Genomic DNA, 72,089 nt, shown 5'->3' with positions numbered 1-72,089 from the left:
TGTCTGTATTCAATATCTCCCCAACACAGTGTATACAAGAGTGCCAACCTGTTTCTTGCAGCATCTGTGATATAGCCCTTCCCAGAGGGTGTTTCTCAATATTACCTTCACTTTCTCCCTCTTCTAGTACATTATCTGTCTCTTTGCTGATTTATTTTTCGATAACGTGTTTGTTTTCCCCTTGGTTTCTCACCCCCACCTTAATATAATTTTTAAATGATCTGTTTGCGCCTCTGCCCTCTGTGATTAATGCTTTTCATTCCCTGTCTTACCGTTCCCTCCACCAATACAAGAAAAGAAGACTCCAGCAACAATGGGCAAATTGTATTCCCAAAGAGAACTCAAATAGAAAAGCACAGCTTGGAAAGCACAGTCAGGCAGAGGAATTCAGCCTGCACAGAAAAGAAGGCGGCGACACAGAGGAATCATTCACCTTCCCCCGAGAGAAAGCAAGAGGTTTAATCTACAGTTATTGCGGTTTCTGATGGCTGTCTTGAAATTAAGGGATAAGAGTCATTAAAATCTGGATTTCCACAAGTCTCTTTTTATTTTCTTCCTCTGCATTGTCACAGCTGTGCTCCCAAGTAATTACGAAAGAATAAGTAAATTGATGTACATACTGGATAATTCTATATGTTGAGCTAAAAAGCTAAAGCGTACAAGTATTATCTTTCATTTAAAAAACATTGTAATATTTATAAATCTTGCCCTACTGAGAATTTAATAGTTATGGATACAATATATATCTTTTGTATAGTACATGCAAACATAAAACCTGGTTGTGGCAGCATTGATTTAAGAACAATCTAAGCTATTGAATAAAAGAAGTTGCCATCTTTTTACTTAATCCTCCTGCAATTAAGGGATTGAATATCTCTGGCAGGAAAGAGCGATATTAAATCAATATTTAAATTATCATGGTGTTTGTGTGGTTATTGAGATATGGTCTTTGTTGTATTTACTCCATTACTTAGGTTGTTTGCTAGTACAATTAATTATATAATTGGATTATGAAAAAATAAACACCTGAAACAATATTTACTGTCACAAATGACTCCCGTTAAATTGAATTGCTCACATGATCTGTTTCTTTATTCAAAAGTAATGTACACAATAATTGGAAAAATATAATATACTCCTTATTCAACATTGCCCCTAATTGTTTTTATGAGAAGGATACATTGAGTGTAGAATCAAAATCATTCCATGATAAATGATGGAAGAGATCTGATGTAAAATGGTCATTGATGTCAATTGTTTTCCATATCCATAAACGGCTGTCATATAGAAATGTGTGTTCTTAAAAGTAAATAAAGTTTAAAGAATAAAAAAACATGTCTTTCCCTCAACAATGGTGACAGCAGTCATGTCACATGAGAAACAGCAGTAGCCATGGCAGATCAACCATGGATGAGCCTTAAACACAATGTGGAACAAGAAACAAGACATACAAAGTCATATCTTCGTTTAACCCCCAAAAAAGCAAGATCCAAATTCAAGACGTTAATCCAACTGTAACTGTTCTCACACAGTAATTAGTAAGACTCGGAGAGTGACCAAATTTGCAAGAGGCCTTTTATAGCACGTACGTGTAATTACCCTTCAAGATATTTATGTTTTTAAAATTGAAATTAAATGAATCTTTCCAGAGCTCAAGCTCTACATGGTCATGTAACACTAAGTAAATTGCTATTTTTATAGCTAATGGGGGATTTTTGTCCCAGTAATAAGAAAAGCAACTGCACTATGCAACAATCAATTGGTTTGTTTTGTGAACAGAGAGAGAGAGAGAGAGAGAGAGAGAGAGAGAGGGAGTAACTTTTCCTAATTCTCTACAGTATTCCCATATCGAATGTCTTCAAATAATGAAATCTATCAACAGGAATCAGTATAGGCCTACAGTATGTGGTTTGTTAAGAAATTACTAAATGGCCCTCTGACATCTCATTTCAAAAAGCAACATTCTCATTCCTGACCACAAATGCATGCTTCCACTGTCCACACTTCGCAAATTGTCAGCCGCTTTCAACTTTAATACCACTGAAGCTAAGTTGCGATTTGACATTGTAGGATTACATTGGCAGAGATGTTAAGAGGGTATTTTTGCCATTTAAGGTTTCGAGCCAAAATAGTCAGGAGATGGAAAAAAAAAAACCTCTCATCTTTGCTTAGGCTTTCTGTAAGATGAAAGAAGTTAATCAGAGAAGCAAAGACTGAATATTTTAACTGTAAAATTAAGTTAAAAAAGAATAAATCAGGGATACTTTATTTCACCTACATTTTCCTTGTATTCACTTGTTTAAGATCCGATGTGTGTTCTTCATGATTCTCTGTACGATTACTGACTTCTCCAGCAAATATTCTGAAGATTAAGTCTGTGCAACACTGATTCCCAGCTTCACTGCAGAAGACCAGAAGACTATTTTCAGAAGCAATTGCTGGAATAGTCTGTAATTCCTTTAATCAACATTTTCACCAGAGCACTCAAGAGGGTTTGACTCCTCTTTAAAAAAAAAAAAACCCTAAATAAATCAATGACAATCTAAGGAAACAACTACTACAAACAGATTCAACTACTGTGAAGGATTAAAGTATAGTATGTAATCCCCAAAAACAATACCCCGTACATGCTTGGCTTTGGCAGCCAGTCCCACCTAACATAGCTCTAATAGTTCATGATGGTATCTATTTCCACTTCAATGGCCACGATTGAGTGAAAATCCGCTATAAGTATTATGTCGTAGTTGGTTTTGGAAGGTGCTAGCTGACCAATCAGTTGGAGCGACAGAGCAGTGTCATTTTTATTATCACTTTTCAAGCTGATAAAGGCAGATATGTGGTTCCTAATGTTAAAACAACAACACATGGCTTCTTATCAGGCTGGCAGACGCTAGGGGAAGAAGCAGCGCTGCTGCCTCCAGAGCAATGCATGACTATAGATTGCAGCTTTGTAGGATTTACAGACAAGTGCTGGGTGATACACTGCTGTTACGGATTCTGTCCTGTCCCCCTGTCGTGAGATGAGGTTAATACCAAAAACTGATATATTTTAGCTTCCAAGACATTTTTGGGATACGTTTCATTCAAACCACGGTATCATTAACTACGCTGTACTTACACTGGGCAGCAGTGTGGAGTAGTGGTTAGGGCTCTGGACTCTTGACCAGAGTGTTGTGGGTTCAATCCCAGGTGGGGGACACTGCTGCTGTACCCTTCAGCAAGGTACTTTACCTAGATTGCTTCAGTAAAAACCCAGCTGTATAAATGGCTAATTGTATGTAAAAATAATGTGTAAAAAATAATGTAATTGTATGTAAAAATAATGTGATATCTTGTAACTGGATAAGGGTGTCTGCTAAGAAATAAATAAATAATAATAATGGTATTGTTTCCTTTATTGATTCAAATAGTCAAATTAGGCACAATAATGTAGCACCTAGATAGCTCAGGTACGGCGATGATCTGTCGTCAGGAGAGGACTCAGGTAGCTTTTAGTAAAATAATCTAATGGATTATTCCAAAGCTATTCTATGTACGCAGCTGGTTGGTATAATAGATGCAATAGATTAGGGTTAACAAGAGAAATCAATTCCACTGAATGAATACATTATTAATGTTAATGTGACTCTAATGGCTTTAATAATTCTTCTTCTAAGCCGACTTGATTTTTTTTTTTTTTTTACATTCTAAACTCATCAGAACTCAAAATGGGATCATCACACATGATTTTATAATCATAGACAGATTTAATAGATTTAATCAGGGCCATAAAATAAAGTAACCTGAAGTACTTTAAATATTTATATCAAGAATCGAGTTACAGAAAAAAGAGTGACTGAATTATCGTTTGGTGTAGTTTCTCACTATTTTTTTTTCTGGGAAAAATAATTGTATTCCTCTCTGAAACTTTGACTTTGCACTTTCTTTCAAATTGGGCCCCTGCTGTTTAATCCTCTCAGACTGGGATCCAGTACTTTTACAAACTGCTTAGGTGAAAGGTTTTTAAAAGATAAGAAAAAAAATGAGCTTTTCCTGAGTGGAATGGTATCTAGGCTTGGTGGCTCAATGTCAAGAAAGACGACACCTGTCACAAGAGTTCAAATGAAACCCCGTAGAAGAGCTTTATCTTTGTGATACTTCACTGAGTCACCATACTAGGAAATCTGCCTCATTCTGCACAAAACTGGATGTCTAATCAGCTTCACCTGCCACGCTGTAGAGAGCTGTTCCTTTAGTTTAAACTGCAGGAGGTGTCACATAAAAAAAGTTTCAACTGTAGAATAAAATGATTAAGTATAATCTTAAATAGTTACAGAACACTTCTACAACCTGCAAGCTGCTTATTGTCACAGTAGTTTATATTTTAGGGATTTGTTTTTTGGCAACCCTTTACATGAAGTGTCTCTAATTACTGTGTATTTACAATGTTATTGTTTGTAGTTACAATGCACTTAATGCGTACATCTTTTTGCACAATATAACGCTAACCCTAACCCTTTTCTGATACAATTGTGTACTTCGATATATCATGCAAAAAGATTTACACATTAAGTACATTGTGACTATGCATAATAACATTGTAATTATGTGTAAGTCCACATGTATTTACTAAGTAACTACTATGTAAATACACTGTAATTAGAGGCACTTAATATAAAGTGTTACCATTTTATCTAAATCAATCAGGGGGTTGTTACTGTAATGCTGTCATTTCTCTACTTGATCTATAAAAACAAATTTATTCAGGAGATGGGAAAATAATTGCCCCTCATTAAAATATATGATTATCTGCTGGGTACAAAGACAAGAGATCATTAACGATTTCCATTCAAAAACAGGATGACAAGCCTGGAAGTCGCCGGTTCGAGTCCAGGCTATTCCACTGCAGACCGTGGACGGGAGTTCCCAGGGGGCGGCGCTCGGCCAATTGTGCGCCGCCCCCGGGGGGGGGCTTAGGTTGGCCAGGATACCCTCGGCTCACCGCACACCAGCGACCCCTGTGGTCTGGCCGGGCGCCTGCGGGCTTGACTATAAGCTGTCCAGAGCTACGTTGTCTTCCGACACTGATGTTAAAGCAAAAGAAAATACACAATTTACAGTGTACAATTCGAATTTCTGTGCTGAATAATTGTCTTTAAGTGACCAAATGCACCAGAAATGAAACAAGCCAGGGGATACTGACATACAGAGAACTGCTATTACAATTGACAGACACGTGCAATATATAATCAATATAGAAGTGCAAATGTTTCAAGCCGTGGATGTACTTATAATGCATGCATTATGGCACACACTTGAAAAGCAAGGGCTTATTTCATTTCTCTTGATCTGCTCTGTATTCCACAGATATGCTCAAATTATTTAATAATTTCACATTATTTTAGTATTTTTTTTATTTGTTTGTAAATTGTACTGTGATTATGCAATTGGCATCACAGCCATTGGCATAGAGCGCGGTACAGTATATAAGGTTACTTCGTTCCTCTGGCTAGTACAGCTGAGTTAAGATCTGTTCATAGACTGTAACAGGATTACTGAACCCAGTCTCCTTGGTTTCCTGACAGGGAGTGCATTGAAGGTTATAACAAAGAAAAGGTAGAGAAACCTTTAAGCTTGGTGCACATGGAATAATGCTCTTCATCAATAACATATAATAAAAAATCAATGGTTTCAGAGACTCAACAGTTCTGTACCAGTGGTGAATAGAAACAGTTCCCTTGTGTAACTAAACCCTCTGCTGTGCCAAGTAGGGCAGCACTCCTTTAAAGACGGAATCTGAGATGACAATGTTCAAAGTCCAATATCGTTTACCAGTAAGGTATGGGAACTATTGATTCCTGTCCACAGCATGGATTTGTGGAATTGTGGATAAGGACCAGATCGAGACCACCAAACCCAGTCAATTTACGGTAACACTTTACATGAAATGTCCCTTATTACTGTGCATTTACACGAGATATGTAAGTACACAATTGTATCAGAAAAGGGTTAGGGTTAGGGATAGAGTTAGGGTTAGGGATAGGGTTAGGGTTATATCGTGCAAACAGTTTACCCATTATGTACATTGTAACTATGCATAATAACATTGTAATTATGTGTAAGTACACATGCAGCTACTATGTAAATACACAGTAATTAGAGTCACTTCATGTAAAGCGTTACCCAATTTACAATCTGATCTGGATTTGAACCCAGACATCTAGAGGTGGCAAACTGGTGTGTAGTGTAGCCTTGGTGACTGGAGAGCTGAGTCACAGAAATATAAAGTAGCAAAGACTAATTTGCATTCAGTGCAAAGCCATAATGCATTCCTCCCAGCCTCCTAATGCTTCACCTTTTATTTGCAAGCACCACAGAACATAAAATGCTTTCCTGACAGCTTAAAACAACAAAGCCGAGAATGTAAACACAGCTTGATATGCCAATTATATGGGTTTGTGTTCAAGGTGCAACTGAAAATCTAAGGTTGTTATTTATTAATGTTATTTTAAAATGCAAAGGCATATACTGTTTCCATCAATTGTCCTCCAAACTGGAAGAATTGAAAAAGATAATCTATTTTGTAAAGGTGGAACATAGGATCCTGGAGTTTTATAGTTTTTTTGGTTTTACATAAAAAAGGTTAACAAAATCATCAGTTTGGACCTGAATCCTTGATCCGGTGTAGCAATATATATATCCAATGTAGATTTCCTAATGATGTAAACAGTTTAATGTTCAATGCATTTTGCATGATAAATCAGAAGTGTAATGAATGAAAGAAATCGGGGTAGCGGTAAAGAATATTGAATACCAGGCAATCCCTATCACCCAGCGAGGAAACCATCAATTTCCACTGGGTCACGCAAATCATACATGTTAGTTTACACCCCCAATTGGAGTATTGAGTCAGTCTATTATTAAAATGATGGAGGTATACAATGATGGAGGTACTGTTGTTCTGTTTACATTGTTACAAGAATGCAAAGTATGTAATTAAACTTTAATTATAAGTTCATTTTGTTACTGTTCTCAGCAGACAATTAAACATATTTTTGTGTTGTTTTAATTCAGCACTTTAAAATTAAACTCTGGATGTATCAATTGACAGGCATTCCATAACGGGAGGCATATTTGGGAGAAAAATGCAAACCTCTTCCCCCAACAATTTCTCACCAATTTAACCCTAAAATGTGTAGCAAGTAAAGTAATAATTTTAACAAAGCAAGCTTCAGCCTGTTAAGTAACAGAATATGCAGAAATAATCCATCGATCTGTAACATATGCACTGATACCGGGCAGGTGCCAGTATTATTAAATATTATGTAACAGGCTCTCAACCATAACTCTGCTTGTGTTGGGAAGTTCTGTATTCCAGGTCCCAGTAGCATATGCATTAAAATCCCACATCCTGTTATTGCAGATGAAAAGGTTTAAAAAATGCAACATCTGAAATGTTGGCATTCCATCCCCAGAAAGTACAAACAACACACATTAACACCTGGTTCTCACTACATGACTCAGCGCTTCCTTTATCTCTATTAAGCATTATAAAATAGATGCATAGATAGAAAACTTAATGTGGTACAATTATGCACGCAGTGACTGAAGGGGATACACATTGAAATTGTAATGCAAGCCCTGATTTTTCGGTCTCATCAATTATCTTGCCACTGACTACCTCGATATGATTATAGGCTTATTATACACCATTTGGTGGAGTGTATTCCTTATGTAATAAGCAGTTGTTTATAATCATAAATGCTTCTTCATCTAAAGTGTGATCCGTCCTTCAGGACACCCCTCAAAGAAGTATAGCAAAGTAAGAAAAGCAAAGTGAAAGCATGGTTGGAGTTTCAGAGACATTTGCAGAGCTATGGATCCTTCCTGCCCCTGCACATTGAGATATACTTGCTTTGATAAGGACCCAACAAATGATACCTAACAGATACCTGTCCACTGCCAACAGGACAGAGGAGAAAGGCATACCATGCTGGACATATCGACCAGTGAATTCTATCACAGCATTGACTTTTGCATCTGGAAAGTCATTTTTCACAAGGCACTTTCCTGCTGTTCTTTCTTTAGGACTTGGGCTGGCTGATTGCAAATGTGAGGATTTCTAAAGCAATGCAGACATACTGTAAATCCATATGCCGACAGCACCTGTCTGTTTGGGTTAGAGCTATCTGCCTAGCAATAAGGAATTGCCAGATACAATTATGGCTTTTGCTAATGCAATTGTGCTATCCCATTTTCTGCCTGAGCACTTAAAGTTGACATGAAGGATGGATGCAAAGGAGAAACCTTTTCAAACATTGAATTTTATTGCATCTTCCATGGATTAAATGTAACTTCCATTTACTGTATAGCTGGGGGTGATGTGGCGATTACACATGCACAAGCAGATACTGAAGTAATAATCTCATCTCACTTGTAGGATCAGAATCTTTAATAGCAATACAGCACACATTCACACCATGACCCCGGGTGCTTTAATTCTAAAAATGGGACTCATTTCGAAAAAAGGGACTAGCGATTCCAAAAAAGGGGCTACTTTCCAAAAAACTGGCTAATTTCCCAGGTTTTAACAGGATTTTGGAATTGCGACAAAGACCTTAAAGGGTCAACATCTAAAACATCAACGCATCTTTGCACTGCCGGGACATTTCTGTTTGCACCAGCAATATTTTTTGACTGCAGCTGGACTCTCTTAAAAGCCAAACAGTCTTTTAAATAAAGGCAACTCAAATCTGTGCTGTCCATTATTCCCTAGAAGGGGTTTGATGGTCTCTATAACTGACATCTGAGAATGGTTTAGTTTTGAGGCCTGAAACTGACTTAATTAAAGGTCATAGTTTGAGCAAAATGGAAGCACTTTGGTAGGTACGGGGTAAAATAACTTTCAAACCCTTGTCTAAATACACTGAGCACACTGCCAGTCTCCAATTCATAGTGCACATTTGTTCTAGTGAGAAATGTTGGCAGTTGAGCCTGGAGGGAGTATAGGAAATGTGTGAAACACATCCGTCTAAAACAATAAACCTTTTCAAAAGAAGGAGATGGAAACAATCTACTGCTGAAGTTCTGACATTTACAGCTGCAAGACGGAATTGATGTGAACCAATCAACTGGAAACCAAGGATCTGTTTTTAATTACTGCATGGCCATTACACTTACACTGGGACGCCATAAAATGACATGAAGTTATGAAAAGTCTTTTTTTTTGGTACTGTGACTTTTTCAGTAATATTTTCTTGGTCTGGTGGGGGGCGGGGGGCCTATGAATAGTGCAATACTCGATTCTGTACTTTTTCAGGAATACTGGCTTGAAATCCGATTCCAGGAGAGGCAACTTTGCTGTATCAAACTCAGTCTCCCCTGGTGTGCCATGCAGTGGCCTGAAACCTTGTCTCCTGAAACCAAGTTTCAAGCTACAAAGTGGCTTTGTGTTCTCTCATATATATATATGTATATATATATATATATATATATATATATATATATATATATATATATATATATATATATATATATATATATAAAGAAACACTACAACCTGACAAGCGATGTCAGTGTTGCTTGGTATCATTAACCTGGTATTCTGTTGACACTTTGGCTGACAACTCGTTTCATATGCAGAAGCTGATGGGAGACACACTGGCACCTGTCACTAAGACAACCTGAAAACTCTCATAATTACGATCATACATTATTTAATGTATTCATTTGGAACCAAGCTAGAGACTTGAATCCTATTTGCTACTGTTCTGGTATATGTGCTGGAACATATTAGTATTCAGTGCTATTTTTATTGTTATTAGTTGGTGAAAGTTAACACCATCCACCCTCCAGACACCCGTGGTTTATCACACTCTACAGGAACAGAATAACAGCTTTGAATGTTCACATATCCAAAAACTACTTATAGACCTTTTAGATGTGTATAAAATCTCTCAGTGAACACACGAATGACAGTAAAAACTGCTTAATATAATCCCTGGTTATGAATCAGCTGTATATTGTAATCAAACATTCTCTTTTGTGGTTCAACCAATACAAAGCCTACCATGTGATTAAAATGAAGAAACATGATCACATTAAGATATGTTCACTGTATTATCAATGCCTTATAAATAATAATAATAATAATAATAATAATAATAATAATAATAATAATAATAATAATAATAATAATAATAATAATAATAAAATAAAAGCAATGTTCTTGAAGGGTTGTTAAGTTTTAGTTAACTATGTATTATCAAGACCTGAGGGATAGAAACCTTGGAATTTTGAAACCAATGAGAATTCAAGCATTTTTTCATAAATGTGCCTGAAGATCTGATAAAACTATTGCTGTGAACTCAGTAGCCTTGAAGGCTGACATTTAAAAAAAAATGAGGCCCTCAAAGAACATCCAGTAATCTTCTTCAGTAAACTTTTTCCTCGGCTCTGCTCTCCTGCTTGGAATGTCAGCTCACATGATAAGGCAGATCCTGCAGCCAGTCGGATGAAAAGCCAGTCCTGGTTTTTTTGCATGTCTTCCAGTCATGCCTTCAAACCCTTATCGGAAGCTGCAGTCCTCCTACCAGTATTGTAAATGGTTTCTAGATATCAAACAACGCTAGAGAGCACGATGCTGCCAATGGCTTGATTCCCAGTCGCTGAAGTTCTGCAGGTGCTATAAGCATTTTCCTGTTCCCACTGAAAATGAAACCCCTTTACAAAATCGGGTCCTATGTCTTAATGCTGAAAAAGGTAGCTGTGTAACATAATTTGTAAAGCAGATGTTTGATATTAACATAACATTTTGGTACTGCCTTTGGTTTCATATTCTTTGATATACACACACATATATATATTAAACAAGAAGTTAAACAATGACAGATGACCTGAAAATAAGACAAGCTAACTGAGATTTAAACCTAATATAGTAGCAAATAGCACTAAAAAAATATGTGTATCTTTCATATCTGCATGCAAGACCTATACAGAAAATATTTAAATAATTATTTCATTAGCAACAACCACTTTATTCCGAGATCCATTGTGAAATGCTATAATAGTCCATTTAAGGTAATTGTATTGCACGCTCAGCATGCATTTACCACGGCATCTTTTCACAATGTATTTCTGATATTTTAAATGCTTATTGAGCTTGGCAGCAGAGGTCCAGCACTGAATACACAAAGGGATACATAGCTACTCTCACTGCATTTCAAATGCAATCCCTCCAGAAACAAGTCAAGGTAGACTGGCACAGAAGTTAATTAACAGATTAGCACCAAAAAAAGACAACTGACACACAGCAAATCGTATTAACCCTTAGAAAAAAAGGAGACAACAGTTCATACATTAGCACAATGCCAACATCCACTTATTTGAATAATTGTCCACTATATTGTATATGGGCAAAAAATGCACTGCACCTTGGGATAAAGTACCACAGGTATTGGCAAGTAATCCATCAAATCATAGCTTTGCAATAGAAAATATATAGATAGCATCCAAGTGATTCAGTATCTCCTATTGTATTGGTACTGTGTCATCTCTAAAGGGTGCAGGATAATAGGCAATTGGAATGTCTATTTTACTTTATAAAGTCCCAATATCTTCACAGTCACCCTGAGGTTCACCTTCTCAGGTTTGCCTGAAGGAAGGAAATTGTTACATGCATTTCTGGTGTGATCCTTGGTCGTCAGTTACCACTTCATCACTAGCACTAAATTGAATTGAGATTAGTTCAGATAGTATATTATAGGTTTATAGGACAGCGAATGTCTGTGTATGGAGAAATATTGGTACCAATAGAAAGGAATGGACTGAGGCTGAAAGCCGAGGTCTGTTTAAGTGCTACAAGTCTCGATATGCTGTAACCCATACACAGACGTTCAGCGCCCTATAACTGCATTATATACTGCTTTATTATTAATACACAAGTTCAAGATCCAGCTGTATTTGTTTTTGGAATCATTAACTTGTATTTAGTCCCTTGTTAATTTAATTAAAAAGAGGGAAATGGTTGATGAACAGAATACTGTTAACTGGCTGAGATACGCAGCCGCTTGTGATGTCACTGTTTTGAACAGACTTTGCTGTTGAATGGAATTCCAAGAGGTGCCTCGGGTATGATTTTTGAAGGTATGAAGCGAGTGATGTCACACATGCTGATATGGAGACTACAGCACGGTAAAAACTGAAAGTGGCACCGGTGATGTCATGAATAGGGTTTCTCCGTGATGTGTCGCGGAATACAGAAGGCGAAAGGCGTTCTGATTGGCTGAAAGTACCTGAGCAGTCTATCATGTACAATATTTCACTCTGTCTCTGTTTGCCTATCCTCCGCCCTCGCTATAACAGTATCAAGTTAGGCAAGTTTTAATTGGGGTTCATGACACCTGTTACATAAAAGTAAAATGCTAGAATTTTTAAACTGCTAAAACTGTGAAAATAACAAAAAGTTGCTCAAAAGCGAACCAGTGCTGATTCACCATCTGCAACCAAATGTGAATCTCTGAAAAGCATGAGTTCTTTCACAACCTTTTGAACACACAATCCCAGTCAGGCAGTCCAAGCTGTAGAATAGCTACAATGTAGAGCATGCAAGACCCTAACCGGCCTTGGATGTGAGTGATACAAAAATGGTCTGACACAATTCAGCCTTGGAGCTCCGTAAATAACAACTGGATTGTGTTGTGTACTTGGCCGGATCAATAATAATGGATTGGCTGATACCTGAAATGATACCTGAAATGTCTTTTTAAATGTAGTTGTATTTATTGACCGCACTGTGGTTGATCCCCGGAGCCAGCATCGCAGCCGTTGTGTGTGCTGATGCGCTGGGGAGGCAAAATAAGCTGATCCCTGGAGCCAGCATTACACTTCAGCCATCAACACCAGGCAGAAGGATATCTACATCATCATATGGAAGGAAACGAAAATGGATGGAGATGCAGATGGATCACATTAGTTTACTGTAAAGCTACGTCTTAGTTGGTGCTTATCTTGGTGAGAGCCGAGTTCAAATCAGCATGAAGTTTTAACATCTACTCTCATGTAATGGAAATCATTATGCACATATTTTATTTATGAAGCTTCACCTGAATCATGTAGCGGACTGATAAAGTCGTACTGGAAAAGGGAACTGGATAAAACAAGCGTGCAAAAATAATCTGAATCCTTTACTTAAAAACATATTTTCTTAGATTGTTTAAATGTATATTCTGGCTGTTTTATAGACACAACAAATAAAACATTGTGGAACTGTCAGAAACCATGACACAATGGATTATCTATAGTAAAAACAGCAAAAGGTCTAACTGTCTGTTTCTAAAGTTTCCTAATGTAGTTAAGGTCAAGAAATATGTCTGTTGACAAGGTGTCACTCTCCTGCAATATTTATTTGTTTTAGCTGTGTGCATTTACCTTCATGTGAGGATAATAAAACATGAAGGACATACATATTGCCATCAGAATTTCAATAGCGCTAGAGTATAACGAACATGGGTCTGGAACATTATTTATATAGTATTTCTGTACAAGCTGACAGGCAACAAAAAAACACCCACTTGATAGATAAAGTTTAATAAAAAAAAACAAAAAAAAAAACAAGTTTGCCTCTTTGGTATACATTGTGAAAAATTGATCCCCTAGGGCATTGGATCTAGCAAACACAAATAAAGTAAATATCACAAACAAAGCAAAGGCAACATTTTAATAATGTCTCCTAGCAATGATGGAAATGGAAAAAAAGGAGTGACATTTTATTTTATTTTTTCTCATATTGCTCAATGCTTTTGCCTGTAGGGATTAAGTTGATGTGCTCGAATTCCCAGAAGCCCAACCATAGCATCTGGTTGCGTTTTGTTTTCTGTAATATTGGATACTCCATGAAACTGACTTAATCTGAGGATGACCTTCATATAGCAGGAGGTCCCCAAACAGCATTTCTAACCCATTTCAAATTGCTTAAGTGATAAAAAAAAAACTTGAACTGTATTAGCCTGTTTTCCTAACAATGTGTAGCAGCTTTTTATTTCATTTATTAATTAATTTATTTCTGTAAGAAGCCGATTGGTAATGCTGCTCAGAAAAAAAAATGGCAAGTTTGCTTTCGACTCACGCTCTGTCACTACGGATCTAGTAGATCTGTCTACTGATTATAAAACCAATACTCATTTAATGGCTTACTGGTGCAGTAAACTACATTTAAATAAAGCTTGAAATTAAAATGTAAATGAATATGGATTCACATTTCAGAGTGCTTTTATCAATAAAAAATTACTACTCATTTCAAGGTATGTGCTAAAAACTAAAAGGTAACTTGTGAAGGAAAAACAACTGCTAGCACACAGGAAGCTCCAAATGCTAATAGGTTCCTGAAAGGGCCACTAAAATGCTTCAAGTACTGTTCACTCTTAAATTGGGGATGTGTTAAGCTTTTATTTTCATTGGGAAGGCCACTTACTGTAAATCTGTTTGATGCTGTTGTTGCAGTATACAAATATCCAGAGACTAATTAGTTTGCTTTTGAGCCAGGATTTTCAAATGCACTGTGCACTGTGCAAATATTTCATATTTCATATATTTTTAAAAAAAAAAATGTTTTATCAGTGCGCCTTCTGATTTATCCACTGAAATAAAATAAAAAAATGGAAGTCTGTTAAACAAGCCTAATTCATCTTTGTTTCCAGTTTGCTGCTCCTTTCAAAGCTGCCACTGTGTCGCCGATATGCTTTGGAAGATAAATACGGAATGCAGGACGGGATCCAAATAGTCCTGCTCTGGAGAGTCTAGATGTGCAATTGAGCGAGCAAATTAGCCAGCATACCGTTCAATTAATCAAACTCAATTTGTATCAACAACGAAACAACCATGAATGCGTGATTACATTGTATTAAAACCATTGATAGTACACCTAAGTAAAATACAACAACTGACACATGCCTTGGCCATGGCAATTAGAATGCAAAAATGGGACGGCTATCTCTACCAAAGTAAATCGGAACAAAATAATGTATCAATGTTTTACATTGAGATGACACTACAACATGAATTGGCATATTCTGGGGATTAACGTAAATAACCAACGAGAACTTAAGAGCTATCAGTGTGGTGCTGCAAACTAGTCTAGGTTTCTCTTTCAGAACATAAATATTATTAAGTTGCACTGAAAATATACTTCAAAATACAACATTACCTACTTGTACTGTAGTGCAATTGTATTATATTTAATAGACGCACCTGTGGCACAAGGATGTAAGTCTGTACAGTAACATGTATTTAACAAAGTTACTTTGAGGATCATATTATTTTGTTGAAAGTATCTGTATGAATATTATAATGGAACAGAAGTGCAATTATAGCTAAAGTTAACATTATCATTCCACGAAAGAAAAGCCAGTAACCCTTTACATTAAGTGTCTCTAATTACTGTCACTTACATATAATTACAATGTTATTATGACTAGTTACAATGTACTTAATATGTACATCTTTTTGCATGATATATATATATATATATATATATATATATATATATATATATATATATATATATATAGTAAGAAACAGATTAAGGTTGGGTGAGGTTAAGGTTAGGGTAATAGTTACATTGTAACTGTGCATAATAGCATTGTGATTATGTGTAAGTACCCATGTATTTACTAAGCAACTACAATGTAAATACTGTACATAGTAATTTGAGACAATGTAAAGTGCTACAGAAAAGTCCCTCATTTGCAAAACCTTTACATTTATGGAAGGTATGTCATAATAATTTTGAAGCTGTTATACGATACACCACTAGTACAATAGAACTAACCTCGTAGCAAGATATATCAATTGAAGCATCGGCCTAATTGCTGACAGTAGTAGATTCAATGTGCTGACCGAGCCCTGCTGGTGTTGAGACATCTACTTTCAATTAGAGTCATGCCAATTTGTACTATTTAAATAAACTGCACGGACAGTATTATAAAGAAAGGGTTTTGTCTGATCACAGTCTACAAATCTTTCGACCCATTTAACAGGCTCTGTAAATCTGGGACGGACCCTTTATTTAGTATTTTATTTTCCGTCTACATTTAATTGGACCTTTGAATCATAAACGAGAGCACATTGTAAAATAGTGTGATGTATTTGATTGTTGTTGGAGCACCCCTGTATTGCTTTATGTTGATTTTTGTATTTGTGCTGTGCATACCAGTACTAAATAATAATTCAAACCATGCAGTAAAATGTTAAACCCCATGACTCGACGATTACCTCAAGTACTCTATTCCTTTGGGCTTGTCCCAGGACATCAATCCAGGAATTGCAGCACCTTAAAAAGCAGATACATTTTATATGAGTCTTTTCTACATTTCTTTTTATTCAGAGACGAGCCTGTTTAATTGCAACAAGGCAATTCTTAGAAACTGAGGTCTGCGAAGAAATATTGTATTAGTCTATCACTATTTATAATGAATGGAGAACCCCCCCCCCCCCCCCTATAAAATGACTTCTTACAGTAGGGACTGTATTACAAGTCACAGTAACATTTCCGCTTTTTGCAAAATTTGGTGGTGTTTCTAAACATATCACAGTACCTTACTGTTCAGTGCTTCATCAATAATTCTTGGTATTCATGAAGCTTCAAACCTAATGAATATCATATATGAAGTGAGGCCCCACGATGACTGTCAAAGATAGCATAGAAACTGACCTTTTCACTTTATCAGGAAATAGACAATGGTATTGCATAGGCAAGATGTACCTGAGGAAGAAGAAGAAGAAAAAAAACACAGCTCTGGAACACAAGATAAACAGCAGGATGTTGCCGACAGTGCAATCTGATTGAACTAAACAGTCTTTTACTAATCCGATCTAATGCAACCTGTACTAAACCTATAGCCTCTCCCTGTCCCTCCGGTAATCGGATCAATAACAAAGCCTGTTTTGAGACTAATCAGCTCAATAGAAAAGTATGTTCTGTGCAGGTTTAAATAAAGAGCGTTGGTGTGATCATGGCATTTCAAAAGCATGCTCCAGGTTCAAATGAATCATTGGGACTGTGCCTGGGTCACGATGCACCATCAAAAGCAGTCTAGGTCAGTTCACCTTTAACAGTGTACTGTGAGTTCAGGATCAGATCAACTGTTGTTTTTGAGTTAAAAGGTACATGTGTTTATTGATTTATAGCAATTTTCCTGTTTGATGAAATCATACTGCTGTGCAATGGCTGCTCCGTCACAGATCAAGTATGTCTCCTCTCCAATATCTCCAAAGAACATATATGAACAAGTGTGGGCAGCAGTGTGGAGTAGTGGTTAGGGCTCTGGACTCTTGACCGGAGGGTTGTGGGTTCAATCCCTGGTAGGGGACACTGCTGCTGTACCCTTGAGCAAGGTACTTTACCTAGATTGCTCCAGTAAAAAAAAAAAAAAACACCTGTATAAATGGGTAATTGTATGCAAAAAAATAATGTGATATCTTGTAACAATTGTAAGTCGCCCTGGAGAAGGCATTCCAAAAGATGTAAGCAACTTCCTAAAATGTCATAATGTAGTTTACAACTAAATTCCGATCTGTGTTATTACAGCGGAATTCAGAGGTACTTCATGTAAAGTCTGTAACCATGCTTTTGTTACTCATGTACGTATGTTAGAATGTATTGCAATTCAGTTTCAGTCTGACAGGCTATTTTAAAGCTGCTTCTGTTTCCAAGGCTGATGGTGTTGAACTAAGGACCAGTCTCAAAAGAGATTTTCATCTGCAATAACATACTTATGAATTGCATAAACCCAAGCAAAGTAGATCAAAATATTACTCCAGGCTTCTTTATATTAAACAATGAATCATGTGTCTGAATAACACGCATAACCCTGAATGTAGGCCAACAGCCATTTGCAAATATTGAATCATCACACGAATCGCTGCATAAACTCAGGGACATATGTTAACATATAGAGGAATGTAAATGTGACTTAACATTTTTTTTGTTATGTGTTTTCTAATTTTGCTTCATTATGCTAACATAGATGGTATATTTTTCATCACTCAAAGTGTAATATTATTCAAGTGATTATAAAACCCAGCAGCTGCAATACTGTATCTTCCTTTTTTTTCAACAGATGCTACAAGCAGTTTCCTCTAAGTTTACTGCAGTGTAGTCGGCAAAGGTATTAAATATGTATTACTGCCCAATAAGAAAACGATATTGCGATGGAAATATATGGTGAGAGAATTTGAGAACAAATCACCCACCTGTTGGAATGCTGGATTGAATACACTAACCATTAGTGGACCAACCCTGTGCACTCCATTTCTGTAACTGCTAGGCTCTGTAGGTTCTGGATTGGAATAGCCAATTATTTTTAGGCTCAGCTCACCGCTACCACCCCTGACTCGGGAGCGGCGAAGACGAACACATGCTGTCCTCCAAAGCGTGTGCCGTCAGCCGATCGCTTCTTTACACACTGCAGGCCCACCATGCAGCCACCTCAGAGCTACAGCGTTGGAGGACAACGCAGCTAAGGGGCAGCTTACAGGCAAGGCCGCAGGTGCTTGTCGAGACCACAGGGGTCGCTGGTGCGCGGTGAGCCGATTGACACCCTCGACCAATTGTGCTCCGCCCCCTGGGACAAAGATGGCAATTCTCACACAATTTAATGCATGGAAGATGATGTGGAGAGCAATCCATTATGCTGCTGGGATACGTGTTGAATGTGAAATCAGAAACATGGCATGTGTGCACGAGAAATCAAACATGCTCCCCGGGATTAATTTTCCTCCATCAGCGGCTGTTATTGCGAAGCATGGGCAAAGCAATCATCTTGAAAAAATGTCTTTCAATATACTTTGGTCTTTATATTCCCTGAGCAAATTTAATTACTTTGTGAAGCAGCAAGGTAGAGACATACCAGCTCCTTTAGATGCAAATTATTTAGGCATTTTATTTTAGAACAGAGTTCACTCTGTTTTTTATGGTATAAAATAAGTTTGATAATGCATCTGCTACTTTGAAAGCACTCAAACAAAATCTTACAAAAAACTAGACAAACGATTGGCCTTTTTTCTTCACCAGTGTCATAAAACCTTTTTGTATGTGACTTAGTTTCTTTAATTTTTAAAATAACAAACAAAAAAGCAAACTTTACTCAAGAGGAGCTAGCCAGAAGATACAATAAGATTGAGGTATTGGTGTAATTGCAAGCACAGGCTAACACTAAACAGTTTGTCCTGTCAATATCCATTCATTACCTTCATTTTCACCCATCCCATCTTCTTTTGTGCTAATTTTCAGGCAATTCAGATGACTGTGAGACGCCGTATGTGGCTTTTATATTTGACTAAGGGCTTTATGGGTAACTGAAATACATCCTCTGGGAAAGCAGCAGCAATGTTACTCAATTTTGTAAGTAAGCAAATGCTATTTGTCCTAAACACCAAAAGTCGTTTTATTGTTAATTGGTTAGCACTTTGTTGTTGAGCGTTATTCCGGCTGCATTTTATATTGACTAAATGAATGTACAATTATACAATAATGCACCATTCAATCATGAGGCAGTAATAAGCTACATTACAAATGAAATAAATCTGATACTGTGATTGGCTAAATTATTTTCAGCAATATGAAATAGCACCTCTATAAATAGCATGTCCTATAATATAATGTGCTGACCACTTATACAGGGACTTTTTTCTGAATTACTTGAATGGGTATGGTGGTAAGCACCAAGCTATATATGAAACTAAATCCATAAATATGAAAACATTAGTATACATAGTAAAGAGATGCTGTTGTTGTGTTTATGATAGCATTTAGGTCAGGTGTTAACCGGTTATTCAACAGTGAGATCATCAACTCTGCTTTCTAACAACAAATGATAAGATTCTTCACACCAAATTGGCTATCAGCATGTTTTATGCCTTCTCCTAAATCCAATAAGCTAAACTTAATAACAACATAAGTCAGTGATCATCACTTACATTACACATATACATTACTATCTGACAACATTCCAAGAATCCTTATTTATCAGTCTTTGCAAACATCATATAATACACAGGCAGTATTCCGATACTGACAGGCAGTTGAGATGAATGGGTTTAGAATAAATGAAAACAAATGGAAAATCATTTGTAATTAAGGACCAGGGGTCACAAATGGAGATTAAATAAAGGGGCATTCAGAACAGAAAATAGGAGGCACTTTTTTACACAGAGAATTGTGAGAGTCTGGAACCAACTCCCCAGTATTGTTGTTCAAGCTGACACGCTGGGATCCTTCAAGAAGCTGCTTGATGAGATTCTGGATCAATAAGCTACTAACAACCAAACGAGCAAGATGGGCTGAATGGCCTCTTCTCATTTGTAAACTTTCTTATGTTCTTCTCATGTTTTTAACTAAAGATTGAAACATTATTTAATACAAGGGAAAATAATTGTGTTACCACATGGAGCTCCATTCTCACATTTACAGAATCGTTTGCGAAGTGCATTTAGTAAGTATTAGTAAACGATAACTGCAGTGCAAATACACATGGTTAATGTACTTGTATGTTTTAGAACGAGCTTGCCATTATCGTGTCCAAGAATGGGGCATTTTAGAACCACTTCCTATTAACTAATAATTCAGATCAGATCTGCAGAAATGCGTCATTCATTACAGCTGAAGCAGATGGCAATGGTCTAGTACTATTCCCTAAAAAAAAAAAAAACACACACACATTGAGTCACACCTTCATCTACAGTGAGTGAACCCAGGGAGGCAAAATACTGATCTAAAAAATGTTAATCAATACATAGTGTTTGCATACTGCCCAGCCAAGCCTTCGCAGTCTCAACCATTTATCAGAGTGAGCTACAGCAAGTCATTGCCAAGGTTTCCTCTGCTAAGATTTGTCTTCCTCTCCTAAATTAGAAAGACACGGTGGATAACATGAATCAATACGTTGGTACAGGATTCTGGAAGCCAACTGATAGGAGGAATCTGAACGTCGACCATTAGCTACTGTCCGTCTTCTCAGGTGCCTGTATATTAAAGTATTTCCCATTGCAGGTGGGACCAGTTATTCTATGAAGTAAACAGTGAATACGAAAACAAGAACTAGTATGCAGTGGAATTATTCATTTCAACGTCCTGCAAAAGCACCAATGACTTATTGATATTTGAATGCAGTAATCATTAATTGTTTCTTACCGAAATTAATTACTGTTATTATGGATCACAAAGCCTAACCTTTTTGAAAATGCTTCTTTCACATTATATATTAGAAAATAACCCTTAAGGAATTGTGGCAGGTGCCTTTTTCCTTCTAATATGTATTTTTTTTGAAAAATTGATGAATGGAACATTTAATTATTTTAGACGGCCTGCAAATAGTTCTGCAACCCAAACGTTTTAAGGGAAGTCTGCGTAATGCTACGCATAAAACCTCCATTCCAACAGCATGTATTGTAAATTCACATGCAAAGCAATCTGTTCAAGTGATCTCCCCATTGAGGGGGAGACTTTCCCACCCTCTTAATTCTTATAAAAGGGTGGACAGAATTAGTACTGTACATAGACTTGTGTCATTTGTAAACAGGCTGCATACAGTCTGATCACTCGGTCTAAAAAGCACTACTGGACAATCCTTGTCAACGTTTCTTTAGTGCTACGTTAAAAGAAGCTATGACAAAGGAACAGAAAAAAAATAGATTTTAATGCTTATACAGCAGTGTGCAAATGTATTAGAACACCCCGTTGCTTCTGTAGTTTTGATTTGTTGTGCATATGAAATCAAACCACTGGAACTGAAAATCTTGGAAAATTGTCAAAATAGGCAAATTAATGATTGTCTAATTTAAATGATGGCTTTAACAGGCCACAAATGCAATTAATTTAAAATAGAATGAGAAAAGGAGCACAGAGCCACAAATGATAAAATTCATTAGACTTGTTAGAAGTTGTTTAAGAAGCCTAATTAAAGCACAAAGTGGTCTAACATTTTCACACAAGGGCCTCTTTTTTCTATATCACTGATTACTGGCTGAAAATTCTCACACACAGAGGTTTTCATGCAGGTAGGTATATAAAGGATATCAATGACAAATTTTGAGATGTTCTAATAAATGTGTACACAACTGTAGTTTATATAAAAATTCACCTTAAAAAAGGGAAATAATAAAATAAGCTACTGTTTAAATTATATTTAAAACTCTCTCTGTCCTGTCCTTGTACCACTGTCTTGGGCATTTCTAATTCAGTTACTTATCAGATCTATATTCCAGACTGTTCCCTCACCATCTGTCTAAACTGAGAACAGCATATGGTTCTAAATAGAACAGATCTGAGTGATTGTGTTCCATCTTCACTATGGCCACTTCAGTTTGCTGTGGTGTCTGTCAACTTAGTCATACAAAGTTTTCAATCAGGATTGAAAGGAGAGCACGAATAAAATCTTGCAGGAACAGCCTCACAACGGGAAATGTAAAAAAAAGGTATGAAATAAATATTCCCCTCCTCTCCCCCCATGATTAAAATGATTTCAAAGAGTTCCGAAAAAACCCAATCATTTAACGGAATGCTTGTTTACACGATAATACTATTCAATTTTCTCGGAGAACTCCTGAGTGCCTGTATTTCTAAAGATATCCATTCATGTTTCCTTGGAAACTGAAAACTGCTCTGTGACAATAATTGGGGGGTTTCATAATCTTTGCTTGGTCAAACCTCTTATGCTGAGCTGCATGAATGGCTAATGGATTTTCACACACACACACACACACACCACTTGTATTTCAGGATGATTACCTGCCCTGCACAGTCATTGATTGCAACAGTTACTCTAGAAATGTCAAGGAGCAGGCCCTGTTATAAACTCAGTTATCCATTCCTGTCTTGTATTTGGATAATGTTCCAGCAACAAAAAACTGTTTCTGAATAACATTCAGTATAACTGGGCTGCTAAACAGAAAGCAGGCTTTCTAAGGTGTCGGTATTTATTCAATTTTACAGTATAAAGCATTGTTAAAATTAGTTTTTTAGAAAGATTAAGAACGAATTGTTGCATCTCTCCCAAGTGTAACATTTTCCTGAGTCAGAAAACATTGTCAAATCACATTAAGCCTGATTTACTTTCTCAATATATTGCTTGAGGATGCGTACAGTTCTGGTATGGCTAGCTAAATAAATGTGTACGTTTGGTAAAATCAACAGTAACTGGGATGGTCATATGAACTCTTTACCTCCAAGCTGTCCTGGCATAATGCAATAAACATTCTATATCTCGTGGACAGTGAAGAGAAATCAGTGAAGCATCTATGTTATTCAGGACTTTGCAATTTTGGACAGCAGGTTCTGGTCATGGTACCTACTGTGCTTTGACCAAAAAGCTACAGTGAAATATGGAATCATAAAGCTACAATGTGTGAAATAATAGCTGATTCCAATATTATTGCTCTGAAAAAACACCCCACAAAACTAGGGAGGTTGATGTTCAAGAAATTATGCCTTAAACCTGGGGAGGATCTTGTATCAGGGAAAGGTTTCAAACCCGGAACATATCTCTCCCTTGAATTGAGTTATTACAACTTGTTATTAAAGATAACATGTGTTAACTGAATGGCACTGTGTGATATATAGAAATACCAATAGTCAATATTTTTACACATCCCTGCAACGAAAAAGCATCTTAAAACCAAGCTTTCAATATAGGCAGGCTAATAGAGCTGGAAAGGGTTGCCTAGGCTAGGTAAAGTGGCATTAGCCTTAGACTTTCAGCCCATTCTCAGTCTACCCTGCCAGACTGTGTAATGGAAGTCTGTTTCAGACATCGATCTGTGCAACCCCATTTCCAGGCGAAGCGACTATCCATAGCAACAGGGACTGTTAGAAAATTAATGTTCCTCCTCATTGCTTTTCAGCACAATTAGGTTCTCCTGAACCCTACTGAAGGGTTACCCAATGCTGTGCAACTCAAACTGGTCCATGCTTGTTTTTTTTGTCTGTTTAATGGACTGTGAATTAAATATCAACCACTTGTAGCAATAAAATATGTCTTTGCAAAAAGTGGCGTTCAATTAATTGCTTTTGCACCTTAAGTTCCCTTGTGCTGAATCTAATTTCTAGTGTCTGGTGAAATTATTTCAGCTGTAGGATAGAGAAAACAATATACACTGTAGTGCTGCAGGGATCCTTGCAGCTATTGCGTTCAGTTATACAGAGGTGTGCAGAGACAAAAAGAAGAGAATAGTCAATTAGAATAAACGATAAAGTGCACACTTCATTCTTATTATGTATATATGCCTTTATTAAATCAGTGCAGAGAAATATGTTTAAATGTCAGCTTGTGATTATTAATGAGAGCATATTTAAAGCCATTGTTTGCTAACATCTAAACATGTCTGATTATTTTGCTTCTTAATTGCAAGGTGCGGGGGCTGTGTTTGTAAGCTGCTGTATGGTCTTAGAACAAAGGTAGTTTGTTAGATAACAAGCTTAGGCAACACAATTTCACTTCAAAGCCATTATATGGGTCAGCTTTAAGGGTTCCAAAAGAGGGACCGAATATCTGTCCAAATGTAACATCTGAACAGATGTTTATTAAAAAAAAAAAAAACAGCTTTTAATTAACAACCCAATTTGGGATAAAAAATATAACACAAAGCATAAGCATTAAAACACTGCAGATTGGAAGTGACAGAGAGTCTGAACTTGGTATATGTCTCTCACATACAATTCATGCCCTTTTCAGGGGGTTTAAACCACTAAAGCCCATTCCCAAGACTGCTTCACCACAGAACCAAATGTCCCTAGACTGCATCACTTGCCACCCAAACTTAAATTCAATGAAATGCTTCACTTCGTTTAAACTTTCAGTTTAATTGCATTTCTGGTAGTCCTGTTTGAAATGCGGACTAATTCAGCTTTTAATATACAAAAGCTGAGTGCATATTGATTCAGTTCCCTGCTATATCTTTCACATCCACATATTGACTTTGAAGGGTTAGACAGGTCATGGGAAAGTTTCATGAATATTGATTAGGCATTTAAAAAGAAAGTCTCTCTAATACAATTAAAAACAGGTTTAAATCCAAAGTGGAGGACCTTAAACATGAGGGCCGAACCCACCAGAACTGCACCAGTCCAAAATGGAACTAGATTTTTTTTTTTTTTTTTTTTAATGATTAATTATATCTTCTACAAAAGATGATCTGCTCAAGGACTGATACTTAAACATTGTATCTTAGCAACTTGTACACTAGCAGAATGCACAATAAGGCAATGTGATAGCTGTTTGTGAGAGCCTCCTTCCAGTTGCCTTGAAAAGCCATATGTCCACAAGGCTACTTCCTGGAAAACCCAAAACATAGACTAGACAACACTACTACATTATGCATATATTACACCTCATTCTTTAGACTTGCCTTTTGAGGTACCCTTAAGTGGAGAGGCTGATGGTAGGGATGGGCAGGGGGGCAGGGGGGCAGGGTTCCCGGGTGGTTTCATTCTTTTGACACATGCATAACCCACCTGAAACGGGACTCTTGTGAATGTTACAGCCCCCTCTGCTGGAGAACAAAAGCAAGTTCTCTCATCTCTACAGAGGCTATTTCAATGATACCTGACAAACTTCTCTTAACCTACACTGGAGGTCACAGCAAATGTGTGCAACAGTATATCTTATGGGGTCTGGTTTTAGAAGATATATAGTGGTACCTATATAGTCAGTGTGAAATTACATTGAGCAGTACCTTGAGAATGGAGATCGAAGTTTATTGAGAAAAAAAGACTTGCTTTATGCATTTACAGTATTTATTAAGTGAAAAGGGTACTATAATTCCCATTTACAAAAATCTATATTTTTTACAATATGAGTTGCCTCTTTTTAGCATCAAAACCTACGGACAAAATCACATATGCAGAATTGAGTAAAACGAGATGTCTGCAGTAATTAATTCATGTATGATGTTTATTCATCCAAACTGTACTGTTTTGTTTTATTGCAAGATAACAAGATCCATTATCCCAATGGAAGTGAATTGTAGAAAGACTCTACTTGTCATAGTATTTTAACACAAAGCTGTCTTTCAGTGTCTCTTTCAGTCACTGCATGTATATTTGTACAAAAAGTGTCCTATCTATGTATCTATTTTATAATGTTTTTTTTTTCAAAGTTTTGGCAGGGCAATTTCTCAAACTCCATAGAGTTCAAACAAACTGTTTTAAAAGTTCTAAAAATGTAATTACAAAAATCGTGAACAAAGGGGTTATACTTTAGGCTACCAATTAGTTTAATTCATTAGATTCCAGATTTCAGAATTAATGACAGAGCTATTTTTTGTCCATAACAGTTTGTCTCATTATTGATATAAATGAAGCTTTCACCCCAAAACGGTGATATATAGTGAATGGGGAGAAATGAATCTTTCCTCCCTGATCATCATTACATTATCAGTGGCATTGATGTAAATTGGAGACTTGCCAAATTGCATACTTTAGGGACTGCTTGGACTGATTAAGCAGTGACTCTTATTTTTAGCATACTGTACATGTTCTTTGATATATCGATAGACCTAGAACATCTATATTTAATTTGCATTTGGTATTTCAACCCCCCCCACCCCCCACCCCCACCCCAATAAAAAATCTAACAATAGTTACAATTGTTTATGTTGATTGAAAAAAAAAAACCTTTATGCTGCTATTGAAATATTGAACAATTCTTTTTATGTTCCTTGCACTCAGTTCCCATTTCACTTCTTGCTATTTAAAGACAGCAGTGCTTGTTGTGCAATCACATGCGTCACAACCCCAAGATTACACTTTTTCAATGTGATATAGCCACGTAATACCTTCTGTAACGTTATGGGCTTGGCTGTAATTGCCACACTATTAATCAAATGACTGTATTTATCCATTCTCCAGTGCAAATACTGATCAACTCCAGCATGCTGAGTGGAATCAATGCAACAGTTACTGGACAGGAAACATGGAAACGACTCCAAATAGGGCTTTGCAAATGGTCTTAATTGGTTTCTTTGTGATTCTAAACTTGATCCGAACCGTAATCCTAAATCACCTGCAGATTGCAGCATGCCCATCCAGTCCCTCAGTAGGATGATTATTTTGGAATAATATTCTCGACACCAGTTGCTTATCAAAGACATGTGCTCTTCGGGTTTAGTTTACTGTTTTTTGCCAGCTGCTGGTATCCCCACGGTCTCAGCAACTACCTCTGTGCATTTTGAGACAACAGAGAGATGGCTCAGTGCTTGCTCCTGGTCCAGGCCCTGGTACTCTCCCGCCTAGACTACTGCAACTCCCTCCTGGCTGGCCTCCCTGCGTCCGCCACCCGTCCGCTCCAGCTCATCCAGAACTCTGCTGCCCGCCTGGTGTTCTCTCTGCCTCGCTTCGCCCACGCTACTCCACTACTCCGCTCGCTCCACTGGCTCCCGATCACCGCTCGCATCCAGTTCAAGACTCTTGTACTAGCCTACAGATGCCTTGACCAGTCTGCACCCAGCTACCTCCAGACCCTCATCTCTCCCTACACCCCCACTCGACCTCTCCGCTCCGCCTGCACTAGAAGACTAGCTCTACCACCGCTACGCTCCCCTGCCTCCAAAGCCCGCTCCTTCTCCACCCTTGCTCCGCAGTGGTGGAATGACCTTCCTACAGATGTCAGGACTGCCCAGTCCCTGACCACATTCCGGCGCCTCCTTAAGACTCACCTCTTCAAAGAGCACCTGTAGAACTCCTCTGTTTGTATCCTGGGACACTATCACCCTTCATGTAAATGTGCTTTATTTTGCTCTTATCAGCCCCTATTTTACTGCATTTTAATCCTGTACTTCATAATACTGTAATCTGCCAAGTGTTTAACCTGTAGTACTTTGTATTTAATCACATCCTGATGTAACTATCACTATTTAATCATATCCTGATGTAACTATCACTATTACCTGCTGTATTATTGAATTGTGGTTTGTCAAACTTGTACTTTACTTGAACAAAAGTTATTGTATTTCTTGCTCTTATTGTATTACTTGTATTGTAACGCTTGAAATGTTTTTGCTTACGATTGTAAGTCGCCCTGGATAAGGGCGTCTGCTAAGAAATAAATAATAATAATAATAATAGTACAGATAACTTGAAACTGTATGACTCCACCCTGGCCTTTCCTTTATTTATTTATTTATTTATTTAGAGTGCTGTACTCCAGACTTTTTTTTTTCTTTAGCGGTTATATCTTCTTTCCAATTGGATTTTGAAAAATCCTCCACACTCTCTTAAATGCAAGATCTCATTCCCCCCACCCCCTGAGTCGCAAAAATGAAGCAGTATTGACCTGATGTGAGCATCAGCCGTTTCATATTCTGTTTACCCTTTGCTAAGCCCCTTTCCAGTTGGGTGAGCAGACTAGTGGAACTCAATGTATCGTTCTCTCTGCCGTGGTCCACAGATCACAGCACATACTTAAGAATCTTTCTCTTCACCTAGCAGTCTGATCCTGCCCTCAGTTCAGTATGTCTCCTCCTTCCCTCCTAGGGGACTTCAGTTCTACAGTATGAGCTTACAGAACCTAGCCTGCCTTCGGTACAATTAAAGAGCTGGAGCGCATTTGTGTGTGTGAGTGGCTTTATATTACTTAGGTGCCAGAGGTTAATGAAAAAGAAATGCTTGTTTTACAAAAAAGTATTCATTTATTTGTAATAGTTCTCACTTTTTGACAAACAGAACTGGACACGATTGGCCTTGACCATAGCTGCTTGTCAAAGACATGAGTTCTCTTGTACTTTCTGATGTCAGTGATCACTGGCTGAAGTAGCCCAATGTAAATGAGATTATGGGAGGCTCATCCATGTTGAATACTTTTCCTTTTGAATAGACTATAATAGAACAGTACATAATAGAACAGAATACAACAGAATAGAATAGAATGTAGTTAGCATGGATGTTTCGGGCTGAAGGAAAACCTGTGTTTTTTCCACAGCTAGACTAACAGCCTAGTTATATATATAATGTGTGCTCTATGCAATGGCTAACCACCTGCTGAGATACTAAAGATATACTGGGTGCATTTAAAAAAAAAATTACATTTAAATTAGTTATGCTGGCTTCAGATGCAAGCATGCATGCTCTCATATTTTTTTTTAATCAAATATTGTACAACAGATGTTCAAAAAGGGTATAGTAGGTCATCAAGTCAAAGGCAATAATGGCAAGAAAGGCTCCTAACATTTCTGCGGCCAGATAATAGGTTATCAAGCCTCCTATTCCTTTAGTGTAAAAGTTATTAAAGAAAAAAGAGCCATACAGGTCAGAGTTTTTTTATTTATTTATGTGCTCATTTTATGTTGGGTGCGGCAGCATGATAGCATAACAGTGTTAACGGTATTGACAGATAACCTAATAAAAACGAAGCAGCATCCTGTCTGAGGTACTGTGCATTCTGATTCTGTTATTGCTTCCAGTCCCTGCAAGGGTCTGGCTTTGACCTCTCCTGGCTGAGAGAAACCCCTTGAGGGGGTGTGTGCTTATAAAATACAGTCAACGAAAACTGTCTAAAAACATATGTGGGGAAATATACAAAATACTGCTGACATATTAAGTAGATATTTAGTATTTGTATTAGTATATAAAACTGAAAATCAACTAAACATAATTATATACAATAATGTATATAATTAGGTGCATTTTTTTGTCAGTACATTTTTTACAAACTATCAAACAAAAACACATTATATGAGACTTCTTATTAAGACAAAACATCTGTTCATTTAACAAAACTAGAACCAAACAACTAAGTTATATATGAGGTCACTTTAGCAGTGTATTTAAGATAATTTTGATGACGATGTAGCTGCAGAATATGGCGCCTCTGTAGAAGACTGCAAATTCCGCAGGAGCCTGAGAATTCCGCAGGAGCCTGAGAATTCCGCTATCCACAGATTTGGATTGCCTATATCGCTCATATAACTGAAGCCCGAGGTGAAAATACAGTTAATCTACTGGATGTTTCACACTCTGCTGTGAGACAGAGTTGTTGGGAACTTTCCAGCACTCCTTGCAAGAAATAATTCAGTGTGTCCAACTGTGACCAATAATTCCAGGAATCAGAACTACAGAGGCGAGTTGTTTTATTCACTGGATGTTTGTTCCCATCACACCGATATGCAAACTGTTTGGCAGGTCGATGAGTTTCACCAATGACAATATGACTGTGTCAATGTCATTGCAGAACGTACAGCGGCATTACGCCAACAACAGCAAAGCACAAAGTAAATAATTAGAGGAGTGCTTTGATTTAAAGTGTGAACAAGATGAGTTAAGGAACAAAAAATCGATTGAATGCTTATCGATGCGTTGCTGCCCCAACAGCATAACAACCCAATAACATTTCACATGGAGTGTGGCATCTTTCTCAACTGAGAATGCAACTGGGAGGTAGGATTTACTGCATTAATTTGTTAGCTTTATGACCTATCAAGGAAGGAATACGTCTGACCTCTTGACCAGAACAAATGTGCTACCAGCAACTGCTATCAAAGACCAGAGAGAAGGAAAATAAAGATAAAGAGCATGGAGGCAGAAATGGATTTGTATATATTAAGTTGATGATGCAGCTAATGGTGATAGCAAAGAAGACAGTAGACCATAGATTAGCACAGAGTTTATGGAAATGCTTTTGGTACCTTCGCAATGAAAGACAGATAAACACAGAGAGAGCAATATGAATTGGCGTTCTGGTTCTGGTTTAATACGAGGAAATCAATTTAATCATGGAGGATGAACTTTACACAAAATTAAATTAATACAAATGTGTGTTTTTTTTGTTATGTTAGTGTTTTAAATTCACGAATGACAATTAGTCTAAATGACCTTTCTGGGCTGGTTGCATGCATTGAATTAAGTACCATCATGTGAAATATATTGAGAGCATTGGATCACTACAGCATATGTCAGCACTGTTTTAATTGAACATTGTGAGCATTGCATGATAAAAAAAAATGTTTTGCAAAAAACATCAGAATCAGTACACTCCTTGGAAGCCGTAAAGTTGCTTGCAACTTCTAGTAATTATTATTATTATTATTATTATTATTATTATTATTATAGACACAAAATGCAATGCAAAATGATTTATACATGATTTAACTTTATATTGAAATATGTTTATTATGAATTAAATAACATATCATTTGGTCTCGCTGACACTGAAAATCTGACAATATCCCGTTTGGTTCCAGACTTAGAGCAACATCATTTAGCCAAACCAAAACTAAAAGGTTCACAGCCCTGTTTCCTAAGACACTCATTTGGCTATATCTTGAGAACTCCTCTTCTGAGTGTGATGAACATGTATATTTATTCTAATTGGTTGACCTAATGAAGGCTGCATTTGCAGAACCGCTTGGCCAGATGAAACTCACGTGGGCATTTGTTACAAGTTATTGCGCATACTGTTAATACTGTGATTGCGCATACGGCACTGCGACTTATGTTTTCACAGTACAGGCACTTTATGTTGGGAACCATATGGTAGTATATTGTGTTATGGATATCCTTGCCAGGGGTTAGATATGTTATTGACAAGCTTAGCGAGGGAGACTCTTGCGTTGGGTAAAGGGGCTATAGCTAATGAAACAATTCCCTAAATCTGGCCTGTCATCATGTCCTGCTTGCTATGTGGGTCTCACATGAAACAGGGATTCAGTGGTGTGGTTCATGCTCGTTTTGGGGAGAACACGTCCCTTCTTCATTTACAGCAGTGAAACGTGTGTTCTATTATAGAGAAAAAAAGAGGCCTGCTTATGGCAAAACAGCTAACTGAAGCTCACGCAATGCAACAGTGACACAAATGGCTTGTGAGGAGCAGCTTTGGAAAGCCTATGACACGGATAAGATTTGTGTTTTAATTGAGGGCTATGGCAATCCCCTTGTTGCCTATAAAAGGTTTTTGGTTTAATATCTGCAGGATAAAAGAAAAAAAAAATTAGCAGTCGTGATTCAGTTCTTCCAAGAGTAATTTCAGAGAAGAGCACGGCACCCATATCTTCCTGTGACAATGTCAGTCTACTTTGTCATGCAGAAATAAGTCTTGGCATGGTCTTACAATCCCTACCAGACGCAGTAACATCAATGGGGAGAATATAATAGACACTAACTGCAGGTTGAATTGACCATTTCTAGCAATACAATTAGCCTAATTAAAATATGTACAGCCTATGGTTTGATATTTAGAGTCAAACATCATCCCTTTATATTGTACTATATTTTATTTCCATATTAATATGGCATCCTTAAACAGTTCACTACCAGGGCTAAGGTGCCCTGTTGAACCGATACTGTAGAAACGATGAGTGCTTTAACTGTAATTCTGCATTTACTTGGGTTGGAAGCACTTGGGTGTTGAGTGAACATAGGGCAACACTGATTTAACAAGGCAGCACGTCTGTGAGTATTAATAACATTCAGATCTGGTGACTGAGGAGGCTGGGAGATATAAAACGATCTGCCTTGTGCTCTTCAATCCAGTGTGCTACAGTACATGTGACAGCTTTAGCTAAACTGTATTACTCTGGCTATGGTTACTGTGTAGTTTGAAATATCACAACATGGCATAAAAATCGTATATAGAGCCCGAACAGCAGAATGTAAAAGCATTTTACAGCACGTGTCACATGAATGCCAGCCTCCCAAGCATTGCAAATATAAAAAGTAATTCACAAACAGCAATTTCAGAATACTTGGCGTCAGTTTCTATGTATTCACACTGCAGACTTTTACAGCAGCAATCTAAAATAAAACATAGAAACACTGATGTGTTTTTTTTTCTTGTAAATATTTAACCATAAAAACAAAACCTTTTTATAGTAATTGGTATGATTTTAAAAATAAATACTCAGTACTTCACAGATTTGGGTTTTAAAAAATACTTTTATTTTGTATCTGTTTTGCTTCGGCTGTTCTGTTTTTAAAAAACAACTCACAATTTCAAAATGGAGAGAAGACCCTAAGAAAAATGTACAACCTAACAACATGAACTAAGACAGACTCCATGCATTAAAATAACTTTTCAACTTGCATAACATCCATATTATTTATTGCAAGTGTTTAAGGAAGAAAATATACACCTGACTCCATATCTGTGGGACATAAACAACATATTGTATGCAGTATTCAGACAATTCATATTTGACTTTCATCCTTGTGGGAGAATGACAACATTAATCCACTAGATGGCACTGTTGGCTATGCTGAAATCCCATGCAAATAAATTGCAATTACTGTATATATTTTACTACAAACAAAAGAAGACATCCAATACATTCATAATCACATTAAACTTGAAAAAAAAATATTGATATCGTATTCATTCATATCCTTTCTATTTACAATCATCACGTTACTATATATACTTGTATAAAGTACAATACATCTACCTGTATGTCAGCAACTCTGGAACATAACGAGTGTCAACATAATCAATTCTTCAGATCGTGGGCTAACAAGATTAGAAACGGCCAAACACAACTCGTTTAACATCTGCATGGCGCTATTTGTCAGTCTGTTCTACTGCATGTCTGCTGTTTCTCTCAAAGCCTCAGTCGGCTGCAGACTCAATACCGTACAGATCATACAACCCCCACTGCTCCTCAGATATGAAACTGTCTGGCAAGTGCCAATGTACTGTATCCGTATATCTGTTTGCTTGTTTAAAATGGTAAGCTATGGAACTTGTACATGATTAAACTTACCCTATGCATGCCGTCCACAGTGCGAAATCTTGGAAAACCTGAATTTTCTAAAAATTCCTCACTTTTTTTTTTTTTTTTGCACACTCCATACATTAAAATTATAGTTCCAGATAATGTTCTTGTGAAACAGACGTGTATTATTATTATTATTATTATTATTATTATTATTATTATTATTATTATTATTATTATTATTACACGCATGAAAACAAAAATTCCATTACCAGCTACCAAGTTAAAAACGTGACTCATTCAGCTTTTCTTGGTGTTGTTGCATATTTTGGTTATATTTAAGTAGTGCTATTGCTGTTTGTTTTTAATGGGTGGCAGGAGAAACTGTCACGTGTGTGTGTTGGGGGGGGGGGGGGGGGGGGGGCGGGGGGGTATTATATTGCTTTTTTTACTTTAAAATGACGTCACGGACGTGTCAGTCCGGCAGGCAGGTGGTTAGTGAGAGCGGGGAAGAAGCACAGAGATGCAGAAAGATGCTGTGGAGAATGATGCTATTCTGATAAGCTCGACCTTTTTTTTCGCTCTGTCTCTCTCTCGCCCGCGCGTAAGGTGTATGTCTCGACTTCTCGAGCACATTCAGCCAAACGAAGTCAGTTAGATGCACACAGTGGCGTTTAAGAAAAGTCAAACTACATCCCAACTGAGAGTCGCAATGAGAAGGCAAGTGCTGGAATCATCTGAATGAAGTGGGTGTAGACATTTATTTCACTTCACTGAAACCTATTATTATTATTATTATTATTATTATTATTATTATTATTATTATTATTATTATTATTATTATTATTGCATTTATTTACATATTTAATTTAAAAACCGAAACCCTTACACATCTGAAATCAAGGAGACGCCTGGGACTTGAGTGATGGTACTTTATGATTCTTTGCCCTCTCATGGTTTTCTAGCAACACTGGAATATATTTTCTAACGTTTTAAAATGAAAGTTTAAATGACACGACTGCTTGGGAGTCAAAACGACGTCTAATAACAATATGCTGATTTAAGGACGACTTGTATCTGCTGAGGACCAGCTGCGCTGAGAAGACTTTAGCTGAGCGATGCAACTGCGTTCTTCCAAAATACACTGACAGAAACAGAACTCCAACGCTGAATCGCCCCGATTTCTGTTGTTTTTGTTGAGGTTTTTTTGTCCTGTTGTGGCTAAATATATAATTTTAGAGATAACTCACGCTTGAAGTCGTGTCTGGTAAAACATGAGCATGTTCTTGCTAGCCTTTTACCCGGAATAAAGCGTTTTACTCACCCCTTTTCTGTGGGTATACCGAAATCCGGGAAATATATAAATGGGTGTCTACCTGAAGAGAAAATGAGGATAAAACAGTTCATAGCACTAAGGTAAGACATATTTGAATATATCTTTATTTAGTGTACTGTATTATTATTATTATTATTATTATTATTATTATTATTATTATTATTATTATTATTATTATATAATTTCTGTAAAGCAACTATTTTGTATATACATAATTTAGATAGATATTATAATTAATTAATAGTTGCTAAACAAAATTAAATAAATTAATTTGGTCCAAATACAGCCTCAACCCCCATTATATTAATTATAATTTTACATTGCTTTTGGGTGGGGTAAACAGGTATAAACTCAATGCTACCCCCAAACGCATTATTTTCAAACTATTCTAGCAGTTTAGGCTACAGGTAGGAAGTAAATTATAAATCCAGTTTCATGTCAGCGGTTTGACAATGCATTCCTGCTTTATTGCTTTTAATTGAAATTTAATATCGTGTTTCTCAAAGCATCCACATTTCTTTTGATGCGAGAGCTACACTTGCATTCACAGAAGCGGAGAGTATGGAATTGTGGAGATTGAACGCATTTGGGTGCTTAATAGCCTAATTTCTTAACTTTCTTAAATTATCATGTATATAATTACTGTAAGTTTCCACTGGGGGCCGCTGTTTTCACACGCTGAACCCAGAACCCCCAAATGGATTGAAATACTATAGAAGACAATATAGCCGAATGACAGTGCTTATAAGTAATGTAGGACTTGTGTAAAAGCTGTGGATACGGTATACATTACTGGCATATTGACAGAAACATATTGGACACACTGCAGCATATGCGCCTCAAGCATGACATACATATTCAGTATAAGCCACACCGTGAGAAAGAATGCAAAACTATATGTGTTGATTTTCCACTTGGATGGTCAAAACGATTCCTCTCCGTAAAGACTGCACAGCACTGTATATATTTATTCAGCATTCCATATGAAGTTTTCATTTTGGTGCACATGTTATTTGTTTTTAATACTGGCACGGTCTTAGCACCATTCATCAATATATGTCTGTTGCTACGGAAGGATCATGCCTATTTTCGTAGTTGTGGTATGATGTTGCTGCTTTGCCTTTTGTTTGAGTGTTTATTGATTCAAACGTCACAATCGCAGTGTACAGAAACCCATGGATCCATGCTGACACCCATGACTTGATTTTGTTCATTTCTCTTCAATGCCACACAAGTGACTTGTAGTTTACACTTAAGCTAATACTCTACTACTATTACTACTAATAATAATTTTTACTATAGACTTACATACCGAACAGCACCAGCAATGTGTTGCAATGCAGCATTCATTTTAACAATTGGATATGGGGGGCTCCCGAGTGGCGCATCTGGTAAAGGCACTCCGTGTGGAGTGCAGGATGCACCCTATAGCTTGGAGGTCGCCGGTTCGAGTCCAGGCTATTCCAATGCTGGTCGTGGACGGGAGTTCCCAGGGGGCAGCGTACAATTGTCCGATTGGCCAGAGTGGGGAGGGCTTAGGTCAGCCAGGGTGTCCTCGGCTCACCACGACCCCTGTAAACTTGCCAGGCGCCTGCACGCCTGCCTGCAAGCGGCCTAGAGCTGCGTGGTCCTCCGACACTGTAGCTGTGAGGTAGCTGCATGGCGGGGCTGCAGAGTGAAAAGAAGCGGACGGCTGACGGCACATGTTTCGGAGGGCGCGTGCGGGGGTTACAGTGCTGAGCCAGGCTTACGAATTGGGCATTTCAAATTGGGGAGAAAATGGGGTAAAATACACTGGCGATTCCAAATTAAAAAAACAAACAAAAAAAACCAATTGGATGTGATATATCTATCACAATATATTGAATATTAGGTATGGTTAAGATGCCCACCCATACCGGCTTATCATGTTGACTCTTTTTCATGCTGAGTGAATACAGTACGCATTCTGTACAGTTTCTATACTCTTTACAGAAGCACACTCTTTTTTTCCCCAGTAGCTGCTGATTCCAATTGTTGATGTTTGCTTAAAAAAAAATACAAAATTTAAAAAAAAACCCCAGCTAGTATAGGCTGTTAAAAAAGACCAGAACAAAACTAAATAAATAACAAATGACAGCATTTTTTTATCTTTAAATGACTAAACATGAGGAAATCAGAAATCAAAATAAATACATTGTCATCTTAATCTGCAAAGTATTTCATGTATGATGACACTGCTTAATTATGACTGTTGGAAAATCTTTGTTCCTGCTGACTAATGCTCTTAAAAGACCAGCGAAAGAGAAAGGGGTTTAAGAGCAGACACACTAATGAACAGTGCCAGCTTTGCATTACTGCCCGCCAGTAGACACAACTTGCTTGAATGTAGATTGTAGCCAACAGCAGACTATACGCACATCTTGTGACAGCTAAACCACCCAAAGGTCCACACAATGTGGGCCAGCATGCAAAAGGAGCAATGATCTGGAAACTGAAGTTAAATTGCACTGCAGGAAACCAGCTACTGCCTTTGCAGGAGACACCGAAAGCTGTATTTACTGAGATTTGACATACTCCAACGTTTTCCTTTCCATGCAATATACTTCAAGATAACTGAAATGGCTGTGTAGTGGTATCAAATAAAGCACATATAGTAAACCATAGAACACGCACGCACGCACGCACGCACGCACGCACACACACGCACACACTCATATATTCCACAACAATTTATAAATAAGGGCTGTTTAACCCTTTTTAAGTGGCAATTCCTTTTTTCCCTTTTGTCATAATTCTGTCCCCTACCAAATTATCTCCATGCAGTGACACTGCAGTGATAATGCAAGGGTTCTGTACTAAGGGGTGATTGCAGCGCAAAAGCAGATACAAGGTATCACAAAGGTATACACTAACAAATATATACTGGCACTCCATTGCATTCTAATAGTGTGTGTACCGGGACCGCAATATCTGTAGCTGCCAATGATGTAGTCTGCCACAGCAATAGTTCTTTCATGGTCTATTCTGGGTTATACAATGGTATAATAGTGGTGTTGGTAATTTTCTAACTTTTTGGAAAGGCATGTGTTCTGATGATTTTCATTTATAGCAAGAGTTTTGTAGTGTAAATACAGTCCATTGGCGCTTAATGGGTTTACAAGATTATAATAGTTGATTTGCAGCCATAAGAACAGCAAACATAACTAAATATGTCTATTGCTGTGAGCACTGCAAACCCTCTGTTTTTTATATTTGGTTCTTTTTTTTTTTGAGAAAGACAAGTTGCGAGTAGAGTGAACAAGCACAGGGTATGTTAACACAGGCATGTCATTTCACACAGCATAGGAACTAGGTCTGCATGACTTCTTACAGTTATGTTACTGTATGTCTACTCCTTCAGTGTATAATGTATGCTATCTGACAATATGCTTGCAACAGCATTGCTCAGATCCCCACATCGGAGTCACTGTTGGACCAAACTGGGATCCTTTACGCGTGATACATTTTTAATGAGTAGAATGTTCTGGAGTACATTTCTTTGTAGGCATGGCTGCGAAGGTATATTGTTTTGGCTGCAAATTACAACGATAATCTCTATCTCAGTGTGCTAAAATGGCTTTTACCAGACTATCAGTGACAACTGATAAATATTGTATACATGGTTGAAGTAACAAAATGTACCTGGTAAAGATTTACTCTTTATTGTCTTTTTTTATTACCCAATATGTAATTTTAAAAAAATTATTATACATTTTTTGTATTTATTATTGTACCCTAACACACCTGAAGTTGTTAGTGCAGGTACTTGATCACTCCTATTTTTAATTTTTTTTTTTTTGGAAAAAAATTAAATAAAAATTCAATTTTGTGATTATAATAGGAATTAACAGGTCCATGGCCTGTTTAGAGACCTTTAATACCGCTACTCTGGGGAGTTTAATACTCTGAAACATGAAAATTCAGTTCTAGGCGCGCTTACCATTTAGCCCACATACTTGCAATGCAAGAAAAGAAGGCTTGAGCTAACCTGTTCTTGCACTGATGGAAACGATCCTTTCTGTAAATATGAATCTTCCTCTGCAGGATCCAATATAATGGTCCTGTCAGTACAAGAGCCACAAGGGAATGCTTTGTTTGTCTTCTCAAGAACACTGAGATCTGGCTTTAAAAAATACAACCAGCGCCAAAGCATGCACTCCATCATTTTCTCCCTGCATTGATCCTGCACAGATTTCTGTGCTGTTGGCAGTGAGTGAGCGCTGGCTTCTACAGTTTGAGAGCGGCATTGAGGGCCATCATTAAATCCGAGTGAGATCAATAAAAGGGAAAGCTGAGCTCTGATAGCATATTTAAAGAACGCACTGTTATTCTGCACAGCGGTGATCTGAGCATGCAGCCGAAATACAGTGTAGAATATACTGTGCTGTCTACATGTGGAACACCTCAAACATTCAGTGTTTGCTAGCTGGCTCAAACTAGAGCTCTTAATAATGTACCGATATGGTATTCAAACACCCACACAATGATAATCCATTAAAACATCCTTTATACATACAGCTTCATAAAGTCCAATGAAACCTGCTGAATAATGTTACGTTAACATATTGAATGACGTACCTCTTCATAGTTTTCAAATACTTAATGAACAACTGACAAAAATAGCTGTACAGTTGGGTACAAAATGATGCCATGAAAGACAATCGCTCCATAAAATCTAAAAGCTGTTTTAGAGCGATTGCATTGTAGGTATCGACGTTAGCTTTAATTCTGTATTTCAGAAAACATTTTAAAAAATCCATGCAGAAGATGCAGAATGTTTCTTGGTAATACTTTGTATTGTGCTTTTGGAATCTTGAAGGAATTGAGTCCTTGTTCCATAAATCACTTTTTTTTTCTTTTAGTCTAGTCAGAAAAGCCATTATGGTTGAGATTTTTCTTTCTGTGTTTGACAAATGGGAACTCAATATTTTCTCTATTATTTTAAAACTACAGTATGCCCTAAGTTGGCACTAAAATCATTTTCAACAATATAATGCGTATCTATGTGGAATCAATAGAATCTGCATGAAATATTAATAATACTGAAACAGCTGAGATTTGCTTACGAGCTGTGCAGACGGGGGAACAATAGAAACGCACAAGTCTCTGAATTCTTTCTATAATTCAGATGGATGCTTACTGTGAAGGATAATCAGAAAGTATAGCAAATGCTAATTTCCCTGCTAATTCACGGTAGATGCATTCTGTTTGCTACAGACTGTCATTACTGCCTTTTTTTTAAGTCTCAGGCGGCAACTCAAACAGACATCATTAGAATTTCTCATAAAGCATTTACAAATGCGATCTCGGTTTTACACTGGAGTGTCTGAATTTCCTTGGGATTTTAGTTATTGTTGTATTAAAAAATCTTGCTCGGATGCACCTTTAGTTGTTGTATCCTTCGGCTCTATACAGTAATCAGACTACTGAAATAAGTATTTTGGTTTGCAATCACTGTCACTGGGCACACCTTTTTTTCCATCAGCTTTTTGTTTGCAATATTTGAACTAGTTTAACCCAGCTGTTGTGGCAACATGTCTCTTTTGATTTGGCCATATACTCATATAGATCAAACCGTTGATTGTATTAATTTGTTTGAATAAGATGGTCCATCTTAAATGCATCTTGTTTGCTACATGAAAGTTTAGTGAGTTCAATAGAGCAGAAATAAATAAGAAAGAAATAAGAAAATAAATAAGCTAAGGACTGTAGAGGAGAATTGAAATATTGAAGTAAGGACTTCCATCTTGTTTTGAAGGTAGTCCTGGAGAACTGGGAAGGATGGGTCCAAATGCTGAAGGAAAAAAAAATACTATTTGTGAATTTTAGTGCTAGTGTTGAGGAGTTAATCATATGTTCTGGTAGGTGCTTCATGCAAACTTCCCCACAAGGCAACGCTGATAAATGATATGAGCTTAGAGACCATGCATGCTACGCAGCCTTGAATTTGTGTCCACTGAGCATGGAATTTGTAACCAGAAACTCTTTCCACTTAAACCAGATTTAATTCCAGGCTCTCAGAGATACACCACCTAGACTGCATTACAAAGTCTTTATTAGCTCAAATGAGTAGAATAGAAGGTTAATGAGAGTGTAGCATGGTGGGACATAGGGATTTGATATTGTAAACTTACTGTATATACATACCTTTTCAAATGTGTTATTGATTTTCAATTAAAAGAAGGTTTGCATTGCAGCATTCTGACCTCGTCATTTGTATAATCGTACATTTTAAAGCTGCAAGGACTTGTTGGTGAAGCTTTTTCTCTAGGGGGAATCTTGCAGCAAAATGGTTTAGTTTCATTATAGATGAGTGACTGATGACAGTGACTTGCTTTGGATTAATCCCTCGAATGCAAAACAAGAGTAGCTGCCATGCACAGATGCATACATCTGCTTACAGCACTCTGAGACAAATTGTAACACGCTGCTAGAACTATAGGGAACCAGTGTGTGATGAGATGGGACCATCAGAAATTTGGCGCACACTTACAAGAGACTGTGTCAATTATACTGGCTTTTTTTTCCCTAAACATTGGTGAACCTAAATTAATCCATCTTTTCTTCAGGGAAAATTGTTGGAAACTAAACAGATAGTTGTGAAAAACAGGAGGAAATCTGCATTTTTTTGAGTTTCTTGATCATTGACCGTGGGGGGAGTAAATGGGAGGGACTTGTCAATATGTGCTGCCAGATACCCCGCTTCCAAATCTTGACTAATGTGGCCAACGATTAGAATTTAGGACAGGGATACGTGAGATCCTACTTTCAAATCTTAGCTCTGCTTCTCAATTTCCATCAATTCAGGCATTCAAATGCATTCTAGCTGCATTCTTCTTTAAAAGTTGCATTGTTCTGGGTGTATTTCCTCCAAAGTATTGACGACGTCAATCTTATTGAGATGGGATTAGCAAAATGGAGTTCTCTAGCAGTGCCAAATTCATAAAATGAACATGTGCAGCCTTTGAAAATCTCCCCCAAATAAGATAAAATCTAGAGAAAACAAATGCATAAAGAGAATATAGACTAAAATGCCAGTTCAAAAGACCAGCTACGTTTGAGTTTTCACAGCATTTGAATGCATTAACATTATGTTTGCTAACATCCATGAAAGTAGTGTTTGACTTCAAAGGCATAAAACAAATGCTGTCATTATAGCTCTTCTAATCTGTTGTTGTGCTGCTTGATTAACCAGCTTTTTATGCAAGTGTCAATCCCCTCACAGCTCTCTATGACTATACCTGAATAACAGTGGACATCAAAGGTCCTGTGACATAGACCAGATCAGAGGCCGACACCAGCAGGCTGAAGATCACAGCACTGTGCTTTAACTGGCTCCCTACAGGGCCTCTTATGTTCCAAACCCGAATCTTGTTTCCTGAATATCAAACCACACCGAGGACAAGCAAACTGCTTGGCGGGGTGGGCGGTGGGGAAGAGCAGAGCATCTGAAACAAACACATTTCTGTCTCTTGTGCCATACAGTTCTGAAATGTATTTCGTTTTTTTTTTTTGGTTTTCTCTTTAAATAATAATAATAATTATTATTTATTCCTTAGCAGACGCCCTTATCCAGGGCGACTTACAATTGTTACAAGATATCAAATTATTTTTTACATACTATTACATTATTTTTTACACATTATTTTTTTTTGACATACAATTACCCATTTATACAGTTGGGTTTTTACTGGAGCAATCTAGGTAAAGTACCTTGCTCAAGGGTACAGCAGCAGTGTCCCCCACCTGGGATCGAACCCACGACCCTCCGGTCAAGAGTTCAGAGCCCTAACCACTTCTCCACACTGTATACTGTGGGGTCATTTTGGAAGCCCTCTTTACACTGTGCAACTTGATTGGGATTTTGAATTGCTGTGGAAGAGGATGGTGTGGGTGGCACGCACTGGTGTCATGTGAGGCACCATGGTTTGTAATTGAGCTGAGGGTGTCTGGGGCTCAGGTCATTACAACAGCTTTGTGTACAAGTAGGTGCATATTTTTGTGGTTTTCTGATGCCAAGGATCCCTCCATTTAAAACTGCATATTTGCTTATTCTGGGCTTGGCACTACATTGACACCCATACTGTTAACAAGCTGTCTTTATGTTGAGCCTTTTGCTCATCATAGAAAGCCATTTTCTAAATACAGAAGATGCTCAATCATCCAGTTACCATTAGAAACCAAATTCCATTCATTTTGGGTGTTATGAATGGTGCTGCATATATCTAGTGTGAACTGGGCTTTGGCATTTCTGGAGCTAGTCCAAATACTAAGCCCTTGGATTACTGTCTCACTGTGTGTCGATGACCACCTGTGGAGCTTGATTTGCAAGCCTAAGCAATGTTCTGCCATTGTGCAGTAGGAGATTTAACTCATGATGCAAATTGAACTCATCGGCATACTGGAGACAACCTTATTAAATATTTGATTTTAATTTGAAGTAGCGCAGTGAGAGGGAGAGTGAGACCCACAAGCTGTGATGATGCGGTCTAACCCCGACCTCATCACTAACTTTTTTATTGTTAAAAACATTAATACTGTCTAAATAATTATGATAATGAAAAAAATATATATATATACGTATTGTATTCACGGTCCCGCCCAGCTTTCTTTGGGTTATCAGTAAAGAAAGAAAGATGCACATTTTGTGTTACCAGTTGTTTGTTGGCGATCTGCTTTCTGCTGTGAAAAGTGATGGGTGCACAGATCTATTTTCATGTAGTCAGTTGAATTGGCTTTTTAAGCAGAAGTAGTTTTTTTTTTTCTTGTTCTGTTCTTATTTAACTACATGTATCTTACAAACCGAAAGCTTTCTCTGCAGCAGGAACTATCACAGTATGTCAAAGCTGTTCTTGCATCACACTGAATGATACAGAATTGATCACGAATGCAGTTGTGATGGCTCCCTGTGATGTAAGCTTGAATAACCCATGGATTAAGAGAGATGGTCTTTTAGCCTAGTGGATAATGTGCTTGCTTAGCAACCACAAGAATGTTGGTTTGACTCTCACAATCTGATAACCTTGCTATACTTTATATTGTAGCTGGTGTCTGGTAGACTAGGGGTATCCAGGGCCTGCTGTGAAGGAATATATCAGCCTGCATGAAAGCACACAAATACGTTAGTGAATACCGATGGGTTTCCTTGCTAAATTAGTCCCTGTTTTCAATCACGAAAATCATGCGATAGATTTTTTTTTATTAAAGCTTAGACTAGACAACACTACTACTTTATACATATTTTTACACTGCATTCTTTGGTCTTTTGAGGTACCCCTGCCCAAAAATTAGCTTGCCGATAAGTGGAGAGGCTGATGGTAGGGATGGGCAGGGGTGCTGGGGTGGAGGATAGCTGCCCTCCCCCGTTAGACAAAACCAAAGGCTGGGGAGGAGGTGAACTCTGGGGCACAGCAGGGATGTAATGGATAGAGGTAAGATATAAATCCCTTCCTTGCCGATCATTGGACGTATCGTTTACCGAAAGGCAAATAAGATACTCGCTAATCGACTGACGATTTGTTCTGGTATTGATAACGTAGATCGGAAATTGGAAAAGTTTGGTTTGGCCTTTGCACACAACAGGGCTCAACCGTGGGAGCAAGAAGCATGAATAGAAAGCCTCCCTCTCTGGGGTTTTGAGGCTAAACTGCTTCTTCGGTTCTGTGTTTGTTCTACAAAAGGCATCCAGGCCAAGCAATCCTTCAGTTTCATTCCAACATCATAATATTTTTACAATCTGTATTAAAATGTAGTAACCAGCAAGTCATGTCATACTCGTGTGTTATCTGGGTGAAATGCCAATGCAATGAAACAAGGGATGGGGGAAAAAAGCAAAACATTGTTGTAGACAAGATTGCATTTGAATGGAAGGCAATTTCGAAGTGCCCCAGTGATGCAGAAGATAGACTACTGCTCTCCTGTCAGCTGAATGCTTGATAGCCCACGAAATCACAAGCAATTTAATGTAGCTGTTCACTTGAAGCAAATCAAATTCAAATTGCCCCATGATCTTCAGACCTCAATATCAGAAAGGGCTTCTGTGTGAATGTTGATAGCAGACATTTGGTTTTTCTATCCAGATTCCCACAGCTTATTACAGAAAGTAGGTCACCGAGATATGCTACGGGATTGAGAGTCACGCATGGCAAAGTCTTAAAATCAGAACCTCTGAAGAGTTAATAAATATAGTAATTAGCAAAAAGGAACCGCAGAATTGGAGTAGAAAATGGGAGGCCTGTGTAGGAAGGAGGATGGGATACTAAAAAATTATTAGCTGAATTGGTAGCCATGGACTGAGGTTTCATGAGGTGTCTATTATATTTGTGTGGCCATTGGCTATATCTGGTGACCTAATAGAAAGTCATTGAAAAACGTGTAGTTTAAATGTTCACATATTGTTCGGCATTATGTGCCCAGCGCATATATTGATTTCATATGTTTTCTTCTTGTTTTGGTTTAATTGCATGTTTCTATGAACGCTTGTGGCCCTTATTATACATGCTGAACTCCTTGTTGGATTGATCTCTAGAGGCTCACAATGGTGAGGGATTGAAACCAGCACATATGCATTTTGATAACAAAGGGTTCTCTAAAACATCCCCAAAACCCCACACTCTGGCTATTAATAGATCTATGAGCGTAAGGGAGCATAAGATGAGATGTTTTTAATTCTTTCAGCACTCACTAACTTTATAGTACAGCTACAATAGGATAACTCATGAAATAGTGTGTCGTATACTGAAAAATGTATAGGTGACCGGCGACCCTGTGCACCGCAAGCGAGTGGGAAAACCACAATGCAAAAGAGCCGGGCTCATTTAACCTTCTCTCATCTCACCGACAGAGGACTGGGCAGAATCTGTAACGGCTGTGTATCACACAACGCTGCCCATAACATACATATATAAGCAGTACATACAGTATATCACATTACTTTACTTGCTTACTGTTTTTGAGTGGAATTCCTGTTCCTCTAGAGCAGTGTGCAGTTTTGAGATCTGCAGTGTTGAGAGGGTTAAGTGGAGATTTCAGTTGGAATGCCAGAGCTAATAAAAACAGTTGCAAGTGTAATAACACCCCCCCTCCACACACACTTCCTCCAGTACATGTATTGCATGTTTGCCCCCAGCCCGCATAGAAATCATGTGCTGAGAACACAGGTTGTAAGGGGGAACCTGCGATGAGCTTCTTTCAGGCTGAAAGAACAGAAAGGGATTCAAGGCAGGCTCTCGCAGATCACAGGAATAATGTGCAGAATAATTAAACATGCAATGCTCAGCAGCATAGTGGCGGTGATCAAAAAGACTGAAGTTGCCCATGGAGAGGAAGACCTCACAGCCATATAAACTACTGGCACAGCCACCATGCAATCTGTCGAGGTGCAAAACCTGGCTGTACATGTAGACCTTTTTTAATGACTCCTGCTTCTGTACATAGGACCTGTGTAGCAGTCACTAAGAAGGTACAGTATAACCTGAAGATACTGGGCATTAATACTCCTGCTGGAATATCCTGTTGTGTAGAATTGCATTCCATTACATGTACAATATACAATGAAAAGTATATATACTCAGGCATTCAGAAAAATGTGTATCATATCAAAATAATCTGACATGATTTGTACCTTCTTAGATTAGTCATAATTGTTCCTATTCAGTGCTGATGACAGTTAATAAGCAAATTGCTAGATTGGTACTGTAGTAATCAGACATGATTTATTCATTACACAAATGTAATATTAACTCACAATTATAACACACTACAATCAAGAACGAATACAGCTTTTGTATCCAAAAACGTGAAATATATGCTGTATTCAGTAGCGAGTGGGCTGTAAGCAAGTCCTAGTGGTGTCTAGGCAACAGGAATGATGCTGAATACAGATAAGTCCCAAATCTTAAGACATTGCTGTTGCTGTGTTACTCTGTAGCTAAACTGATACCAGCACAACACACTTTGTGTTTTCTATTCATTTAAACTACTTTAACCCTTTTATGTCTCTGTTGCAGCCTTGTCTTTTTTTTGTAGTCATGTTTGCATTGTGCAGAGATATGGCAAAGTCTTCACGTGTCGCAAACAAGAACATTGGACTTTTAGGCAGCACAGATTCAATCTTATATGTGTTACACAAATTCTTTCCCCCCCTGCTTCGCTTCACCCATCTGTCTGGTCTGAGAAGTGTATTTATCAGTGCTGTTCCAGAATACTTTAGATTTAACAAGTCAATTAACATTGACTGAATTGTTGGCTGCAGTTCTCATTTGCAAGATTTGATAATGGTTGTTTTTTTTTTCATTTTTGAGTTGTAATCAATTTCTATTTGAGTATAAGGCTGTCTGGATCATAGCCAAACAATTGAAAATAATGCAGGTGTTGGTGATCTAATTAATGTATTCTTTACCCTCTTGATATGAAAGCACAAATGCACAACATTAGCAGTATCTGGCACACTTGCCACTCTCCCAGTACACTGCTTGATGAGGAAGAAGGGAATCTAATCTCTTCCTTGTAGCTTTAATATCATTTCAGTGAAGGTGATGCGTGGGGGCAACCCATACACAAAAGTGTTCAACAAACCACATTTCTAATGTTTTGTCATGGGTTTGATTTAAACAGTGGAGAATCTTAATACCACTGCCATTCAAATACGTTGTATTTGTAGTTAATGAAAGAAAGTGTTAGGTGTCATAAAATAGTCCTCTTTGAGTGACTGCAGTGGAGGTGATATTGCCAGTCAATACTGTTTAGATCAGTTGAATATGCCTCATATATTCATAAGTGAACAAAACTGATTTTTTCTGTTGTGTCCTGTATAACTCTGGTTTAAATGCTCCAGGATTAATCAGCCATTGACTTATGAGTTATAGGCTTCTCACACTTCTGATAGAAACATAATTCCTGTGTAGTGACTAATGCAGTATAACTGATATTTACTGGTATATGAATCTCACTGAACTAGCAATAGGTAATGGTTGCAAGTCCAGTAAGACTATTTAACTGGTACTTTATTTTAAAAATGCATCATGCAATACTTGCAGTATACTTCCATGTATAGGACATACACAATTGTGGAGCTTAAATATTTCATGCAAAAAGGCCACTAGACGCTGTCAAACTTGGGAACAGTTTTCCATGGCAATAGAGATACATACTGGACTGGACTGGACCGGAGATGACTGATAATGCTACTAACCCACATTTATCATCCAGTGAGCATCACAATAACATTCTCTGCCTTATCACTTTGCTTATCGCTTAAAATGAAATTACAATCGTTATGAGTTATGAGGTTTTAAATTATGTTTCTGCAATTTTTGATTTTAATGTTTTTATCTGTATAAGCTGTGACCTTTGCTGGCCCCACCTGGTCTGTAGTAATCGTACGATGAAGAATATGGGACCAGCTGAGTTAAAATGTGATTTCCTTGGAATCAGGAGGAAGTACTCAAAAGGAACTGGAAACTAAGATTCTGCTGGCTCAGATAGTGCCCTGTGGATTCTGATGCACCTCACCATTAGAGGGAGCCAAAGTTCAGCTGCCATCTAGTGAGAGCAGAAAGACATGTTTCTCATTCTTCACAATCAAACACAGAGGGCAGGTGCTGTACAAGCCAAGCCAACAAGCCATCAATTCTCTCTTTGTGTCCCTCTGGATATGGGTGTGGGTGGGTGTGTAGGTGTATAAGTGTATTTTGACAGGGGAATATATCACTATTTGCTAATGGATAACACCCACACTGGCCTTTTCTTGTGTTTCTAAGTAGACACACACAAGTGGACCCAAAGGAATGAGTAGCTCCCAGGTTTATTATTTATTTATTTATTTAAAGCACGGCTCACTTTGTCATTCAACACATCCCACTCCTGTCTGTTGCTATTTTCTGTATGATTTAGAGCTGTTTGATTACATTAACTTTTGGCATATTATTGCAAGTTCTACAAATGTGCTAAATTATATTTCACACATAAACATTTATTTTGGCATTTATATATATATATTGCTTTCGCCTGTACTTTACCCATCCAGTAATGCTGAGAAAACAGTACCGTAAGCTGGTTGCTTGGTTAATTTGCCTGTGTAGAAGCACCTAAGTCATTTATGGATATGATTACATTTTAGATTGAGCCAGCATCGGAATACACGGACTAAATACAGAGACAACAGAATTACCCTTTCCCCTTTGCTTTTGACTTTTTCATAGAGCTCAAAAATATGTTTTTTCTTTCTTTCTTTCTTTCTTTCTTTCTATCTTTCTTTCTTTCTTTCTTTCTTTCTTTCTTTCTATCTTTCTTTCTTTCTTTTCTTTCTGGATATAGTGTATTATTTACACCCCAGTTCTTTGGGAAAAGTAGGAGCAGATCTTCAGGATTCACTAAAGCATTAGTCTAAATTTTGCTAGACAATGTGTGAATTGAGATGACAGATCACCAATGGTGAGAAGCCAATGCCAAACCGATGATGATAGGGTGCTAATTAATGAAATCCACTACTATTTAGACGACTCCGTCCAACCCCTCACTCTCCCCGAAAAAAAAAAAAATCTTGAGGAGGACTGATGCCTGACGACTGACTCAAGGAGGGGTGAGGATTGACTTGAGGAGGGGTGAGAATTGACTCGAGGAGGGTTGACGACTGACTCAAGGAGGGGTGAGGATTGACTTGAGGAGGGACTGACTCGAGGAGGGGTGACTACTGACTCAAGGAGGGGTGAGGATTGACTCGAGGAGGGGTGTTGACTGAGGATGTCCTAAAATGGACACTGTACATGTAGAAGTGAATCAACTATTTACAATGCTTTCAATCATGGTCCTCATACTGCAGTATGAAAAGAGTACAGTAACCATGCATTCACTGTTCTTTTTTTTTCTTGCCTTTGCAGTTCAATGTCTGCCTCTAGACCAGGTGGCCCTGCTGGATGTCATGCTTGGATTCTACTAGCGATGATTCACCTGACCATGGACTTCTCTTCCTGTAGCCCTGTAACTCAAGGCTCAGGATTCAAACTTATATCAAGGCCTTTGCCTCGGCATAGGCTGCCTCACAGCCCCCTGTGGAACTTACAGAACGCACAGCACTGGAGAGTCCTGAGCCCTTGGTGGAACAAAGCTCATCGCCCTGAACTGCTGCACCACAAGAAAACGGAGCAGGCACTGAAACAGAGGAGTCATAAGCACAGAGGATCGTTACTTGAAGGCCTTCTTTGTAAAGAATGCCAGCATAAATATTCTTCTAGTAGAAACGCAGACACTTTGGTTTCTCTTCCAGCCAGAAACTCAGCTGAAGTGACCTTTTTGAAAAGGCCCAGGAGGCAAGTCAGAAACGCATGGGATAGTTACGACTACACCCCGGAAGGGTGGACAACAACGATGCCTGAATTTATAGAGTGGGGACCGACCGGGGAAGATGACACAGGCATGGGAGAGGATAAGCAGGAGCACAAGACAAACAGAGGGGCCCCAAACTCCACTACATTTAGAAGAACCACAACCACCACCACTGCTTCTATGACTACAACCAAACAGTCCCCGGTCACAACAAAAATGAACCATGCAGTGATCACAATCTACCCAGGGAAACAGATGACAACGGAGTCCAGGCATGTCCGAGTGATTAGCGAGACAGCTAGACCACCCAAGCAACTTATAGACACAGCAGGTACTCCTAAAATTCTACTGAGCTAACAGCAGCTGGTGTTGTTAACTTAGGCAAGTGCCTTTGCAAAAAGGCTGGAGTACATGAAAAGCAACATATTTAGGAATGAATCTTGCTTTCACCTTTTACTGGGCTGTTTTTTAAACCTTTAGGCTATTCATGATAAAGATTTTTATTGTTTAATTATTTATTTTGCTGCATTGAATCTGGTTCTGATATTACTTTCTAGGCATCCCAGATTATTACCTTTATTGACATAGAATTGTAGCCTGGGTCTTTTTTGCTAAAAAATATTTTGTAACAACAATATTACTTTTGGACAGTTTTGCAAAAAATTTAGAAGCTGTATATGAACTACAGATCCAGTAAACTAACCAAATTAAAATTTGGGCTCTGCCAGTTCTCCGCTAGAGTCTTTTAGATTTGTTTTAAGAATGTATGGTAACATGTTACATCACATTAGTTTACATAGTAGTTACTTAGTAAGTACATGTGTGCTTACACAATTACAATGTTATTGTGAATGTAAATGTAAATGATTACGGAATGTATCACTCGCAACGTGTTAAACATCCAGCAGGTGGTGTTGATGTATATAGTGCACAGTAACCTACAGCTTGCATCTGTACAGAGATCCAGTGGTTATGTAGTTACAGAGTTTATCACACAATCTCTCAAACTGGGGGGGTCAGTCTCACATAATATGCGACTCACTGAAACCTTCTGCTTTTTTCAATTTTCAAAATTATAAGTATAAAGCTTTCTAAAATAAGAGTGCAATCGCAAAATAGAGCACCACATAAAACATGCCATTACAAACTGGATGACAGCAGGTAGCAACAGCTCCATTATCAGAACCACTGTTTGTGACACTTTCTTTTCAACAAAGAAGAGCTATTTACTGAGCTTGTATGCTGGCAATGATAGGCTTTGGCAGGAAAATAATAGAACAAAATGGGTCATACTGACATGTGTTGTAATAAAAACGGGGTAGAAAGTGGAGCCGACTCTTGGAAAGAGAAAGAAAGAGACTAAAATAGCTTGGAACAATGCATATCTCGCAAGTGTCCGCATTTACTTAACAACAGCTGGTGTAGAAACAGCCACCGGGGCCTAATTGATTATTAGCTTTGAACGCCCATGCTCGATGCACATTGACTTTGATTGGCTGTAGCTTCTGCTCCTCTCAAGTATACATCTGAGAGTTCAGATACCTGTGGGAAGACTGTTCATGACCATTCTTAACTTTTATTCATGTAAAAAAACACAACTAAGAGACTGAGCTTCCAGAAAGAGGTGTCTTTCCAAGCAATACCATAAGGAACTATGTGCTTCATGGTGACGCATTAGTCATTGCCAAGAATATTAATTCTAATTTTTAATTAGGGGCTTGTTAGCGGATTTGTTGCAGAAAACTTAAACAGGCAAACAATCCCCCAGTAGGGAGCCACGCACCAGTCATTCAGTTAGAGGACTAGTTTGGGTCTTTTGTTTGAATGTCAGATTATTAGTATGTTTTATTCCTTCCAAAGATAGCACCCTGTTCCAATTAATTATTGGAGCATGAGCTGAAATTAGACTCTAATTGTCTAGAAGAGAATTTTTTTTTTTCATTTGACAGTTAATGGATGTTTGCCACTGAAACACTCAATATATTTGCTGACCTGGGCCAAGTATACGAATAGATCAGAGAGGCCTTTTATATTGTCTTTATTGAATTATGCATTTGTTAAACTTAAGGAAAAAGATGATCATTTTTTTTAACTTTTATCATCTTCATTAGCATTATATTGTGTTGAAGATATGTTGGTTCTTCGATTAACAATTGTATTATCTGTTGTCTTTAACAGACACAGTGTACAGTGCCTTGTCCTGGTATTTTTTAAATCTAGAAAACTATTAAGGAACACATATTAACCCTGTAGAAAAAAAACAAAAAAAAAACTCCATTATTCGTCAGTCTGCTGAATTAAGAAGTCAGCTACTATATGGATTTTTCTGATCTGACTGCCATGCAAGGGTACAAATAATGCTTACATTGTCTGTACTGGGATGGGAGGGAGATGTTAAGAGAAAGTCAGGCTGATTCCTGCCAAGAAACAGAGGTTATGGCTGATCTATAACTGAGAGTGCAGCCACAAAGAAAAAGTGAAAGGAAAGACAAGTGTTGTATTATCCAGGTAGCACGATAGCAGATGTGTTAAGTCCAGTTTAATGCCCACGTCTGCTTTTGAGGTTTGTTACAGCCTCACACATCAGACAGCTATGTGCTCTTGTTAAATTTGAAACACAGTTCAGACTAGCAATACAGTCCCTACAGAAAACCATGCTAAGCTCGTATCTAGAGGGGAGATTTATGTATTTATAAAATATGTGAAAAAACAAACAAACAAACGTTACAGTCACATGTAGAACTGGAACATGTGTCATTGCAGCTAGTTGCTAGTTGTGACAGAAAATGTGACAGATCTATTAAAATAGATTGTTACTTGTCTGGTCTTAGCGAGAATGCACCACAGACAAACATCAATCGAAGAAGGAGTTTCTTAGTTATGAACATTTTTATATGTGGACAGGTAGCTTGGTTGAGCAGTAGCTCCGCTTTCTTTTATTGACACTCCAGCAGTCACAAGGGCACTCGAGGGAGCTACCAGTAGCTCACTACAGAGATGCTAGTTACCATGGCAACGGGAAGGCAAGGCCTAGATTCTTGTTGTTGACAGCTATGTACTGTTAAATAAAGGAAAAAAAGAAACAAATTAAAGCAAACACTAATACAGACACATATTGTCTGACAGGCAATTTACACAGTGGCCACATTGTAAACTTAATGCAATGAAAAGACCCAGAAATATTTTATGACGCCGTTTATGGCATGTAATAGATCTGTGCAGTTCACTTCAGAGCCACGCCTTTTTTGGTTTTGTTTTTAGTTGTTGACAGCAGATGCTAGTACAAAGGTCATTTAGATATGAAATGTGTTCTCTGATTCATGATGATGTCTCTAGCCGTGGGTGTTCTTTGTTACTTTATCCCTGTACCTCATCCAACACTTTGTGATCCAAGGTGATTGCATTGTAAAAACGTCTTGACTTTATATATAGTGAGAAAGCAGTTCCACTAATTGACTCGCATCTTTCAAGGCTTATTGCTTAGTTTCGGCTCAGCAGAAATCACAGAGATAGACATTTTGACGCAGAAATTAATTGGCAATTCCAAAACTAGCCAAAGAGAGCGTTTCCCCTATAGAGAAATGTGCGTTGGACCTCTGCACACTTCAGGTGCTGGCTGACACATTTTGTATACTAAATTAAGAGACCAGTTGATAACATTTGTTTTTGAGCTTCAAGAGTATCAGCATAAGGAGTATTAGTTAATATAAAATGATCTTGCATCTGCTTTTGTGTTTTTATAGGAAGTGCATTAATCCCATTTTTTTGGTACCAGCAACTGGAAAAGTGTTTTATTGTGATGCTTATAACGTTATATTATCATCAAACTGTTATTTTTTGTTCTGTTTTGCAAACATTTAAGCTAGTTTATTTCTATCTAATTCAGCTAGTGGTTGGTTTGAGGTAGTCTGATTTTGGGAAAAATGAATATTATTCATGGCAACAAACATGGGCTCTAAAACTGTACATATGTCAACACGTTACTGACCAAGTGTGAAAATGTTACCAGAATGCAAATAAAAACTCAACCGAGTGGAGCAAACTTCAAGTAAGATCATTCCGTGCTAAATGACGCTTCCCCTTGAAGTCTGATATCATGCTGATCCAACACATAAGCATTGTATTGGCATGCCCTTGAGAGGCCACCTTTCTCATGCCCCCAAGCAAAATGCACTTTATTTTTTGGAGGGCTGTGTTTGCTTCGATTGGCCTCTCATTGTAATCAATGCCAAGGCTCAGAATGCAGTGGAGGGTGAAATGACAGGGCCCTCGTTCCTCTTAATCTGGGTCGATCAATTCAAACAAAAGCCCCTGTAAAGACTGCAACTCAAACAATGTCACTCACAGGACACAACACCGCAAGCACAAGGTGAAAAAGACAAATGGGTTTAGGATTAGATTTCACAGGAGCAATAGAAATACTGTAATGTAACTAACTAAAATGATTAGTATTGGTATTAGTAACAAATGCTGTCTGTATTCCTTTGAAATGACTCTGCGTCTATTCTACTCGTTATATGTGTAATTTAAGCATAGCGTTTGACTGGCATCCGTACATGGGGTTGTGGGTGGAGATCTGAAAGGCCTAAGGGAGTGTTTAGCTCAAAGACTCCACATGTTTTAGCTTTGTTCCCATTGGCTAGTTTTGGGGATCTCTCGATAGCGGAACACTCACAGGTGGTTGGTGCTAGAGGAAGTAGAATGAAGGCAAGAAGAGTACGAGTTGGTTGATGACTACAGGAAGAGGGGGAATTGTAAGGAAATGGTTTCAGAAGGCTTTGGAACAAGGCACTGCCCTCCACTTATGTTTCTCAAGTACTTAAGTACTCACTAGTTTTGTGTAATGCATCCCTTTAATCAGCAAACCTCTATAGCAAAGGTGTTTGAAATCACAAGCCACTGATTCAGCTTGCAAGGTAAAAGTCTTTCCTAATAAGTTGAACTTCAGCTTTGATTTTAAAACTCTGAAGGACAATATATATATATATATATATATATATATATAAAATACTGCCAGAAGAAACGTACTTATTTCAAGAATAGTGCCTGCTAATTAGAGAGAAAGGGGAGAAGGATCAGAATTAGGTTGTACTTTCATTCATCTAAGTTTGACAGTTTCGTACAAAGTGGTGCCAAATTAGCAGTGCATCATATTAATTAGCCACAAATTAGCAATGTTTTACTCTATTGCCTTTCATTGTATCTGGAAGGTACCAGTTAACAAAAGGCAGAATTTCCACTGCCAATTAGGTTTAAGCCCAAAGTTAAGATGCAACATGCACAATCAGTTCAGCGAAACTATACTTAGTTTCTATAGTTTTACTAGTAACACTTTACCTTGTGTCTCTAATTACTGTGTATTTGCATAGTAGTTACTTAGTAAATACATGTGTACTTACACATAATTACATTGTTATTATTATTATTATTTGTTTATTTAGCAGACGCCTTTATCCAAGGCAACTTACAGAGACTAGGGTGTGTGAACTATGCATCAGCTGCAGAGTCACTTACAATTACGTCTCACCCGAAAGACGGAGCACAAGGAGGTTAAGTGACTTGCTTAGGGTCACACAATGAGTCAGTGGCTGAGGGGGGGTTTGAACCGGGGACCTCCTGGTAGTAAGCCCTTTTCTTTAACCACTGGACCACACAGCCTCCTTATTGTAACTATTATGCATAGTTACAATGTACTTAATGTGTAATTTGTGTTTGCATGATATAACCCCAATCCTAACCCTCACCCTTTACTGATACAATTTTTGTACTTACATAAATCGTGCAAAAAGATTTCCACTTTAAGTACATTGTAACTATGCATAATAACATTGTAATTATGTGTAAGTACCATTTTTTTTATTATGTAACTACCATGTAATTAGAGACACTTGATGTAAAGTTTTACTGTTTCACCTTCTAAAATGTGTTTATCTGAATGTACCTGTCAATGTTATAATGGTACAAACACACTCCACACCAGTTACGTCTACTGTATCACAGTTCACTTGCATTCTCCTTGCATTCATTGCTTTTTAATTATGCACCGGAGATTTGAATGGTTTTGCTGTTTTTGAAAGCCTGGATCTTGTGTTATGTCCTACCCTTTTTTTTTGTATTTGTTTCCAGGCCTGGCAGTTCACCAGATAATCACAATCACGGTTTCTCTTATCATGGTCATCGCAGCTCTGATAACAACACTGGTCCTAAAGAACTGGTAGGAGGGAGTCCCTTCATCCATCTTTCTTAGATTTGAACTTTTTGCCCTTTTTAAAAACTTCAGTAATGTAAAAACATGATCACAATACATGTAAAGATACATCTTTAAAAACAACAGTGTCAGCCACTGCTCTTGACATGTGTTTGTGTGCTTGTACAATTCATTTATCCATTTCAATAAAACACATGTTTGCAATTGGGTTTCAAATGTGTGCAATTAAGCTTTAATTACAGAGAAAAATTTATTTTGGAATATTTGAACCTCCAATGTAGTTAAAAAACAGGCTTAAACCTAATTTTTTTTTTGTTTTTAGCAGAAAATAAAGTGATGCTAATTGATATTCTTGGCGGCTCTTTTGCAGCTGTGCACAGAGCGGAAACGGACGACGCAACAACCACCAGCGAAAGATTAACCAGCAAGAGGAAAGCTGTCAGAATTTAACCGATTTCACACCAGCTCGAGTTCCCAGCAACATGGACATCTTCACAGCCTACAACGAGAACCTGCAGTGCTCCCATGAGTGTGTGAGGACAGCAGTGCCAGTCTACACAGACGAAATGCTACAACAGACCCCTGTGTACAAGACAACCTTTAATGGAAATAGGTAAGTATCCCTTTACAGCTGATAACCTTCTGGGTCCAGGAAAAGGTGTTATAAAAATATGTCTTTTATCAGTTTCAACACAAGCGGTGTCGAAAGTAATTCGACTGGGGTCTGTTAGAATGAAGGTGCTAAGGAAGGATTTTTTTAAGACATTCGTTAATGAAATCTTACCTTTCCTGTTACACATTTCAGCTCGTTTGGTGTAATCTCTTGGTAAGCCCTGGGAGCCTGTACTGTTGCTGCACAGGTGTTTTCTTTGCTGGGTTTAGGATTGACTAAAGATAAATTTACATGATATTCTCTGCTTAAACAGACTTTTTTTTGTGTGTGTATTATTGGTGCAGAGATTTGGAGGATAATCCCATAATAGGTTTTACTGTCAAGCAAGGACAACTCACTGTTTCCCTCAAGGCACACAAGGAATCAAGAGATATTGTCCTCCAGTTTAATAATGTAATCATGGTCCACAGACAGATCAGACTAGTGCATCTTCTAGTTATAAAATTAAAGCAGCTATCTTGATTGATATATGTAGCTCACAGCACAGAATAGGAATGGGATATGGTTCCTAACAGAAGTAGCCTACCGTAGTAAAACAACAATATAGTGGTGTAGAGATTTGTTTATCAATCCATTTCATCAAATGTCTACATTTGTATGCGTTGTTTAATTTGGATTTTAATTTATTCATGTTTTTTTTTTTTCACTGGGCTCCAAGCTTTTGGTCGACATACTGCCCCCGCGTCTCTTCATTGAATTGGATCTTATCATTGTTCATTTTTATATTGTTGGCGGTCTTGTGTATAAACCACATCAGCATCTGGTAAAAGTTAAAAACTTTTTGGTTATAAGAAAACAATGCTTTGTTGTAAAATAAAAGTAGTTGCCATTATATCCAGGATTCAACTTGGTTCGTAGTTATGACTCAAAAAGTGCTCCCAAACTACATTTCTAAATGCCAGGTAGGTGCATAGGACCTTTGTATACCCTTATATGCTCCCAAAGCTAATTTGCCTTTAGAGCATAACTACAGAAGGAATTCAGAAATCACACGAACAAAATAGGATTTCCTTCCAACACAAATTGAGTCATACCCTTGAATCACACCTGCTGCACTGAAGTATAAATCCATTTGCACACTCACTGTTTTTCCAGTAGCATTTCATACTCTTGCCACGCTCATAAAACTTATAAAGATCCAACTTACATCAAATATATTCTGCTGGAACCCTTGTAACGTATTTTATGTGTGCTGTTACTTAATAGGGATTAAAGTATCATGCTTATTGTACCTTAGAGCGAGTTAATTTCTATTTGACGGTATAAATGCTGGGACAATAAAAACTTCTTGTACTTCATTAAGCTTGAAAAAAAAACCTGATGGTGTCGGTATGCTTAAGATATTCCTGTCAGGTCACTAAGGTTAAATCCCAGTTTGAAATTTGACTGTCATGTTTATTGTATCACTGTGTTGGCTTTTTTAATCTGTTCTGTAGCGGAGGAGGCAATAGCTGTAGGGGAGAGATATTGTATCCATAAGCTATCTAATGATATAATTAAATTGGGTAAGACCCAATAATATATTTTATTGGAGATAAATAAGTTAGAAAAAAACCCCAGCAACAACAAAGCAGTATTGATATATATATATATATATTTTTATAGAAAATATAAGATTTATTTTTTTGGTGGCAGGCCTGCTTTGTAGGCCTGCATGTTGTGTGTTACGTACCAGCTCGCGCAAGCCCATTTTTCTGCTCGCTGCAGACCCTCGCCTGCTGAACGGCAGCTTATCCCAGTGGCCTTTGTGTCTGAGAAATGGTTTGAAATCTCCTGCTGACTGGCCGAAGTCCCTTTACTTCCTGTGGGCGGGGCAGACTCCATGTTTCTGTTTCCTGGTACGTACAGCTATTCATACGTTTTCTTACCCAACCCACGCCCATCCACCATTTCCAAGCTGTCTCCATGCATTCAAAACCCTCTGACACTATACAGGTAGTCCCCTTTCTTTGTGCCCCAGATACACTTATCTCCATTGATACTATACATTCAAAAAATAATACGTTCCCTCCGCATGCATATAAACCAGGCATTCATAATAAGCACGGGTTGCTTCCCTAATGCCTTTTAGGGGAAGAAACCAAGCTGTATGAGATGCAGAAATAGGCAGTCTGCAGTCATTAGACTTGGAATGCATTGATCTCCCCCCAAACCCCCACCCTGAACTGATAACTCCCACTTCAGATAATTCACAGGATAAGGTAGGGCATTATCAGATCCTACTAATGTGGTATCAGTGTTGTTACCATCGTCATTACAGAAATCATGGTCTGTTGTCCACTTCTGCATGGGCCTGCTTTGTAAGTCAACAGAGGTCTAGTTTATAATTTAACACCAATCTGTCTTATTATTATTATTATTATTATTATTATTATTATTATTATTATTATTATTATTATTATTATTTGTTGTTAGTAATGGGATTGTATACTTAAAATCTCTGCACCAATTGTAGTCAACTGCAGTATAGAAGAGACCTTCTTTATCTTAAATGCAAATCCACATTTTGAATGTTCTGTTTTCATTTTAAAGCTTCTGCATATTGAACCATACTGCCTGTACTGTATAACTCTGTATGATGTCAGCATGTTGTGTTTTAAGACACTGAACACTTATGTCTGTGTGGTATGGTAAATAGCATCCCTGGTGTTCAAAGATAATGATATATACCGGATTCTGCTGAGCCAACGCCCATCGGCCATAAAGTTGTCATTTAAGCAAAAGTGTGTGTGTGTGTTTGTGTTGGGGGGGTGGGGGTGGGGGTGGGGGGTGGGGGGGGGGGGGGGGTGGGAGGAGGTGGCGGGGCGGCGTTGAGTCAGGCAGGGGCGAAATTACAGGCATTATTGCAGAGAGAGTATTTTTAACATTAGGTAGATAGATTAGGTTTACAATTGGGCATGTTGACATATTTAATAACTGGTGAAATACAATTCAGCTGTTTTGGCATTTCAAATCTTTTCACAAAAGAATCATTAAACTTTAAAACTGCAGTGTCTGGTGCAAAACCAGATAATGAAAAAACACAACTGTAGGTGAAAAACGCTAAAATGGGCAATCGTTCATACTGGCAAAATCTGATTTTAGAATTCAATTTGCTTAACTGAGCAATTAAAATTCTAATAAACTGACAGCAGCAGCAGCAGCAGCAGGGTCAGTGAAATCATTCTCTTTCTTGTTTTACTTATTCATAGCAAGGTCTTGCAGCTTTCTATTAAATGTTTTCATAATGAATGGATTGCACTTATAGTTCTAAAAATACAGGATGGGATAATGGGTCAGAACAGTAGAAAACCTCCAGGTGCAGAATTTTCCATCGAAAACAGTTATTTCTTTTTTACCTAATTTAACTAGAGTAGAGGGCCTGAGGGCCTTCAAACTCAATATGCTGGTTTCTTAGCTGTATGCTGTATGAAGGTTCGAGATAGATACTAAAATATAAGAACCAGCCAGACACATTTATATTGCATCACCAAAGCCATGTTTGAAATGTCACTAGGGGTGCGATGTGCAGTATACAGTATAGTTACCCTAAATCAAGCTGATGACAGTTACTCACATGGTTTCAATAAGGATCAGACATTGAAAGGATGCTCAGGAGCCTGCAAAATGGCTTTTTTTGTCAGCAGGTAGTAAAAGTGCTCAACTGCAAACCCAAGACCCATTCGACAAAGCTGCCATTAAAAGAAAATTGCATGGGAAATCATTGGCACTTAGCAGTGGGACATTACCTGCGCTGTCCGTGTAATGGCACACACTGCTGTGCAGTGCATCCTCATTGCAAATTAATACTGGGTGGCGAAGCACGTTTCCATTGGCAAGCTTATTGAAGCGTCTCCTCTGAGCCTCTTTTATGAAACATTGTGTCAGGCTTATTACAGTATCTTGTTGCAGCCGCATTCAAAGGAAGGGCATCTAAACACAATGGAAATGTGTCAGGAATGTTCAGTCAATACAATCCCTATTGAGTACAAGTGTTCAAGGACAGGGATCAGATGGAATGCCTTTCAAGCAGGGTACAGTTGCACATCATCTTGTTTTAGGTTTTTTTTTACCGGTATATATCCTTAAGGGATACGAGGATGTGATTTTAGTAATGCTTTGTTGGTGGAAAGAATAAACCTTCATCAATACATCAGTTTATTGGACAATAGGCGAACTTGGTTGTTAACACAATAAAGTTTAATTAATTTGAATTTTGTGTGTCGTGCTCTGTTAGGAATTCATCCAAGGAATGATGGGACCTATGAAACACCAAGGTTCACGCCAATAATGGAAGCATGGAAACATTCCATGAAACACATTTTTTTAAAAGGGCATGGAAATGAAAGAACGCTTGCTGACATAAGCCTCACAAATTCATATTTGCGTTTAGTGGGAAAAGCAATATATAGGAAAAAATATGGGTCATGTATGTAGTAGAGACTGATATTAATGTGATACAAACAGTCATCTGAAATGTGTAAGATGTTTAGAAGGAACTCTGATGTAACAGAGTACTGTTTAATTATTGCTGTTTAACTAAAACTTTTTTTCAGCCCGCTTAAGGTCAGAGCGTCTAGAAAGCCCACTTGTGGGCAGCCACACTGACCTCTCGTTCTGCTTCAATTCAAGCACTGAGACTGAGAGATCTTTGATTTATTGGAATAACAAGCATTTTTAGACAGCTGGCATTGGATGGTTCAGTATTTACAGGTTCTGCTACACAAACCTTTAATTTGCAACTCCTGCAGCAAGCAGTACTAGGAGATCTTACAGTGCAATATTGATATTGAATTGTTAGCTCTTTCTTTCTTTCTGTGATTTTTAAAGAGCTTTTCCCCCCTGTGGAAGGGATTTTAGGTATTTTCCATTAGTTTGAACCTAAAAGTGATATGACGATTCAAACATGCCACTTTCTCCTTTCACAAAACAGGAGTGGAGCTTTATAAAGGAAGTGCTGTAAAAAAAAAAAAAACACAGTAATTACCTTCCAAAAACGACCTTGCTGTAAAGTAATTGGGAAGGTATTTGTGAGTACAAATTTAAAACAAAAATAAACAACAACAACAATATAAGGTCTTGTAAGTCGTCTTAAAATGAAGCCATTTTATTTTCTAGCTCAGCATGTCTGTAAGAGTCTAATAACACTTAATGGGGCTGCAAAAAACAAGAGAAAAACAGGTGGCCAGCCATCCTATTGACATGGTTAGGTCATGTGTAAGCCACTGTGTAAAGTACATAACAGTGTGTTATTGATTTATCTATCTACTGGCATAATTGTGGTCTGGCAGGTATGTATTTTAAAGCATTGCTTAGCAATTATTTAAAGCCCTGGAACACAATCATGAAAAAAACACATGTATTGCACTGGGACCACTGCATCAAAGTCCATGCATCAACAGATTCAAGGATTTCCACACAGCTTAGGACACCACAGAGCGTTGTTGGTGTTTTGGGTGAATGGACACAACTGCTAGTATATTGCGTTGAATGTTAACAGCACATGTTTTACAGCAGCCTACATCTCTTTAATATTAATCAGCAATTATCCTGCATTGGAAAGCAACTGAATGCATTTTAATCACTGTTGCTGTCAGGGCGAAGCAAATAGCAAAACAAATCATGGTTTAATTTTTCACTCAGATACCTGCTGTTAATGGATTTTCTTTTCCTCTTTTTACTTGATCGATCTCCTTTATGCTTTGGTGGATCTTCTCTGATCTCTAACCTTTCTGCACCTGTGAGTCAAATTTGACAATTAAGCAGCATAGAGCACCCAACAGCATTGCCAAAAATAAAGTGGAAAGGAATTTCAATTTCTGAAACTGCTGATGTGCAGTTTATGTTCAAGAGGCATTGCACTCCCTTTGGATCCAATTATTTCTGTGCATTGAAGGGCTATAAGGGGTCAGTCCTGAAAGTATGGGTTGCTTGACCGAACCATGCAGTTTGAGGACAGAATACATTGGTCTGAGCTTGATTTGAAGACACATTTCTGGGAAATTCAAGACAGGATAATAATAATAATAATAATAATAATAATAATAATAATAATAATAATAATAATAATAATAATAATAAACAGTTGTGAAAATTTCACAAAGAAATTAGTATAGTTTTGATGGGATTTTATATTCCTGATATGGTAGCAGCTGTAATTGGCTTTATATTCTGGACATAACTCAATACATTTTTGATGTATTGCATTTTACAACATGGCTACCTGCAACTTTTGCCTAACATTTGGCAACTGATAAATTGAATCAACAACAAACAAATCATATCCTGTGTACAAAAACAACACTGACTCCTGTTGTATTGAATCCATTAAAAGTAAAAACCCAGACAAAACCATCCATTCACTGCAATGTTAATAAAGAAAGGGGGTTCTTCAATTTTAGGATTGCAGTGCGATTCTTTTTATGTGAGATAAGTGAGTTGGGGGATAACTTTGGCTACAGCAATTTGACTATTATAAAGGATTGTGACATCCATCCAACCAAATTCAGATCCAGCACTGCATGATTCTTGATCTGCAGGAATATATTCATTTATCAGGTTCTTGTCACATAGTGCCACTGTCATGCCTGGTAATTATTATTATTATTATTATTTATTTCTTAGCAGACGCCCTTATCCAGGGCGACTTACAATTGTCACAAGATATCACATTATACGTTATTTCACATTATACAGATATCACATTATTTTTACATACAATTACCCATTTATACAGTTGGGTTTTTACTGGAGCAGTCTAGGTAAAGTACCTAGGGTACAACAGCAGTGTCCCCCAATGGGGATTGAACCCACAACCCTCCGGTCAGGAGTCCAGAGCCCTAACCACTACTCCACACTGCTGCCCTCATGGTAATAGATTACATTATGTTTGCAGGTCACATCCGTCTTGTATAAACAGTTTTGAATGCATGGGGTTTACAGTTCATTTATTAATGTTTTTTTTCTGTTTCTTTCTTCCAAGGATTCCTTTGGTGAACCTGTAAAAAAAAGAAAAGAAAAATAACCTCCAGTTTCTTTTTATAAACTGTAGGATGATGGACACATTTATTTTTCTAAAAAAAAACAAATGCTGATACTTCTTGATATTTTGAAGAAAAGTATAGCATTTCTTAATATATATATATATATATATATATATATATATATATATATATATATATATATATATATATATATATATACATATATAAAAACAGCTTACAGGAAGAGAAAGTGAACCTCCGTAAAGAGAAGATTTATCCTGAAGATTACGGAATATTCCAAAGGCTTCTGCTTGAATATGTTGGACTATGATACAGAACAATGTGCCAATTATGCCATTACGTGCCACAAACTGTACAGAAAGGACCTAATAAGGATGCCATGGAAGACTAAAGACATAACCTGGGTTATCATTTCTGAAAGAAACCATATCCCGCCATCAGTCATTACCTTTGTTTTTGATAATGTTTTTGAATACCTTTTAATGTTATCGCTAAAGCACTCTTCAACAAAAGAAAATGTATCGATTTGCTTTCAAACTGTGCTGACTGCTTTGTGCAGTTGCTCTTTGAAGAAGACATTTCCTCCAGCTTCCTAGTTGTTTATGTTTTATATGTCATCAAGACTGCCATATTTTTATAGAGAGTTTTAAAGTAACGACTCAGAAATCATATTACAGACACCAGCAGCCTTTCAACATTCCACTAGGGCTGCATATTTGCATATTTCGTATTTTGTGAAAAGTAATAATCTTGTCCTGACTAATAAGGTCACTGGGGATTGTGGGATAGTATTGTGCTGTGTTTTAAAGAAACCTTAGCAGTACTACATTCAGTAAAGCAATGGATGCTGCAATTGAAAGAACATTTGTCGCTATTTTTTATTTCAGCTCTGCATATTTTAAATAGCCTTCTCAAGATCCATGCATATATATTCCGCACAGAACCCATTCACTGTTTCTGGATTAGCCCAGATTGTTAAAATAATTTTTGTTTCTTTGTTCTTTCACATGTCGCCACAATGATCTTTTTTGGCCAAACTCTTCTTGACAGCCATTGCAGTCGTGAAAACAAAAGCTTGTAATATGTACCTCTATTCCCCTGTCTGCTTCTTGTTCAGCACTCACCTCCCTGCTACGTGACGACAGATTTCCATTGTGGGTACGATATAGCAAACCAAAGCCAGAGCCGATGTGGCCGGCAGTGGAATCGGGTTACAAGATGATTGCTAAGTGGGGTCTGTGAAGCAAGTTGTTATTGCTATAAAATAGATAATGATACATATTTTTGAGGAAGATTTTAAATTGTGTTCTACCGAGATTACCTTGTTCTTAGTATATTCATTGCTGCAGCAAGATTACCGTGAAAGAAAATGTAATTTTTGGAATTTTCTTCCACGATTCCCTTAAACCATGACCAACTTTTTAGAAATTAACACAGCGACAGTATCTCCTGGAACAGGTTTTTTCTAAAGGTACCTCAGACAAAATGATATCGCCTAGCCGGCAGTGTTAAAAACAGACCTGTTGACTCTTAGTATTGGACACAAAAACTAAGGACAACTCTCTGCTTCAGACACATAGAAGGTCCTCTCCTAGTAATACAGAACAGTAAATCAGCAGCCATTTAAAACACCTTGTTAGTGTATTCCACTTTCAATCTATATGCCCTTGCTTTGAAAAGCTGTGCGTACAACAGTCAGGTAAAGAAGTTATGCTGCATGTGAATGCCCATGGAAGGGTATTGCATGCATAGTAGTGGGTTTATAAATATATACATGAATGACGTCCTGTAGGGAAGTAACAGGTAGGTGGGTTTAAGATTCTGCAGACTGCAGTTTTAATTTCCATTGTTAATACACTTGCTGTAATTGACATATGCCTTGTTTCCACAAAGCTGCCATAACACCTAACAAGGCATAATTCTGCACCCCTAACTTCAGTGCTCTGAAACAAGAGATACTGTCGCGTGGACCTGAGATGTTCAGGTGAGCCAGTGGCACTGCTGACTGTTTTTTAACAAGGGATAATCAAACAGTGAGGCATATCACATCTGTAATTTATCAGTTGAAATGTATTTTCTATATCATTGACTTCTACTTGTGTACAGCAGTGCTCTATTTTTCAAAAAGGGCTTTTATTTGGAGGGAGTCTTTAAAGATGTGACAACACACCTATTGCTTACACAAATCAGATTAATATTGTGCCAAATGCCTCACTTTTCATTTTCAACTAGTTCTTACAATAAACTCTGTCGTGTTCATTTTCAGGTAAACACTTTAAAAGGCCTCATTTTTAGAGAAAAACCGTACCGTTTTGTAAAATATTTTAATGTTTTTTTTGTTTCCATGGTAATACAGAATTGGTTGTCAAGGAAGAAAAGTTCAGGTTAAACTTTGATTAAAATGGACCAAAACTTCAAGCAGCAGCAGAAATAAAAAGTGAACTGTAGTTAAGAAAACTTGAATACCAGTCCAGTGCATTGACAGTGCTAGGAGTACATGTGAAATGTGTGCTGTATCGTAAGTAGTATCTGCTTGCCTCCATACCAGTTTCATAGATTTGCACAAACAAATGTCTAATGGAATCACCCATCTAAAGTCTCTAATTACTTTCTATTTGCATTGAAGTTACATAGTAAATACATGTGTACTTACACATAATGACAATGTTATTATGCATAGTTACAATATACTGAATACATAATTTTCTTTGCATGACATAACCCTAACCCTAACTCTAAACCTAGCCCAAACTCCCGTAACCCTTTTCTGATACAATTGTGCACTTACATATATCATGCAAAAAGATGTACGCATTAAGTACATTGCAACTATGCATAAAAACATTGTAATTATGTGTAAGTATGCATGTATTTACTAAGTGATTTTAATCTAAATACACAGTAATTACAGAATAAAAATATATTGTTGCCAATTACAGGTCCTGTTTCAGATTTCGCTTGTTGTGGCCCCATTTAAAACAATGCACTGACGTACACCTACACATATAAAATGTTTACACCCCATTTACCTCTTTACCCCATTATCTTATTTATTGAAACTTGTGGTAACACTTTATTTTATAACATGTTAATAACAATGTCGTTGCATAGTAACCGCTTTGTAGTTATCATTGCATTTGTATGATGAAAACATGACTTAATGATACATTCACCGAACATGAGTGCGTCATGAAGTCACAGTGTATCTTTTACTGGTGTTAACACCACATAAAATGTATCAGAATTGTATTATTTAGTGAGAAACAATGCACATTGAATTATCAGTTACCAAAAACTGTGAAGTAAAACACATGAAAAACAGTAAATTTCCTGTACCAGTATTAGCAGGAAATCTCTGAGAAGAGTTAAATGTGCCATGACTATCAAGGACTGTACACTACAGCCCTGCATCTGAACAAAAAAAGAAAATAAATCACCACTTGAATTCATAGAAATGTGTTCAGGTTCTAGCAGCACCGAAGCATTTGCATGCTGCAGCCTGCAGATCTTAGGCTTTTGTTTTCCATTTTGCTTTGTTCTCCCTTCTTTGACCTTGGTAACTGTCTGGCAGATAGAGGACATTTGTTCTGTACATTTTCTGGGACGCTCTGCTGACAGTTTATTTATGGCATCATTAATATATTGCTGTGAGGATTTTGCACTTGTTGGCGGCCTGATTTAGATCTGAGATCTATTTCATTTCATATATGGGGACAGCAAAATATCCACTGACCTGCTTTGTTAATCAGCACACAGACACACATGGCCAATCATTTCTCTGCACTTCTATAATATCCCTCTATTCCCTTTTCCAGAAACAACCTCAATGTCAAACCATTGTATGAGGCCGCATACTGTTTTAGTAGACAACAATGCACAAGGGACTGGTACAACATAATTCATGAACACATTAATAGACCTAACCTATCATGTTGTATTTTTTTCCTCTGGAGCATATCACTATTTGTGTACATTTTTATTCAGTACTTTGAATTGCAGAGCATATAGCCATGTAATAACTTGATGATAACCAATGGTTCCTGGTCTTACATTGTAACTACTGTGAAACTATTTGGAAATGGGCTTTGAAAACAACAAGCTTGTTACCTGATGTAATTACATATAACATGGTCCAGGCCTTTTTCCTGTAATTACACACTTTTCCCACCAGTAGTTACCATGTAACAGCAGAAAATATTGTTGATTACCATGTTATTACATGGTTATATACATCCTGTAATCCAAAGTGCTTTATATGTATCAATTGCTCTCTGTTGTACTCTGAAACTGTACTTTCTGCACTATAGTTGAATTCTCCACAGCCTTCCAATAGTTGGAACGTTTGTAAATGTCATTGACATACAGTATATAAGAAGGGCTTCTATTTGGAAAACACTATGGGCCAAAATTGTTAAAACAAAAAATATTAACAGCTGACATATTTATTCTACTGTGTTTCTGCATTCACCTAGGAGAATGTTGATCCGAAACTATCCATTTCGGTAGCCGGATATTCAAGCTATAGTTAAAAAAGAACAGTAAGATACATTTGTAATACTCATTAGAAACCCATATTCTGTTCTTCCAAACTTTTCTGAGCAGTACAATAGTATGTTAAATGGACACGTAAACACGACAATGCTACATTGTGTTCAGCTTTATTTTTTGGTTGTCAGTGAAGTCTTAAATTGCATTGCATTAAACTGCATAAAACATACAGATACACAATATTCCATTCAGCATGGAAAAGCATACATATCTGACAAATTGTTTTGTTCATCCCTGAATTATGGATACATTTTTTTTACGTTGATTTCCATAACGTTTGTTGTATTAGGCTTGGAGAAAGAACAGCACCTTTATAACAAATAGGAACATTAAAATGGATGTTATACGGCTTGGTTTTATCAGTCATCAGCCTATATAGCATTGTGTTTCAGCAGGGACTCTGGCAAGCTTGCAAAATGTTAACATTGATTATACGTCTGCTGTTTTGCATTTGAGTTTTTCAGCACTAGGTAATGATATCAGCAGAACCAACAAATCCCAAAAGAGCATAATGTGGTGCCAATGTGGTGTATACTAAATCATTCCCTTGATCAAGATCCTTACTACTGCTGTGTAATTTGCATTCCTGATATTTTCATGGAGCATGGGCAGCCTTTACCATGAGTAAGGCAGTGTATGGTGTTAAACATGCAGCAGGCTCATCTAAAGTGCAGTTACAAATCACAAGTGAAATGAGTATGGACGACCTCTACAACACAACCTGACATTGGTGGCAGTGTATGCTAAAAAAACAAAAAAACAAAACAGAGGTCATTTTTATTTCTGGAAAGTGATGAACAGCACTACAACCCACGAAACTACAAATCTTGAGTACAATTTTGTTGTTGCCATACAATTATGAAATGTTTATACCTGGTGGAATCTTTATCTTTTTATATTTGTGTTTAATATATCAAGGAGTACCTCTGTTACTTTTATATAAAAGCAAAAATATATATATCAGTCATATAGAGATTTGATGATTGTGTCAGTTAAACGTTGTGTTTTCTTCTTTTCATTTTTTGCATACCTTAAACTACTGTCTAATGAATCACGGCTCTTTTTTTCTTCTAAGTAATGGTAAGATGTTCAATTTCTAAGTGATATTGATTTGGTTATTCTTGTATTTCTAAGCTCTGTATTTGAAAGCGCTGTAAATGCAATCTGATTCCTCCTGTGTACATTTAGTACTCTGATGTTGCTATTAAAAAAGTATAAAATCACGTTCTTTGTCTTTTTAAAGAAACACAGTCTTGTATTGGCAGATTAGTATAATACTGTGATTGTTTTTCATCGGATTCACACTCCTGGTTGTCAGAATTGGAGACACTTAGGCTGGGACCAAATCAAAACTTTGACAACCTGCTAATCGCACTTAACAAAACTGTATTTAATAGTGTTTTCTTTTTTTTGTAAGTATTTTATTTCTTCTACTCATAAAAAAAAAAACGCTATTAAATACAGTTTTGTTAAGTGTGATTAGCGGGTTGTCAAAGTTTTGATTTGGTCCCAGTCTTAGTTGGGCTTACAGATCACATCAGTGGGAACACAAGCTCAGTTATTGTTGCAGCTCTTAAGGAACAGATACATTTGTCTTCAAATAAAGAAACCCTACTGTTACAAAGATATGAAGACATAACATTGTAGTAACTAACTACGACTGCTGTGCAATTTGCCTTCTTAGTTTTGCTATTTTACATTCAAATCGGCTTTTTTCTTTTTGACTGTTTTAAATTGAACAGTTTAATTGTTCGTTTTTTATTCAGTTTTTTGTTTTAGACTCTGAATTGTTTTAGTTCAACAAACTAGATTTTTGTCTTAGGTTTTCAAGTGTTATAATTAAAAACACATTTTGCATCTCTTTTTTATTTCTGTTTTTATCAAATTCTGCACTGTGTGTCTGTGTAGAGGAATCCAGTGTTTCATTAGAACACACACACACACACACTGGATTCCTCTACACAGACACAGCGTACAGTATATCAGTAAATCATACAGTAACCTTAAAGTCATTATCAGATATCAAAAGAGCCATTCAGTCACCCAGCAGGACACATATTAATGGCAACCGATGTAATTCAAAGTGTGGGTACAATGGAGCATTTTGCATGGGACAAATCGACCACCAGATCTACACAGTTACAGATCAAGAATGAATGTATATGCAAGCGCTTTGCTTTACTACAGCATAAACCCAGCAGGGATGGTGTGTTTAATCGTGATTGACACATTTAGAACAAATACTTCTGATTGCACATGTCTATGTGCTGGGACATTGGGGACTATGCAGAAATAATTACGCTGAACTGGAATGAGTCCCCCTATGGACTAGAATTTAGAATCTGACCTCTATTGTCTGTGTCAGCTACTCACACTTGCAATTACTGAAACCTACAAAGTAAAAACTATGCAAATAAAAAGGCGGTGTTATTAAAACATTTACAATCTGCATACAAATTATAGGAGGTTGTGTATTGATTGAGTCTTATTTATTTTTGCCATAAACAAGAAAGGTATGTTTCTGTCACCTAGTTATTTTTTATTTGGTCAGTTTTATTAACCAGATCCTTTTTTATTTATTTATATTTTCATTGTGACATACAGTAAAGCAAATACATTATATTGCTAAGCACACTAGTTATCATTTAAAACAAACTCTAGGGCTTATTCAAAACGTTAAGATTCACAAACTATTTTAACATGGAAGCATATTTTGATCTAAAATGTCACTTGCAGGAGGATATTTTAAAAGAGGAATTTCACAAAGAAAAAAACACCAGGTCTGAAGAATACACTTCTCTACTGTCAGGTAGTCGACCACATCAGCAAGGTAACTGTACCATACAGAGAAGGTCAACTACCCAGGTAATCAGGGTTTTATTGGGATACAATGTCTTTATTGTTAATTGAAATAATCTTAGAATTACAGAGTTATTTAACTTTTAAATATTTACTTTTAAAACTACACATTCTGTCTCAGTTGGTGGATGAAAGTTATACATACAGCTATGGCCAAAAGTTTTGCATTACCTAGAATTTTAGGATTGAGACATAATTTATATATTTTATTTAACATCATGTAATCAAAGAACTACAAAATGATATTGCAAAAGTCTACGGGAAGCCAAAATAGTAGTACAGTATTTCATATTTCATACTATACAGAATTGTCAGTTTTTCGTATATGGAAAACTACAAAGCCGTATGTAATTCAATACGTTAACGTAACATTATTCAGCAGGTTTCATTTGACTTTATGAAGCTAAATTAGTTAATTCTAGAGGGTGCTGCAAAACTTTTGGCCATAGCTGTATATGTTTTTTTTTATTC

General features: G+C 37.4%; 1 protein-coding gene across 2 annotated transcripts; it reads left to right on the top strand.

The window, feature by feature from the left end:
* Positions 1-34,166: 34,166 nt before the first annotated feature.
* Positions 34,167-64,361, top strand: LOC117963770 (adherens junction-associated protein 1-like). 2 transcript variants are annotated; one of them, XR_004660848.2, is made up of 6 exons: positions 34,167-35,082; positions 49,903-50,678; positions 56,474-56,561; positions 56,926-57,168; positions 58,936-59,066; positions 64,190-64,361. XR_004660848.2 is itself a non-coding variant. In XM_034904913.2 (5 exons), the coding sequence occupies exons 1-5, from the start codon at positions 35,054-35,056 to the stop codon at positions 64,209-64,211; spliced, it is 1,158 nt and encodes a 385-aa protein (XP_034760804.1). In that variant the 5' UTR covers positions 34,167-35,053; the 3' UTR covers positions 64,212-64,361. The 2 variants fall into 2 exon arrangements, 1 of the variants encoding a protein (XP_034760804.1); XM_034904913.2 differs by lacking the exon at positions 58,936-59,066.
* Positions 64,362-72,089: the final 7,728 nt, after the last annotated feature.

Source organism: Acipenser ruthenus, chromosome 20, assembly GCF_902713425.1.
Source record: "Acipenser ruthenus chromosome 20, fAciRut3.2 maternal haplotype, whole genome shotgun sequence".
Taxonomy (NCBI): domain Eukaryota; kingdom Metazoa; phylum Chordata; class Actinopteri; order Acipenseriformes; family Acipenseridae; genus Acipenser; species Acipenser ruthenus.
This window is presented reverse-complemented; position numbering and strand designations above follow the sequence as displayed.

What these genes read in the sequence shown, in the direction of transcription:
- LOC117963770 (XM_034904913.2), top strand. Translation starts at nt 35,054, where the DNA reads ATGAGGATAAAACAGTTCATAGCACTAAG. An exon ending in AAACAGTTCATAGCACTAAG is followed by an intron (nt 35,083 to 49,902) that starts GTAAGACATATT and finishes TTGCCTTTGCAG; the next exon opens with TTCAATGTCTGCCTCTAGAC. An exon ending in ACAACCTTTAATGGAAATAG is followed by an intron (nt 57,169 to 64,189) that starts GTAAGTATCCCT and finishes CTTTCTTCCAAG; the next exon opens with GATTCCTTTGGTGAACCTGT.